Source organism: Oryza brachyantha, chromosome 5 (genome assembly GCF_000231095.2).
Source record: "Oryza brachyantha chromosome 5, ObraRS2, whole genome shotgun sequence".
NCBI classification, from domain to species: Eukaryota; Viridiplantae; Streptophyta; class Magnoliopsida; order Poales; family Poaceae; genus Oryza; species Oryza brachyantha.
Genome location: NC_023167.2, coordinates 6842534 through 6914622, shown reverse-complemented (window position 1 = coordinate 6914622; position 72089 = coordinate 6842534). Strand labels below are relative to the sequence as shown.

Below are 72089 nucleotides of genomic sequence, written 5' to 3'. Positions count from 1 at the left end.
ATTGCTTTAGGTCTTTATTCCGATTTAGATATCGCAATCTGAATTGAGCTGTGTAAACTTGTGCTGTGTACCCATCCCAACAGCCCCCGAGTAGATTTAGCCAGCGCGGAGCATAGCGTATTACTCGGTTTGGTACGGTAAGTAGGGCATAGCCGCGAAGTTTGTTTAGCTTTATTCAGATATTGGTCTCGTGATCGAAAAAGAGCTTTTAAACAACCGACTTCAAAAGAACAGTATGACATGATACAGTGTAACCCTCCGACTGGCTTGCTGAGGGTGAAAACCACTCGGCGTGGGCAGTCAAAGGATGGAGAAAGATGAAAATTTTACAGAGATTGTACTAAGTATGAAAGGGACTTAGCTGTTCGATATTTCATAAGTTCTCTCGTTGATGGTGATGATGACGACCGACATACGGATGCGATCACGATTTGATGGTGACGATCCTGACGTCGAATCGAGTCGTGGCTGACATGGTAAATAGATTACCACTCAGCGGCGATGAATTTGATGCGTCCGACACGGTGGCGGTGCATGCATTCAGTGTGGTGATGGGATCACCACTCGGCGAGGATGAAGTCGGGTGTGGCCGACTTGGCGAAGAGATCTCCATTCGGCGATGATGATCTCGACGGTAATGAAGTTGATGAAGAACCTTCGACCTTCTGTTGGAAACTAGGGTCATTGATGACCACTTGTTTCATCTTGACCACTTGGTGGTCTTCAATCATGTTTGGTGTTAATCTGTTTGCCAGTAGTCTTTTACTGTTGTGTGTCTCTTAGTCGTGAGATGAGTTGGCTTCGCAGCGTGTGCCCATCCTAACAGCCCCCGAGAGGACTTAGCCAGCGCGGAGCGTAGTATCGTTTACCCGGTTTGGTACAATAAGTAGGGTGTAGCCACGGAGTCGTATAAGCGCATCTAGACGTCGATCCAGTAAACAGATGAAGAGCTCATGAGCAGTACACTTTCCCAATTCATGTCGTCCGAGTCGTCGCGCTAGTCGGAACGAGATGCAGAGATTGCATCTGCCAAATGTGGCATAGGAGTTAGCAATGTCAAAGAGATCCTTAACTGTAGTTGGCTGTTTGCCAGTGAATTTCGCGATGAATGGCTCATCTTTCACGCCTTTGCGAAAGGCGGCGATGACCACGTCATCCTTGACGTCGAGGATGAAATTGCGAACCTCAGAGAACCGTTTGATGTAGGCTCGTAGAGATTCATTCTTCTTCTGTTGGACCTGGTATAGGTCGTATTTGGGCCGTGGCCTATCGTAAGTACCCTGGAAGTTGGCTATGAACAGATTGCGGAGTTCTGCCCAGGAGTCAATAGACTGTTTGGGGAGCCCCAACAACCAATGTCTAGCCGAGTCATCCAGAGCGACTGGTAGATAGTTGACCATTGCTTTAGTGTCGCAACTGGCTGCTCGGATAGCCATGGTGTACACTATTAGCCAAGCCTTGGGGTTAGTGAAGCCGTCGTACTTTTTGATACCAGTCAGCTTGAAACCAGTTGGCCAAGTAAGCTGGCTTAAATTTTTGGTGAAGGACGCTACACCATCGACCATGTCGGTGTCTGAGCTCTCGGGTGACCGATGCCTAGACCCCCAGCTATGGCTCCGATGTTCGCGGTCCCGACAACGACCTTCCTGGCGTGCTTGATGTTGGCGTTCGATCTTTTGGCGGAGGTTGAAGCTATCTTCCTGGTAGACTCGCTTCTTCTTGTCCTCAAGGTCTTGGTGTTGTTTATCCAGTCGGCGGATTTCGTCATTGAGGCGGCGTTGCTTACTAGCAGTGTGTTTCCTCTGCTCTGGGTCGGGAGATGTTCGACGCGATCTGTTACCAGTTGGTGGCCGAGATCCGGATGGTCGTTTGGAAACGTTCTATCTAGATCGGGGTGGCCTAGACGACTGAGCCTCCGACCGTACCGGTGGTGTTCCTGAGTTGCGTTGCAACGAGTATTAGATCGCAGCTGTAGTCATCATTGCCTTGATCTTGTTGAGGTAGCTACTGAACGACGTCGCCGAGTAGATCCGCCGCCGCTTGAACGTTTTGTTGAGGGGTCTTAAAAACTGCATGCCTCTCAACCCGAGTGTGGAGTAGATCCCGCTGCACTTTGCCAGACTGGCTTTTTAGTTGTTCGCGAGATTGATTCTCACGTTGGCGTTTGGCTTCGTCTTCAAGTCGATGGCGTTCGTCTTCCTGCCGCTGATCTCCCGCCAGCTTGGCTGCTTGCACCTCTTGCCGCTTCTTGTCAACCTCGTTCGTTGTTGCCCGAGTGATGGTGAAGACCTCTCTGGGAGGAACGAAGCTTCCCGAGCTGCTATAGGTGTCTGATGTGGTGACTTGAGCAGTCGGCTTTGCATTGACCTCAAGAGTGGCGGAGGCGCCGACTCAGGAGAGTGCAGCTCGGTGTGGCGAGATTGGATCTCATTTTGAAACAGCACAGAGTTGTTTGGTTCAAAGCGGCACACATCCTCCTCAGGCCCAGATGAATCTGAACACGTATAGGAGAGCGCACCACCCTGATGGGCGAGAAAGTTGATGCCGCCGAACTTGAAGGTTTGCCCTGGGACAAACTTTGTCTTCATGATCTTCGAGTTTGAGTCCATCGGTCTCGTCGAGGACCTCGGAGTAGCTTCCCCTACCTAGCGCGCCAACTGTCGACGATTTGGATGTCAATATATATGAGGTGGCTAGCGAGGCGTAAAGATCGATGGTTAGGATGAAGACACAAGGTTACCCAGGTTCAGGCTCTCGACTAGCGAGATAATACCCTACTCCTGCTTGGCGATTGTATTGGATTGTGGACAGATCAACTAGAGAATAGTCGATCTGAATATGCCGTCTGTCTGGTCCCCTCCCATGAGGGGTGCCCCTATCCCCTTATATAGTGGGGGATAGGGCTTACAGATAGAGTTCTAATCTGATAAGACCAAGATCTATCCTAATACGGTTACAACTCGGATCCGGTACATGCAGCATGCAATTCTACAGTAACCAAACTTCGGTTGCTACCATACAGATATAATCCTCTTCCTATTCGGTACCCCTACGACTGTATATATACATGTAGTCTACGAATACCCCTAGGTCAGGTATTCCACAAAATGGGATCACAAAATATGATAAACACATAATAGAACAAATCCTGAGGCACAATAAATACAATAAAGAAATACTCGTTAGCAAATTTTTGCAGTACCACATATAATATATGCAGACCTAAAAGTTCACCGTAGACTGCACATATTCTCTTTAAAGTTCGACACATTCATCGAAAGCATATTTTTTCAGTACGACACAAAATTACCAAACTACATCTCTATAAAAAAAATATTAATCAACATCTCTCCGATTCGCATCCAGCCTAACCACCGTCCATCATGGCAGGCTGAGTTGGCGCTCAATGTGTGCGAAACTTTACAAAATATGAGTGCATATCCTCTCACCAATGTGAAAACATATTCACTTATGGTTTTGATTTCATCGGTATCTAAGCCTTAGGCTTAGCTATATAATTCTATCAATATCTTATCAATTTACCACGAAAACTCTACGAACTGTGAAACACGTTCTAACTCAGTCATACAAATGATCAGTTTCTGGTTTCGCTCCAGTCTGTGGGTGCTCGACGAAAACGACGACTGCTGCCTCGCTGACAGCCAGCAACCGTAGCAGCAGCCCTTCGTTTCTTTCTCTTCTTTTTTTTTTCGCAGAATCCTAGCAGCACCGGCTGGTATGCCCTACAGTAATACAGTACCACTGTAGCAGTATAACTGCTCGCCAGTAAGACAGTTGCCTCGCCTCAGTCTCATTTGTGCGGAAGCTCTGCTATATTCGTTTTTTATAATTTTTTTAGAACCAGAATAAAAAAATCTAGGATACGAAATGGAATCAAATATTATCGAATACAAATACGAAGAAAAATATAATTAGTACGAATATGGTAACAAACATTTATCAGATTATAAAAGCTTTTAATAATGGACACCTTAAATCAGCAAAGAGTAATAAACTTCATGTTTATCAAAAGATTAAGTTGTTTATAATTTAGCAGTCATATTGATAAGAACAAATTAATAGGATTATTTGGCTTCCTAAAAGAACCTAGGTACTATAAATATATTATATTCTTGTAATACAAGATCATAGTTATCGGTTTATATTAAATAAAATAGGTTATCATAAATAACATGACTATTTAGTTTTTACTACAATGCATTTTAGTTTATCTTTTTGCCTAAAAAGAATATCTTTAAATTTAGAATTACAAAATACGAAGTTGTGTCCATACTATTTATATTTTAATTCTAAAAGAAAACAACAAGATACTGCTAAGGAAATTGCATGTAGTTATTAGCAAGGTGCCATATTTTAAAATAGAAAATGACATAGCCTAAATATGTGAGCCTAAAGTATTTGTTTTTCAAATTATCTTGATAGCATTGTCTATCTTTTTGTTTGAAAGAAAAAAAATCTAAATCCAATTTTCTATTTGAATAAATCTTTTTTAAATAAGTCAGACGGTTAAACATGTAAAAAAATCAACATTATTTTTTATTAAAATACAGAGAGAATATATTCGTCGGACACTATCAATTCCTGGAAAATCGCTCGGATTCCAGAACTATTCGATTTCATCCCTGCTCAGCTGGGGGCGTTCCTGGAGCCCGTGACATTTGCCTCCTCTCCAGTGCAGGTGCAGTCTCCCCTCGCACAGCTTTTTGTTCGTTGTCCGGCCCGTTGCCCGGCTCGTCAGGAAGCCGTCAGGAGAGCAAAGCACTCCACTACTGACTACTACAACCTTCCTGCCTCTCCAGTGCATCGCGCATGAGCGACACCCACGCAGAGACACGTCAATGGTTCTAACAAAATAAATAAATAATACTAACAAAATATAAAAAAGCGAGGGACACACCCACGCAGCGTGCACGGCCAGCCGCACACCTGGCGGAGCTACGCAACAAGCGGCGGTCACGGGCCGCGCCCTTGGGCCCTCCTCCCGTCCCGCTCGCCTCCTCACGGCCACGAATCCCCTTCTCTCTCCTCCTCGCAACCACCAAACTGATCAAACCGATCGAATCCTGCGCACTGCCGTCTCCTCACTTATTCATTTTTGTCTTTTTCAAAATCTTGGGGTTCCTTTCCACGGGCAACGAATTGCTCTGGACTTTGGTGATGCGTCGAGTTCCTGTTTGCTCCGTCTCGCTCGTATCGAGTTCGTGATCACGGCCCGGGGGTGTTGTTCGGGACCCACTTACCGGAGATGTTGGATTTATGGGACTAGTAGCAGTAGGAGTATGAGCCTATGAGGTATGTAAGCATTTGATACTCTATGAAACTATAATGTTATAATGTTATATGTTTACTCGTACTGTCACACTTGCACTGTGTAGGTAAGCGTTTAACCATGAGTTACTCACTCACACGCTGTATGTGTTTGTAATAGAATCCAGGATTACGAAAATATATGGATACAAAAATATTGAATTTTGATAGAATAAAAGTGTAAGACAGACGATTATAAAATAAAAAGTTCATGAATAATCGTTTATTTAAATTATAGTAAAGGAATTAGAGGAGAGGCCATGACTAAAAGTAAAGTTTAGGAGAGGTTAGATCTTGTACTAACTTTTCCACTAAATCCTCTCTTGACTTCTTAAGCTATTTGATTGGATCGTTTGAATTTTACTCGTCCGTTTCAAATAGCCATGTAGGATAGTTTTTTCTCAAGATCCAAATTCAACAAATTTTCTATGTTTTTTCTAGGTCATCATGGCACCATCAATAATATCTTTAGCATTACCGAGCATAAAGAAATGGCATGCACATGGTATGACCCTTCCATATAACTGAACAACATTGGTTTTATGCCTGCATCTATAACGTACGTACGACTTTTGTAGGTATTCAATGTATTTGTACTTTGTTTTGTTCACATCGGTTTGGAAGGCTGAAACAAGTTTTGCTCAGATTCAATGCCTGTCGCCACAAATTGCCAATCTCATTATCTCATAGGTAGAAGTCTCAACCACCAATCCAAAATTTTGAACTGTTTCTTTGTGTTTTTCTTATTTCCTAAAATAGCTTGCTCACTTCACTACAATGTTGCAACTGTTTCAAATAAATCGATTCCATACGAGAGCGCACATCAGATTTGACGGGTTGCCAAAAATATCGATAACGACAAAACTTTGATAAGATCGATAACATGTATTATTTGTTTTGTATGATATTTTGATAAATTTTGTCGAGCTTAATTGATTGGTAAACCAAATTTGCCTCGCTATGGACAGGCAATATAAACTTAGGTAACAATGCGGATGAATGTCGAAATCCGTTACTAACATTTTTTTTTGGACGAAGCTTCTAGATCCGGTGGCCTTGGTCACGAGAGTGCACTGATGCGACAAGTGGTCCAGACATCTCACATTCCTGTGCCTTTTGCAACCGTGAAAACGATTCGCCGTGCAGATCTAACGAGATACGCTTTAGTTGGCACCATACTACGGGGATAGTTAGAGACGCTTTAATTCATCTATAATCAATTTAATAGTCAATTCATATAATAGTTAGCTATAAAACATTAGTTCATAGTCCCACATGTCATATACATACTCTGTCTTAAAATCCGTGTTCAGTTGATTACAAATTAATAGTCCATATCTCTTCTCTCTTCCCTTTTATCTTTTTAAAATATGTTTATAGCTGGCTTATATCCTGCTACTTACCTGCTCAGCGACCGTGATACAGATAGACACCGTCTTTTGTTAATCTTTGATAGGCACATGAACCATGTAAAAGAAGAAGACACGCTCTTTTCGACCTTTGGCTGTGTAAAGTCGGTATACCGGTACTTATTAGGTCGCTTTCTTCATCCTCCCTAAACAAATTATATTTTCTTATTATTCGCAAACAAGTTTTTTAAACTGCTACACAGTTTATTTTTTTTTAAATTTTTTTTGAACTGCTAAAAATATCTATAGCTAATAATTAATTAATAATATACTAATCCATTGTTATGTTTTACACCCGGTTCTTAACCTAACAAACAACTGATAGGAGAAAACAACATGATGATTAACTATGAGTACCCCCTCAAATAACATGATGATACACGTACGTCACGTTTGTATCGATACGAGCCCACGAATACATGTGTATTCATGTTCTCTAGACGTGCAAGAAAATTGTCCGAGGGACGAGGGGTAATTGTTTGGCTTTGACGTTATATTTATAAAAGAAAAAATAATTTATAAATTATATATATATATATATATTCTTGGCGAACTAAAAGCTGGAAAATAAACTTCGATAAAAACTCAAAATCAACTCTAAATTTAAAATTAAAAATTTAAACTTTAGAATATAAACATAGGCATAAGTGAAAAGATGACGAACTACGTTCTATACCTTTGAAGCGTGGACACTGCATTCTAACGAAAAAATTGTTCCACATATTTTTTTCACCGGTCGGCATGTATATTCATTTTGCGTGGAATTGCACAACTATACATTTAGCACGGATTAGGGTGAGAACTAGGCTTGGGATAGCTGCGGTTAGATCCCTAAACCTAGATCTATCACCTATTTAAAATTATATGAAATTATCATATAAATTTTAAAAATAATTTAGACTGTGTACGCTTAGAAAAAATCCAGAAAATCATCTATTCTTCATCCATGCTGAATATAGATTGATGGGAGGGAAAAATGGTTTCAGTAGGTTATCTATTATCTAAAACAAGAACATCATTCATATTAGAATGAGAAACTCCAAATATAAATATTATCTCAATATCCAATCACATGAGAAGAGTAATAACAACATCAGAGGATGTGGTAGTAAAATATTAATAAAATATATATAAATGAACTTGATATAGGACATGAATAGAGAATCTATTTTAAATGGTTATTATGAATAACAAAAATTTAGATGAGTTAGAGCAAATGCTCTTAGACCTGCTCTTTGCTTTGTATTGAGCTCTGTTCCCGCCACAAGTTTGGAAAGCGCCACCACTTTCTGCGGGCGAATGCGTAGGTACACCCTCTCCGATAGGAATGTGATTCAGTAACATTAACATTGTACCATGATATTTTTGATAACATTCTGTCACTGAACGTGTGGGTCCATGTATAACCCATAAATGTCACCGAAAATATCATGTGCAATATCAGTGAATCTGGATCCTCGCTGCCGATGTGTGACTGCCGCAGTGGCACCTCATTGACGCACGATAACGCCAGCAACTTCTACAATGCGGCCTAAATTATACTCTCTTCGTTATTTCCATGGATGTATGGTTGATTTTTTTTGGCACGTGTGTGAATATTCATTTTATTTAAAAAGTTTGTGTAAATATATAAAAATATAGTTATAATTAAATTTCATTTAATAATAAAAATTCAACGATAATAAAATTAATAATAATTCTTTAATTACTTAAAATAAAACAAACTATCAAAATTATATGAAAAATCAACCACATTGTCAATTGAAATATAAAGGGAGTACATGCGCGTGGGTTATCAGCAATATATATGGTGATTGCGAGAGCATATTGTACTTCTATCAAGGACCATATGTGTTTATCAAATAATATTACTCTTCCCATTTTATATTTTGTAAAATGTTTTAGTTATACCTAGATTCATATATATATATATATATATATATATATATATATATATATATATTGTTTATATATGTCCATTAGTATATTAGTATATATATGAACAATATGAACAACGATAATGCTAGAAAATCTAATATTGTAAAAGAAAAGTCTAATAGTGTGGGGAGTGGATTTTAAACTCTCGAGGGGACATTTTCGGCTCATCTATTGCATGTTGTCTAAATAGTTATTAAAAAATTAAAAAAATATGAATATATCACTCCATAAATATACAATTTCAAATATGTCTTCTACCATCGTTAACAACAATAATATATTAAACTATGAATAACATATTAAACTATGAATAGTATACATATACTCACAGTTATATTTGTTTTTTTTTGTTACGGATTGTACAAGTCATATTTGAACTTAAATATTTTTGGAGTTGTGTATTTAATATTACTCTTCCCATTTCATATTGCAAAATGTTTTAGTTATATGTAGATTCAAATATATATATATATATATTGTTTATATATGTCTATTAGTATATATATGAACAACGATAATGCTAGAAAGTCTAACATTGTAAAAGAAAAGTCAAATATTGTGGGCAGTGGATTTTAAACTCTCGAGAGGACATCGGCTCATCTATTGCATGTTGTCCAAATAATTACTAAAAAAATTAAAAAATGTGTGGGATACCTATACCGGGGGTATCCGGAGACTGTACGAATACGTACGGTTGATAGGGTACCGAATAGGAAGGAGAATATATATGTATGGTGTCAGCTAGGAGTCCGGTATGTACCGGATTGTATGCCGTTACTTCGGACCCGAGCCGTAACCGAATTAGGATAGATCTTAGTCTTACTAGATTAGGACTCTATCATATCTGTAACCCTTCCCCCACTATATAAGGGGTACGGGGTGCCCCCTTGAGGGCAACGGAAATCCATCTGAGGAATACAACCGCCAAGTAGGAGTAAAGTATTATCTCGCCACGTCGAGAGCCTGAACCTGGGTAAATCGTCTCCCTCTTCATCTTAACCATCGAATTCCGAGCTTGGTAGACGTCGACAGTTGGCACGCCAGGTAGGGGGTGCGCTATCTTTTTTTTTCGATCTAAAGTTCTTTTCAGCGAAGTTCGGTGGACTTCAACTCAGACATCATGAAGAGGAAGTTCCCGCCGGGCTCGACCTTCAAGTTCAGCGGCACCAGGCTTCAGATCGACCAGTTCGGTGCGTTGTCATACACCGACTCAAGCTTCTCCGACTCCGACAAGGAAGTCTGCAAGTTCGAGCCTAACAAAGAGGCATCAGGTTAGACTCAGATCCAATCTGAGTCACACGACACCGAGATGCTTTCCCCTGGCTCGGATCGTGTCACGCCCAGAAATTCCTCACACGAATTTCTGAACTTAATTGTGTATTAAATCCCTGTCCAGGACCAGCTAGGGTACACAAAAAGACAATGTTGATTACATAACCATCGTTCTTAGAAACAACTGAAAATTACACTTATTCTAGCGGAAATGCAGCGGAAAGAAAAACAAAAAAAAACAAAGGGGGTAGACTAGCTCCAGCGGGAACGGCTCCAGTCCACAGGCAACACTTCGACGGCGGAACAGCTCACTCCTGAGAGGCACCTCCATCGGACTCTGCTTCTAGCTCTGGGTTGGGAAAGTTAAGCAAGGCTGAGTACAAACCACCGTACCCAACAAGTAACACGGACAAGGGGAAAACAAATGATGCATAGGGATTAACAAGGACAGGCTCGGGTTAGTTGCGATAAAGCAGCAATTTAAATAAATAACAGAGCTTAAAGAATAAAGGTAATTAAATCCAGTGAAGCATAAATAGGTAAACAGTTGTAAAATACCACAACACTGTCCAACGTTACACCACGTTGCGACAGGCCCAACCACTACTCAACGTTACACCACATTGCAGTAGTTCCAAGTGATACCAGATTTTACTCAAGTTATTAGGGTTCACTAATCACAGTGAAGCTGGGAGTTCGCCCGTAACCGTGGGCACGGCTATTCGAATAGTTTATACTCTGATCAGAGGTGTACTACTGTACCCACAAGACACGACTCCACTACACTTGAACGTGCGTCGACATACCACCACGGCATACCGGAAAGGAGACCGTGATAGGACCCGTTATACAACCCTCCCTATTTAATCGTACCACACTTCAGGTTTCACCCCCTCCTTTACACCAAGTCGGGCAGTCCCCTCTTGTGCCTCGGTAGATCCGGAAGCAGGAGAAGCTTTCGTTACACCACGATTGCCCGTCCATACTCCATCACGCCTACCCTTGCCTGGGTACGTCAAATAGTTCGAAGTCATGCTTCAAATCCCACCTTACCCATTTCGGCATGTGGTTAGCACTTATTTACTTCCAGGGTTTCCCGTGAACCGGTCCTTAATCGCCATGGGTGCGACTCTCAAAACCATGCACCCACAGCCCACCCTTATCAATATTTTAGTTGACATTAACCCGAACCGGGTAGTGAATCATTATCTCGGCTATCCAGAATTAAGCATAATTATATGTGATCCCATGAGCTATTTGTTCTAAGCATGGCTAAGCATTAACCTAGGCCTGACTCTAATCAAGTTACCCCTGGTCCAGCAATGAACAAAGTTGGATAAACAACGGCATAATAATAAGGTTTACCCGAAAATAGCATAAAGTAAGTACTTTAATTAAAACAATGCATATTTGAAATAATAAAGCGGGGAATTTGCTATAATGGGTTCAATATGTTCAAGGATGAGTGTCACATGCCTTGCTCTGGCCCTTGGGGAACTTCGGCGACGATCTCGAAGTAAACCGGCTCTTCGGCAGGGTCCGAATCTAAGCGACAAAGCACAAAAATAAATAAAACAGGCACAAACTCTACTGAAACAGCAAAAGAAACTATTTTTAATGGATTCTTGATAATTTTATGATTTTAATGAAATTTGAATGGACCTAAACGGAGACTAGATGAATTACTTATGAATTTTAGAAGTTTTCTGGGTTTTTTAACTAAACAGAAAAGTCCTAAATCAATTATTGCGCAATTAATGGGGCTGCTGACGTCAGCGAGGAGAGAGGGTACTGACGGCTGACAGGTGGGGACCACCTGTCAGTGAGAGAGAGAGGGAGACAGAGACTGACACGCGGGACCCACGGGAGGAGAGAGGAAGCGGGCGCGGGGAGCGACTGACGGGTGGGACCCACTCGTCAGCGAGAGGGAACAGAGAGAGCGCGGCTCGGCAGACGGCGGCGACCGGCGGGAGCGGCGGGCGACGCGGCGGCGGCGGCGCACGGCGACGGCGTCGCGACGGCGACGGCGCGACGGCGACGACCGGCGAGCGGCGACGGCGCGACGGCGACGACGGCCGGGGCGGCGACGCACGGGCGCAACCCGGCAGAACAGCGGCGACGGCGGCTGGCGAGCAGCGACGGCGCGGCACGCGCGGGCGCAAGAGACGGCGGCCAGACGTCGGCGACGCGGAGGCGACGACGACCACGGTGGCCGACGGGAGCGGCGGGCTTCGGCCTCGTCCGGCGACGGCACGCGACTCGGCGGCGGCGGCCGGAAAGGGGGAGAAAGAGGGGAGGTAGGTGCGGAGGCTCACCGGCGGCGGCGAGGGCGCGGACGGGTCGGCGAGACCGAGGCAAAGGTGGCGACGCGGGCGGGTGCGGGAGATCGGTGGTGGCGGTGGAGATCGATCGGCGGCTGCGACGGGCGAGACGCGGCGGCGGCCGGGCGACGAGGGAACGCGCGGCGCCGAGGAGGCTCCCTGGTGACGGCGAGGGCGGCAACAAGTCGGCGACGGAGGGACGGAGGTGGTGATGCAACAGAGCGGCGACGACCGGCGACGGGCGACGAGATTGCGCGGCGGCGGCAGCGCGGCGGCGACTCGAGTGACGGCGGAAAGTGGGCGACGGCGCAGCGGCGGAGGGGATTTATAGGGTGGCGGCGACCGGCTAGGGCGGGCGGAGGTTGGAGACCGAGTCGGCGACGACGCGGTCTCGGCGGCGGCGGATGCGGCGGCGGCGGTTGCGGCGTGGCGGCGCAGAGTCCGGCTCGGACGCGGCGCGGCGCGGGCGAGCGGCGAAGCAGTCACTGACAGGTGGGCCCCACCTGTCAGTGGCGCGAGAGGGGAGGGAGCGACGATGGACTTCGCGACGCGGGCGACGGGCGAGCGGCGAGCTGGGCCGGAGCCGCGGCCCAGGCGGGAGCGCGCGGCGGGCGGAGGGAGCGGCCGGCGCGGCGGGGCCGGCCGAGCGGGAAGACGGGCCGGCTCGGCTGGGCCGGCCCGGGAAGGAAAAGAAAAAGAAAAAGAAAAAGGAAAAAGAGAGAGGGAGGAAAATTGGACTTCGGCCCAATTTGAGAAGGAAGGGAAAAAGAAAGGAAAAAGGAGGGAAAAAGGAAAACCCCACTTTTGCCGAGTTTTAAATTAATTTGTTTGGCCGAATTTTATACTTCTGCAATTTGAATTTAAATCCTGTTAGTGGATTTGCGAGCCACGATTTAATTGAATTAATTCCTTTTAGAGGGATTTTTTTCCTGAGTTAATTAAGCCAATTGTTATTTACGGATTTCTTTTTACGATTTAGGCTTAGGACGAAACTCCGGGTGTGACAGATCGACAGGCAAGTCATGGCGCAACTCCAATAGAGGTAGAGATCAACCCTGAGGCTGCGCCGACTCCTCTGGTCAACGCATCCGAGTCTCGGAGTAGCACCGGGAGCTTCGTGCCGCCCCGAGAGATTTTCGCCGCCAGCAAGCCGGCGTTGCCTTCTTCTGCAGCCAGACGGCAAGAGGAGGAGGCGGCCCGACTAGTAGAAGAGCGCCGACTCGAGGAGGAGAAGGAACGCCAGGAGCGAGAAGAAAAGGAACGACAAGCAACACACTTTCACGCTGCGCTACGGATCCAATCTCGCAAGATGCAGCGTGATCTCCTCCAGACCCAGGTCGACGGACACGACGTCTTGAAGACGCCCCAGCAGAACGTCCGCGCAGCCGCCGATCTACTCGGCGACATCATCCAGCAGCTCCCAAAGCTAGACCTTCCTGTGGTGGAAACCATAAACAAACTCAAGGCCATGATGACAACTGCTGCGATCCAGCACTCCCTCCAGCGCACGACAGGTACCCCAGTCGCTCATTCGGAGGCTCAGTCGTCCAGATCTCCTAGGTCTCGAGCGAATGTCTCCCGGCCGCCGATGGTTCAAGGCCGCATAGCGAAAGCAGAGCGCGCCGACACTCCCTTGACTCGGCGCGGAGGAGAGACTTCGTCGAGAGGCAACGCCGTATCGACGACGAGATTCACCGACTAGATCGGTAGCGCCAAGAGCTCAGGGCTGAGAAGCGGCGCCTTAATCAGGAAGATTGCGCCGACCTCCGCCACAAGCTCGAACATTAACGCCAAACCCGTCGGGAGGACTGTCACGCCCAGAAATTTACACCAAATTTCTGAACAATAGCATGTATTAAATCTCGGTCCAGGCATCAGCCCGAGTACACACTATGACAAATCAATACACAGTTCCATGACTTAAAAACAAATAAAAACAATTATCTATCGAAATGCAGCGGAAAAGGAAAACAAACTAAACCATCTATTCTTCAGCTTCAGCTGGCGAAGACGGCTCCACACCACAGGCACTCTCGACGGCGGACTGAACCTTACTTCAACCTTCGGAACAACCTTCTTCTGACACAGGCTCTGGCACTTGCTCTGGTGGGGGAAAAATTAAGCAAGGCTGAGTACAAACCACCGTACTCAACAAGTAACACCCAAGAGAGGGAGAATAATGAATGCAATAGGGTAACAAGGATAGGCTAAGGTTAACTTGCACAAAAGCTGCAGTAATTTAGCAAAACAGTAGATAAAATAGACTGAAATAAAAGTAAAATAACATTTAAAATAATCATCCACTGTCCAACGTTACACTACGTTGCAACAGGCCCAGACTGCTGTCGAACGTTACACCAGGTAGCGACAGGGTCAACCCTCTGTCCAACGTTAAACCACGTTGTGACAGACCCAAACCACTGCCAACGTTACACCACGTTGCGCAGGGTCAAACCAGTTCCAAGATTAATAAAATTATTAAAGAGGTTCAACTAATCCCAGTGAATCTGTCAGTTCGCCTAATAACCGCGGGCACGGCTATTCGAATAGTTTTACTCTGCAGAGGTGTACAACTTTACCCACAAGACATGGCTGCCAAGCATGTTACCATGCCCCAACGTATCACCACGATACCTCAGTACGGAAACCATGATAAGACCTTTCACCTAGCCCTCCCTAGACAATCGCACCACACTTCAGGTTTCACCCCCTCCTTTACACCAAGTCGGGCAGTCCCCTCTTGTGCCTTGGTAGATCCGGAAGCAGGAGAAGCTTTCGTTACACCACGATTGCCCGTCCATACTCCATCACGCCTACCCTTGCCTGGGTACGTCGAATAGGGACAAGCTAGATTACGAGTCTCACCGTTGCCCATTCTGGCTTGTGGTTAGTACGTGTAAGACCTTCAGGGTTTCCTGAGAACCGGTCCTTAACTGCCATGGGCACGACTCTCAAAACCATGCGCCCACAGCCCACCATAAGCAATATTTTAGTTGTATTAATCCACATCGGGAGAATAATAATGGTTTCAGCCATTAAAGGTCTATCAAAGTGTAACAGTAATTAAATAATAATTGGTGAGCTAGTTGAACTAAGCATGACTAAGCATTGACTAACCCTGATTCTAGTCAAATTAACCCTGGGATGACAATAATAAATGGGAATCAACGGATATATTGGTAACTGCCCAATAGATACATAAAGTAAATAGATTTGCATAAAACAATGCATGTTTGAATGTAAAAGCGGGGGATTTTATAGACATAGGTTCAATATGATCAAAGAAGGGTGCCACTTGCCTTGCTTAGACCCACGAGGAACTTCGGCGACGACTTCGAGAACGAACGGCGCTGCGACGGGGTCAAAACCTACGACAAACAAGGCAAAACAAGAAAAACAGGCTAAAACTACTGAAACAGAGAAAGAAACTATTTTTAATGGATTCTTGGCATTTTTCTGGATTTAATGAAACTTGAATGGACCTAAACGGAGACTAGATGAATTACTTATGAATTTTAGAAGTTTTCTGGGTTTTTTAGCTAAACAGAAAAGTCCTAAATCAATTATTGCGCAATTAATGGGGCTGCTGACGTTAGCGAGGAGAGAGGAGCTGACGGCTGGCAGGTGGGGACCACCTGTCGGTGAGAGAAGGGGAGAGGGAGAGACTGACACGCGGGCCCGGGGAGGAGAGAGAGGAAGGGGCTGGCGGGGTGGCGACTGACGAGTGGGTCTCGCTCGTCAGCGAGAGAGGAACAGAGAGGAAGGGAGCAGAGCGCGCGGCTCGCGGCTCGCGGCGCGACGGCGCGGCGGGCGGCGACCGGCGGACGGCGGCGCGGACCGGCGGGTATGCGGCGGACGGCGGCGACCCAGTGGGTGGCCACGCGAGAGCTGGCGACGGCGCTAGGAGCGGCGACGCCGAAGGGAGGACAGCGGTGGCTCGGGGAGGACGACGACGACGGCGTGACGGGAGGGCGACGACGGCGTTGGCGAGCGCTGGCGCGAGGCGACGGGGAAGGCGGCGATGGCGAAGGTGGTGACGAGGACGACGAGTCGATGCGGAGGAGGCGGAGACAGCGATGGGGTGGCGCGGCTCGGAGCGGCGACGAGCGGCGGGAGGGAAAGACGGTGACGCAAAGATGACGATTGCGACGAAGTGCGGAACGGCGGCGTGGAGACACGGCCGAGAGGGAGAGGGATCAGGGCGGCGCGGCGGTGAGTCAGCCAGCAGCGCGGCGGGCGGAGGAGCTCAGCGACGACGTCGCGAGGGAGAGGGGGATGGGATGCGGCATTCAGCCGGGGAGGCGGCGACGGTGCAGCAACGACGGCGTCGGCGACGACGTCGGGCGGCGACAAGCGGGCGGCGACGGCGACGACGGCGCGACGACGACGACCGGCGTCCGACGACAGCGCGTGGCGCGCGACCGAGCGCGGCGCACGGCGACGACGGCACAGCGGCACGGCGACGGCGGGCGGGCGCGGGAAGCAGCCAGAGGAGCTAGACAGGAGCTCGAGGGAGGAGCGAGGTGGCGTCTGCCAAGCAGCGACGCAGCCTGGCGGCCGAGCGGCGGACGCGACCGGAGCGGCGGCGCACGACGACGGCGCAACCGGAGCAGCAACGACGGCGCGACGAGCGCGGTGGTGCGGCGAATGGCGGGAACGAGCGGCGCCGGCGAGGCGGGGACGACGGCTAGCGGAGGGGCGACGGCAACGCCCAAGGCACGCACGCGCACGGCGGCGGTGGCGGCGACCTCGGCGGCATCCTGCGGAGAGGAAACGAGGGGAGGAGGGGAGCGGAGAGGCTCACCGGCGATGGGAACGACGGCGACAGGTCGGCGAGGAGGTGGGACAGGTGGCGACGTCCGACGGCGCGACGACGACGACCGGGCGATGGGATCGGGGTGGCGGTGGCGAGGTCGGGAGCGGCGGCGACCGAGTGGCGAGAGGATGCGCGGGCGCTGGAGATGCCCGCCGGCGACGACCCGGGCGGTAGCAAGTCGGCGACGGCGAGGCGGAGGTGACGACGCGGCTGGACGGCGACGACGGGCGGCAGAGGGCGCAATCGCACGTCGGCGGCGAACAGCGGGACACAGCGGCGGCTTGGTGGCGGAGGGGAAAACAGTGGCGACGCGGCGGCAGGGAGGGGATTTATAGTGTGGCGGCGCCGGCTAGGGCGGGACGGAGGTTGGAGACCGAGTCGGCGACGCGGCGAACTCGGCGGCGGCGGTTGCGGTGGCGGAGCGGCGGGCGGACCGGCGGACTCGGCTGGCGCGGCGCGGCGCGAGCGCGGGCTGGGGCGGAGGCGGGGTTTCGGTCGCTGACAGGTGGGCCTCACCTGTCAGTGGCGCGAGGGAGGAGGGAGGCGAGACGGACTTCGCCGCGGCGCGGGCGGACGAGTGGGCGAGCTGGCGAGCTGGGCCGGGCGGCGGCCTAGGCGGAGGCGCGCGCGGGCGGAGGAGGCCGGAGCGGAAGGCCGGCTCGGCTGGGCCGGCCGGGCGGGGAAAGGTGGGCCGGCTCGGCTGGGCCGGCCCGGGAAGGAGGAAAAAGAAAAAGAAAAAGGGAGAGGAGGAAAATTGGACTTCGGCCCAATTTGAGAAGGAAGGGAAAAAGAAAGGAAAAAGGAGGGAAAAAGGAAAACCCCACTTTTGCCGAGTTTTAAATTAATTTGTTTGATCAAATTTTATTGTTCTGCAATTTGAATTTAAATCCAGTTAATCGATTTGCGAACCTCGATTTAATTGAATTAGGTTCTTTTAGAGGGATTCTTCCTGAGTTAATTAAACCAATTGTTATTTACGAATTTCTTTTACGATTTTAGGCTTGGGATAAAACTCCGGACGTGACAAGGACCGTCGACATGACCGGGACAACCGAAGTCATAGCAAGGCGTATAAGCATCGGTCATCTGAGAGCTCAGATACTGATATGATAGATGGTGTCCCGGCCTTCACCAAGAACTTGAGTCAGTTAACTTGGCCGACTGGTTTCAAGCCCACTGGCATCCAAAAATATGACGGCTCCACTGACCCGAAAGCATGGCTCACGGCATACACCATGGCCATCCGGGCAGCAGGCGGCGACACGAAAGCCATGGCCAACTACCTACCGGTAGCCTTGGACGATTCAGCTGGACATTGGCTGTTTGGGCTCCCCAAACGATCAATTGACTCATGGGCAGAGCTTCGCGACCAGTTCATCGCGAATTTCTAGGGCACGTACGAAAGGCCAAGGACGAAGTACGACTTGTACCAAGTCCAACAGAGGAGAGGCGAATCCCTGCGGGCCTACATCAAACGGTTCTCAGAGGTCCGCAATTCCATCCCTGACATAAAAAGATGATGTGGTCATCGCCGCATTCCAAAAAGGGGTGCACGATTAACCATTCATCGCAAAATTTACCAGGAAGGAGCCGACCACCGTCAAGGATATTTTCGACATGGCTAACTCCTACGCAACAGCCGCCGATGCGGTGTCAGCATCACGGGGAGATAAGCACGAAGAGAAAGGGCAGCCGTCAGGCAAAGGAAAGGAGAAGGAGCACAAGAAGGACTCGGACTCGCGGAAACGTAAGCCCGAGGAGCTGGTCACCGTCGCAGACCGACAACCGATCCAGCGCCCCAAGATGTGTGACTATGGCATGGTCATGAACAGCAAATGCCCCCACCATCTGAAGTCCTCCCACTTGGCCAAAGAATACTTTGTTATGCGTCACTACACAAAACAGTTAACCAAAAGCCAGCCGGGGGCCGCCAGGTAGGGCAAGACGAAGCCCGCCGACAAGAAAGGCGACACCGACTTCCAGGACCTGCAAACCGAGCTGAACCATATCTTTGGTGGCCCGCTCACCTACGAGTCGAAGCTGAAGCAGAAGCTCGCGTCAAGGGAGGTCAACACCACAGCGGTGGACGTCCCCCAGTACCTACGGTGGTCGGAGGTTCCAATCACCTTCGACCAATCGGATCACCCTAACCGAGTAGCTCACCCGGGGCGGTACCCACTGGTGCTAGCCCCAGTCGTCAAAGGCATCAAGCTCAAGCGCGTCCTCACCGATGGAGGGAGCGCCCTCAACATCCTCTTCGCCAAGATGCTCGACGACATGAAGATCCCGAGGATAGAGCTACGCCCAAGCAGTGTGCCCTTCCATGGGGTCATTCTCGGGCTATCGGCAACGCCACTCGGGTAGATCACTCTTCCGGTTACCTTTGGGACAAAGGACAACTACCGGACCGAGAACATCTGCTTTGAAGTCGCTGACTTTGAGACGACGTACCATGCCATCATCGGCAGGCCCGCGCTGGCGAAGTTCATGGCGGTCCTGCACTACACCTACCTCATGGTTAAGATGCTCGTACCACATGGCTTCATCACCCTGCGCAGCGACATCAAGCAGGCCTTTAGTTGTGAGGCGGAGAGCTGCGAAATTGCGCAATAGGCTAAAGAACAAGCCGGCCGGGAGCAGATACGCGAAGCCTCAACTCGCAAGACGCAGGATGATGATCTACCATCTAAAAAGGTGGCAAAGATAACCACCAACGAGAAGAAGCAGATCGCCCTCGACCCCGTCGACCCGTCTAAATTTACTTTCATAGGAACTCAATTAGATTCCAAATAGGAACTCGCGCTCGTCACTTTCCTCCAAAATAATAAAGATATTTTTGCTTGGAAACCGTCTGATATGTCGGGAGTCCCTAGTGAAGTGATTGAGCACTCCTTGAATGTAAAAGATGACGCTAGGCCAGTTAAGCAGCGCCTTCGCCGCTTTGCACAAGACAGGAAAGACGCGATTAAGGAGTTAACAAAACTACTCGTGGCTGGCTTCATCAAAGAAGTCAAATACCCCGACTGGTTGGCCAACCCCGTCTTGGTCAAAAAGAAGAACAATAAATGGCGAATGTGTGTGGATTACACAGACCTTAACAAGGCATGCCCTAAGGATTCGTTTGGTCTACCGCGCATCGACCAAGTTGTAGACTCGATGGGTGGCTGTGCATTGCTCAGCTTCCTCGATTGCTACTCGGGCTACCATCAAATCAGCCTAAGACAGGCCGATCAGATGAAAACCACTTTCATTATGCCATTCGACGCGTATTGCTACATCACGATGCTGTTTGGTCTAAAAAACGCGGGGGCAACCTATCAGCGGACCATCCAAGGTTGCCTCCATGACCAGATCGGGCGAAACGTGGAAGCATACGTCGACGACGTGGTTGTAAAGTCGAGGAAAAAGGATGACCTACTAGATGACCTAGAGGAAACCTTCAGCAACCTCCGACGCTACACGATGAAACTAAATCCTGAAAAGTGTGTGTTTGGCGTCCCCTCCGGCATGCTCCTTGGTTTCGTCGTGTCCGGACGAGGCATCGAGCCAAACCCGGAAAAAGTCCAAGTCATACTCAACATGAAGCCTCCCAACGAGCTCCGACATGTCCAAAAGTTGGCCGGATGCATGACGGCCCTCAGCCGATTCATATCACGACTCGGCCTCCGAGGGATGCCCTTCTTCAAGCTGCTGAAGAAGATCGACCACTTCACATGGACCCCAGAAGCGCAAGAAGCTTTTGAGGACTTCAAGAAATACTTGACCTCTCCTCTCGTGCTGGCTTCGCCTAGCCCAAACGAGCCGCTCCTGCTCTACGTCTCAGCCATAGAACAGGTCATTAGCACGGTCCTCGTGGTCGAGCGGGAAGAAGACGGACACGCTCAGCTGGTGCAGCGGCCGGTCTACTTCGTCAGTGAAGTACTTGGAGAATCCAAGTTAAAGTACCCCCAGGTCTAGAAACTTCTCTACGACGTCCTGATAACAATAAGGAAGCTCGTTCATTACTTCCAAGCCCATCAGGTTTCAGTCATCACATCCTACCCACTCGACGACATTATACACAACAAGGAAGTGCAAGGCCGCATCGCAAAGTGTGCACTATAGATGATGCCATACGACATCACCTTCAAGCCGCGTACCGCGATAAAGTCACAGGCATTCGCCGACTTCGTGGCCGAGTGGACCGATGTGCAACTGGAAACAACGCTAGAAGAGTTGCCCCACTGGACAATGTACTTCGACGGCTCTTTACGCATGTCGGGGGCCGGGGCCGGAGTAGTACTTATATCGCCCAACGGCGAAAAATTTAAGTACGTGCTCCAAATCCACTTCCCTGCATCGCACAAAGTCACCGAGTACGAAGCACTCCTTCGCGGGCTACGATTGGCTATATCCCTTGGGATTAGGCGGCTGCTTGTTCGAGGAGATTCCTAGCTAGTCGTCAACCAGGTCATGAACGAGTGGACCTGCGCTGACGAAAACATGCAAGCTTACCGACAGGAGGTGTGCAAACTCGAAAACAAGTTCGAGGGACTCGAGCTGGTTCACGTCTTGCGGCACAACAATGAAGCCGCCGACGAATTAGCCAATCTCGGCTCAAAACGGCTACAGGTGCCAACCGACATATTCGTTGAACACCTCACAAAGCCCACAGTCGAGAAAAAGACGAACCCAAACCATCCCCGAGTGAAGCAGAAGACGCAGGAGACAACGGCCAACCACCAAACTCCGACGATCGCTCGGTCGCAGTCATCACTAACGACTGGAGGACTCCATTCATCAAGTTCCTCATGGAGGAAGTCCTCCCGACTGATAAGGCAGAAGCCAAACGCGTCAGCCGACGAAGCTACTGCTATGTCGTGTCAGACGGAGAGCTACTTGGGCGAAACGCATCGGGCATCCTCATGCGCTGCGTGCTCGCTGATGAGGGCAAATGAATACTCCAGTCAGTCCACTCGGGCCTCTATGGCAACCATGCCTCGGCCAAGACGATGGTTGAAAAGGCCTACAGGCAAGGGTTCTTCTGGCCAACCACCATAACAGACGCACAAGAGTTGGTTAGAAAGTGCAAAGGGTGCCAATTCTTCGCAAGGCAGACACACATGCCGGCACAGGAACTGCAAACTATCCCGATCTCCTGGCCTTTCACCGTCTGGGGACTCGACATTGTCGGGCCCTTCAAGCGGGCACCAGGAGGGTTCACCCACCTGTTCGACGCCATCGACAAATTCACTAAGTGGATAGAAGCAAAACCGGTCGCCATAATCGACTCAGCGCATGCGAAAGACTTCATACAGAACATCATCTACCGCTTCGGCATTCCGAACCGTATCATTACGGACAACGGTAGGCAGTTCATCTATGGAGTTTTCCAAGATTTTTGCAAGGAGCGTGTGACCAAGATCTACTACGCCTCCGTAGCACACCCGAAGAGCAACGGGCAGGTCGAAAGAGCTAACGGCATGATCCTTCAAGGAATCAAAACCAGGGTCTTCGACCGACTACATCCCTACGTCGGACGATGGGTGCAAGAGCTACCGCCAGTACTCTGGGCACTCCGCACCTCCGTAAGTCGGGCTACAGGACAATCGCCCTTCTTCCTTGTGTACGGAGCAGAAGCAGTCCTGCCGACCAAAATCGACCATGAATCATTTCGCATACGCAACTACAACAAGTCCACGACAGACACGGCCAAGGAAGACGACCTCAACAGGCTGGAAAAAGCCAGGGACATCGCAACTATCCAGTCGGCGTGATATCTGCAAGGGCTCCGCCGATACCACAACAGGAATGTTCGTGGGCGGGCGTTCCTAGTCAGCGACCTGGTCTTACGCAAGGTACAGACCACAAAAGATCGACACCAGCTCTCCCCAATCTGGGAAGGGCGCTACGTCATAGCCAAGGTCACTCGGCCCAGCTCGTACCGACTAAGGATGGAAGACGGAAGGCTGCTAGAAAACTCATGGAATATCGAACAGCTACGTCCCTTTCACACATAGTCGATTTCTTGTAATTTTTCTTTTTTACCATTGAACTGCTCTCGCCGAGTGGTCACCACTCGGAAGACCAGTCAGGGGCTACAATGTACTCTACCCCTTTGGGTTCTTTTTGATAAAATCTACTGCCAATGAGCTCTCTAACTATCGGTCAATCGAAGTCTAGATGCGGTGGTACATCCGCTTGGCCACACCTCGCTTCCCACTAAACCGAGTAACGCTACGCTAAGCTCCGCGCTGGCTAAGCCCGCTCGGGGGCTGCTGGGACAGGCACACGTCGAGTGGATAACTCTTCACATGACAACAAAACACACCATAGCAAAAGACTCTAAAGCAAACAGATCAAATAAAATCACATCATAATAAGTTCGCCTAGAACATGGTTAACTACTACAAGTTCTCCTACTTCTTTACAGGCCAAGGTCATCAGCGACCGACTCCGCAGCCTTCTGTGCCTCGTTGACGTACTCATCGCTGTCGCCTCGTCGCAGTCAGCGGCGAACCCGTCGCAGATGGCATCAACCTCCACCCGGGGATACAGCGACATTACGATGGCTAGAGCGTGGCTAGATGCCAGCTTCTCCGTCTCTCACAACTCGGTGCTGTGGGCCGCAGGCATCTTCTCCAGCTGCTGGACTACCTCGTCTATGCTGACAGAAGAGGAGCCCTGCGCCAACAGTGGCGTCGCCCCAAGCATGTTAAGGGCGACTGTGATGAGTCGGTCCTGATCCAACTCAGCCTCCTGGGCCCTGGCTTCAGCAGCCTCCACCACAAACTTTGCCCGGGACTGTGCCTCTGCTAGGGGCATACGAGTCAGGGATTGCCTGAAAGGGAGAATTGAAGGGAGGGATAAAGAAAAACTTACCCACGAGCTCGGCGACAGCGGCGTCCTTGGCCTTCTTGAGCCGAGCGCATTCAGCTTACAGCACGGCCTTCGAAGCCGACAGCTGGGAGCGCTCGGCCTCAAGCTCGGCCTTCACCGCCAAGAGCTTGGAGCACTCGGCCTGCAGCCCGGTGTTCGTCTTCTTCAGCTCCCTCAAGGCTACATCTTGATCTGACAAAGAGAAGATGATCTTCAGCTACGAAGAAAGAACAATGACCAAAGACAGATCGTCGCACCTTTGATCTGAGCGCTACTCGATACCAGCTCCACGCGAAGACCAGCTATCTCACCTTGCAGGCGGCTCTCCATAGCCTTCGCCCGCCCCAAGATCTCGTCGCGGTCCTGCCGCAGGGCATCCATGTTCCCCAACTGAGGATCCAGCGACCGAAGGGCCTCTGACTTTGCCTTCGAGCGTGCTTCGATCCCCTGAACAACACAATAAGAGTTAACAGGGTCACGCATGCATGGGAGCGGTTAAAGAGCATACCTTCATGAGCTTCACCGACTTCTCGATGTATCGCTCAATTTTGGCGATGTCCTTGGAGTCGTCCGAAGGGTCTATTCTGGCTCGGTCGGCGTGGCTCTCCTAGGACCTCGGAGGAAGCGTCGCCGAGGTCGTAGCTACGACCAGCGGAACGGGCGCCCCGACACCCGACTCCACAATGTCTGTGGGTGGGAGTGCCGCGGGCATGTCCGTCTCCACAGTCAACGCTGTGGCAGTGGCCGGGACGATCACCAAAGCCGTCTCGGCGGTTGTCCCCATCGCGGGAATAGCCGCTGAGACTAGGGCCGGACCTGAGGCAGCGGGAAGGGCGGCTGCCGCTGGGCCTGGGGGCTTGGTTTCCCCGGACCCGGTCGTCACGGCCGGATCGATGTCGCTTGATTTCTTGATGGGGAGACTAGGAGATATGGCCTCGGCAAGCATAAGAATCCCACTCGGATCACGGCGAAAATGCTAGGTCATGTTACCTTGATCCCGTCTTGAAGGCAGGCCTCCTCAGGCGTCTCAAAGGAGGTGGGCTTGGAGAGCGAGCCGGGGTCGGAGCGTCATCGTCCTGGGGCGCCCCGACAAGTTCGGCGTCCGGATCAAACGCCATCCTCTTCGTGGCAGGTTCGTCAACTGAAGGCCCCGACCCACTCTTGAGCATGGGCAACGCCCGACTTGGGGGGTAGAATAGGAACTGGTGCCGATCCTGAAGGCATGACAAGAGCTGGGTTAGGACGCAATAGGGCAATTTCCCAAGAAGAAAAGGAGAAACGAATCTTCAGAGAAACTAAGGACTCACCGATGGTGGTGCATTCCCGGCATTAAACGGAGGCGGAAGACTGGAGGCATCGGCCAGGATGGGGGTGTTCAGTGCGAACAGCCTGCGAGCTCATGATCGGATATCTGTTGGCCGAAGTGTCTCCGTGGTCTCCCGAGTTGGGTCGTCACTCCCGATGTAGTTGAAGGCGAATCGGACCCGGTCCTTGAGAGGCTGGATTCGGCGATGGATGAAGTGCCGAGTTACCCAAACGCTGGTTAGGCTAGCGGTCTTCAGGTTCTCGATCAAGTTGAGGAGAGAGTTCACTTGCGGCATCTCCTCGGCGGTCGGAAGAGATGACCAGGCCTCTCGGGCTACCAGGGCGTGGCCGATGAATGAAGGAAGGGAGTCGGCTAGGTTGGAACAATAGAACCATGTCGCATGCCAACACTTGAGAGACGTTTTCATGGGCAGGGAAAGCCAAGCCTTTTTGCTCCCCTCACGGAGTTTTCTTGATTTCGATTTGGTTGGGGCTTGACGATGAACAAATGACGAAAAAGGTTGAAGTGAGGGGGGATCCCAAGGAAGGTTTCACAGGTGTATACAAACACCGCGATTTGAAGAATGGAATTGGGGTTCAAATGATGGAGTTCGATTCCATAGAGATCCAATAGACCCCGAAAAAAGGAAGACACCGGAAGCCCGAAACCCCGCTCAAAGAAAGCCTCGAATACCACTACCTCTCGCGAGTCGGGAGTAGGGAACTCCTCGCCATGAGCATTGCGGTCTCCGGCTACTTCCTTGCTCTAGATCAGGCCAACTCCAGAGAAAATGGAGAGGTTTTGGTCGGTGATGATGGAAGATTGCCAAGCATGCAGCGGCAGCGCCTTCCTTGAATCCACCGGGGAAGCCATTGGGGGCCTTTTCGGTGGGCTGGAGGAGAAGGCACGGGTGTGATGGGTGGAGGAGAGGCTGGAACTCTAGGCGCGGAGGCTAGGGTTCGGTGAGCGCGAGATCGCTGGAGCAAATTGGGGCTACAGTGGTTAGCGTGGTGGAGAAGAAGATGAACGGGCAAAGTAACAGGAAGCTTAAATGGGCCGCTGCTGGGCCTAACGGCTATAAGATTCCTTTACCAGGCTAAGTATTATTATGTTCCTTTGCGGACAGAGCGGGCCAAAATTTTCGGTGCTAGCATAACGGATACCGTGCTACGTTTTAAGGAACGTTACGAGTTTTATAACAGTAATATAAAATTCATAATTTCTTTCAAATCGGGAATCGACGGAATGCCTATGTTATGGGGTCATGGCCGCACTCGGGCAGGCGTCAGTCGATATCGCCCATGGCACTTAATTGCGCTCTTCAGCCTGTGCCTAAACTTTGTGTAAACCCGAACTGACTCAGTATTAACTACTCGGCTGTACCGGTTGAGCCAGTTGACGCAGCCTATCCCATGGGCAGAACATAGCTAAGCGCTGTATGTCTGGGGAAACACGGCACAAACTCACTTCCAAACCACTCGGGTCCGGAAGCACTTGGAACCGTGCAGCTCGAGTTGGTGAGCTCGAAAACTTCGAGAGGAAACCTTTTGGGTAACAGTCCATAGATGACTCTATGTTTAATTGTTACGCATTTAAGCATAGAGTCGGGGGCTACACCTATTAGGTATATCTTCGATGCACCTAATGTCTTCTTCATTTGGAGTCCTCCATAGCCTCTACAATCATCACAGAGTACTCGGGATCACTCGGGAAGCACTCGGGGAGCGCCTGAAAAGCACTCGGATAGTGTCAAGCATATAGCGCCAGGAGACATCTAATGGTCAATGATCTGCACGGATGACCTACGCTGCTATGGACGACTCCGGGGGCTGCTGTGGGATACCTATACCGGGGGTATCCGGAGACTGTACAAATACGTACGGTTAACGGGGTACCGAATAGGAAGAACAATATATCTGTACGGTGACGGCTAGGAGTCCGGTATTTACCGGATTACATGCCGTGTACTTCGGACCCGGGCCATAACCGAATTAGGAAAAGATCTTAGTCTTACTAGATTATGACTCTATCATATCTGTAACCCTTCCCCCACTATATAAGGGGTACGGGGTGCCCCCCTTGAGGGCAACAGCAGGGGTAAGGTATTATCTCGCCACGTCGAGAGCCTGAACCTAGGTGAATCGTCTCCCTCTTCATCTTAACCATTGAATTCAGAGCTTAGTAGCCACCCTATAAGTTCATTGCCGACATCGAACGTCGACAATATGAATATAGATTAATATAAATATCACTTCACAAATATATAATTTCAAATATGTCTTCTGCCATCGTTAACAACAATAACATATTAAACTATGAATAGTATACGTATACTCACAGTCATATTTGTTATTTTTATTACGGATTGTACAAGTTATATTTAAACTTGAATATTTTTAGAGTTATATATTTAATATTAATTTATCTTTTTTTAATTTTTATAATAACATACAGGAACGTCTTATTAAACTCCAATACAGTGAGATGGAGGTAGCGTCACTTTTGTTCCTAGCTAGTAGGCGTGGAACGGCAAGGCTGCCGCATGGTGGCGCTTCGACCGTGCCGCAGCTCCGTGGCGGTGGAGTGACATTGAGCACGGTGGCACACCTTCAATGGTGGAAACAGTATGTTTTTGTAATTTTATGCAAACTGAGTATATACATGTAAAACGGCGAAGAAAATTGTATATTTTGAATTCTTTTTGGCATACTCACTTCATATGCGTACAGCCAAACACACGTGTATTTTGTATTCCTGAGATCTCTGGACAATGGCTCCAAAGCTTGGTTATCGTACATTGTTTATAATTAGTGTAAAGGTCAGTTTCACCATACAAATTTATGCAGATTTGAACAGTCCGTGTCTCACGGCATGTGAACGATTTTTAATCTATGATATGGCTAATTTAATTTTTTTTAAAAATTCTAATCGAGGCTAAATACCAAACAGACGCTTATAATGAGGCATCTTTTGTGTCTTATAGGCCAATAGCCCTGTGAGGCTGTGACCCTTCATCTGAACTTTTATGGCCATTGGGGGATCACGTATGTAGGGGACGATCATGACAACAGCTCGTGAGTCATTGGAACCTTCCCCTTAATATGACCTTTAATGCCAAGTTTAAGCAGACTATGGCGACACTAATGGACATATGAATACTTGCTAAAAGCTGGTGCTTTGCTGCATATTAAGAAAGTATATGATACTATTTTCTAAAATAGTACAATATATTTTCATGAAATATGTTACCCATGCTTTTTTATATAGAGAATATTAATTTTAATTTAATTTTTATATGACTTTCTATTTAGATCTAATTGTTTGTTAATACTATAAGTTTAAGGGAAGGTACTTTGCAAAATTCACCATAGAAGCACCTAGGGTGATAGATTGGCAAACATGCTATTTTTATTTAAAAGAGTACGGATTTTAAAAATTCCACTTTTACTTATCAGCCGGCAAAGCCTGCTTGACCCACTTTTGTAATATTGATCATCAGAGTCGTTCTCCCCATTCTCTAGTCATATCAGCCGACAAACTTTTGTAATATTGATCATAAGTAATTTATTAAATGATTAACAACCGTAGGAATTGATGTGTAAAAAAATACTGTCATACACTAATAAATTAATAGATTTTATGAACTATTCTAATACAAATATTGTCCAACTAATAAATCTGACCTAAACGTCAAATACTTGTAACTATAGAGGGAGTATATTGAGCAAGTTCAATAGTATAGCTAACTACTGACTCCAATTCATCTATAACCAATCTAATAGTCAATGCATATAATAGTTAGCTACAAAACATCAATAATGTTGCGCATATTTTAAAGATATAAGAGGAAAGAGAGAAGGGAGGTAGGCTACTAATTTGTAGCTAGCTGCACACGGGCTCCAAGACAAAATGTGTGTATGACATGTGAAACCATGTATTGATATTTTGTAGGTAACTATTGTATAAATTAACTATTAGATTAACTATAGATAAATTAAAGCTACTTATTAGCTATACTATTGAACTTGCTCTTACGCAACTCTGTGTTCGACATGCTCTGCAATGATTCATGTGACGAAAACGATGGGTGACGAGATCACTTCATGCCCCCATGCTACTCCACTCCGCCCCAAATGGCAGAGCTCCCGACATGTGTCGCTCTTCTCGTGGCCTTCTTCCAGAAAGTAGTTTTTGCACATAGTTGTAACAGTATCCATTATTTGTATGCAGCTTAAATTGTGAAAAAAAATATCATAAAAATTGGTGAGCAGATCATAATGTTATAAACCACGGGTCAAACTTAAAGTCTAAATTTAACCAATACATCAATAACTTAAATTAAGAAACTTTTTTTACGGTGAGCTGGTAATGTTCATAATTTAGTTTTATTAATTTCTATTTCTATACTTATATGTCGAATTTAGCTTTGCATGCTTGTACATACGCATAAATCGTCATAATCAATTCTTCTATAGTTGTTCAAATTTTTCTATAAATATTTAGACTGTATGCACATAAGGATACTCACAGTACATGTGATATTTATAAAATTAAATAAGTTATCGTGTATATAGAATATTATTTGGCAAGTGAGTAAATAAGAAAGAAGAATAAAAAAAAGTCTTATATGGGATATGATTTATACACAACAGTTAAGAATAATAAAAAAATAAGTAGTATTAAATTTAAATTTAAATTAGCAGCGATTGTATTGTAAAGAGTTATATAAGTATGCTACTAGTTTTTTTACACGGAGGATACAATTTTGTCTTGCATTAGGATTTAGGATTGCTCTTGTTCTACCACATCTAGGTGCAAAAATTCCTTATCCGGCCCCTTCTTCGCTCTCCCCGTTCGTCTCCACGCGAGAGCATAAGTGTGGAGACGTCTCAACCTCCAGCCTCTCCCAGAGCCAGCAGTCACAAGATCACGAGCTCGCAAGTCTACCGAACCCGTGGTCATCGACGCGCCAACACTCGCATTGCAACAAATTTCGCTTTTAGCTCGCCGTCGCCGCTCGGCCCGCTCTTGCTCTCTCTCTTGCGGTCGGCAGCAAGAGAGCACCACTTTTGTCCCCTGTTTCTTGAAGCAGAGCTGCGGGTTTTCTTTCTCCTTCTCTCTGTTTGCCGGCGGCCATGGGAGGAGGAGCTTCGAGGCTCGGGCTGCCGCAGTTGATGGCGGTCGTGTTTATTCTACTGGCATTGTGTGGTTTCGGTGTCCATGGAAGGAACCACATCCACAAGAGACCGCACGGCGGTGGCGGAGGCCGGAGCAGGAGCGGCGGCAGGGGAGGCTCGGTGGTGTCGTCCCCCGCGGTTCCGCCGGCGGACGAGCAGACGCAGCCGGCGACGCCCCCGCCTGGCATTGTGCCCTCCGACCCGGCCGTCCCCGCCCAGCCGGAGCAGTGCGTGTTCGACGTCCGGGCGTTCGGCGCGGCGGGCGACGGCACGACGGACGACACCGAGGCGTTCCGGGCGGCGTGGAGGGCAGCTTGCGCCGTCGAGTCGGCCGTGATCCTGGTGCCGTCCGACGGCACGTTCACCATCACCACCACCACATTCGCCGGGCCCTGCAAGCCGGGCCTCGTCTTCCAGGTAGTAGCACTTCTGCACTTGCTCATTCGTGTGCTTGTTCGATCCAATTTTCAGGGCCAAGCAAACTGATAGCCGGCGTCGTGCAGGTGGATGGGGTGCTGATGCCGCCGGACGGGCCGGACTGCTGGCCAGCGTCGGATAACCGGCGGCAGTGGGTCGTCTTCTCCAACCTCGACGGCCTGACGCTGCGCGGGGCCGGCACGATCGAGGGCAACGGCGAGGGCTGGTGGAACCTCCCCTGCAAGCCTCACAGGGTACGTACATCACCCACACAACAACAACAACAACACTTCACTCCAACGCATCTCTTCTCCACTCCGCTCAGCGCTGACACGATCGAATTCCCAACTCTCCGCATGCAGGGTCCGAACGGGTCGACGCTGCGCGGCCCGTGCGACAGCCCGACGGTACGCATCACCACCATTCCTATCCCATTCGCACAAAATCAAGCAAGCTGACATGCACATCGCGCTGTTGGGCTTACGCTTACGTGGTGCCGTGCAGCTGGTGAGGTTCTTCATGAGCCGGAACCTGGCGGTGGAGGGCCTGAGGGTGGAGAACAGCCCGGAGTTCCATTTCCGGTTCGACGGCTGCAGCGACGTCCGCGTCGACGGGCTCTCCATCAGGTCGCCGGCGAGCAGCCCCAACACCGACGGCATCCACGTCGAGAACACCGAGCGCGTTGCCATCTACAACTCCATGATCAGCAACGGTACGTGCATTACACACGTACGGTACGCAGCTGCGTTGTAATGTGACTGTAGGGTGACATGTGTTCCGGTGCAGGGGATGACTGCATCTCGATTGGAACCGGGAGCTACGACGTCGACATACAAAATGTTACTTGCGGTCCTGGACACGGCATAAGGTAAGACCCCATATTGCTCTGTCTCTTGTCGAATGCTCAATTATGTTATTAGATTAATTAAATGGGAAAACAGGACACTTTATGTAGATTAATTAAGAAACCTGATGTATTATTATTATATGGTCCCATTCCTTTTCTTTGGCTGTTCTGTCGTTTATAAATTGGGTTCACGAGCAGTTTAGTTCCAGTTCACATATGTAGACGGCGATCGATATGTTGGTTGGGTGGTCTGTGGGCACGGGGCAAACCCGAAATCCTGAACATACGGTTCAGGAGAACACAGCAAAGCGTCAGAAACGTCCAAAGCGTACAAACGATGATGGTTTCAGCTTAGCTACCTTCTGATCCGGCGTCCTAGATTACACAAGCATATATATGCATTTTTAGTTGGTCACAGGCTCACGTCCTCACAGGAAGAGGAAAGGGCTGAACTAAATGAATAGAAGAGAGAAAAAAAAAGAAAGAAAAAGAAGTTCGTCACATGAGGGGTACCGTAAGAATTCAGTTCACATGACTTCACGTGCACAGAGAATGGACGCACTGCCATAACTGAAACGCTACCTTTTTCCTTTAGAGTAATTTTAGATTCTTGAATAAGCAGAGATGGAGTAAACAGAGAGGTAACAAAATTTTAGTCTAAAATTAGGTATCAAAATTTTTATGTAAAATTTGATATCTCTTGGTATCTTAGGTACTAGGAGATACCAAATTTTACACTAAAATTTTGTTACCATGCTAATAATAAAAATATTTACAATTAAGTAGATATCATTTTTTGAGCAAACTACGCTTTCCAAAGTTCACTATATGATGTCTGATAGGAGTAATATTTTGTGCATGGTGTGAAAGCAGCATCGGGAGCCTGGGGGTGCACAACTCGCAGGCGTGCGTGGCGAACGTGACGGTGCGGAACGCGGTGATCCGGAACTCGGACAACGGGCTGCGCATCAAGACGTGGCAGGGCGGCATGGGGTCGGTGTCCGGGATCAGCTTCGACACGGTGGCCATGGAGAACGTGCGCAACTGCATCATCATCGACCAGTACTACTGCCTGGACAAGCGGTGCATGAACCAGTCCACCGCCGTGCACGTCACCGACGTCTCCTACGCCAACGTCCGGGGCTCCTACGACGTCCGCGCCGCGCCCATCCACTTCGCCTGCAGCGACACCGTCCCCTGCACCAACATCACCATGTCCGAGGTCGAGCTGCTCCCCTTCAGCGGCGAGCTCGTCGACGACCCCTTCTGCTGGAGTGCCTACGGCCTCCAGCAGACGCCCACCATCCCTCCCATCTACTGCCTCCAGGACGGCCTGCCCGATTCGCTCCTCCTCGACAACCCGGATCTCAGATGCCGATGATCCTACTGGCTAATTATTATTGCTGCAACTAGTTTTAGTCTTGAGTTTCGTGGAGTTGTACATGTCATGTGTGGCGCTTCTGCTCCCGCTGCTCCCGGCCGATATTGATTTTCTCGCCTTATTGCTGCTTCCAATTCAACTTGCATTTCACATTTTTGTAAAAATCAGTATCATAATTGGTGGAACAGTAAATCACTCCTACGTTACGAAATATGTAGTACACTGAGGCTGGTAATGGGTCGAGCACATTGAGTCATTTCACAGCCTTATTTAGCTATAAACGTGGTGTGAATGGCTAGGAATACACTATGTGAATGGTCCTGCCACGTCCTTTTTGCACGGGATGTCGGGGGTGACATACTAGCGTATGGGTATGTACGTGGGACTATGTATTGTTGGTAAGTTGTACACCTTTGATCTTACTAAAACTGTTTAATCAATCGCACATGCAATACACTAGTTGTACTGAGTCTTGGATTTTCCCCCTTTTCTCTAGAAGCAAAAGCTGCGATTGACGAGAAGTCGTTCGAAGATTAGGCCAATCGCCATGCTCAACTGTTGTTGTTGCTTTCTCCGCTTCATTGTTAAGAATATTATTTTATTTGTTTATTTTAGACGATATGTATGCATTAATTTATCATAGTGCGTAGTTGGGCTGGCGCTAGACTAAGATTCAATGCAGCCTATAGTTCAAAAATTGGTATAATTTCTACGCGTGACACAAATATACTTAGGTATAAAGTGGATATGAATTTGTTTCATTTTATTACCCTTATTGTTATCGTACAAATGCAATACCATCTATCAAGGCACCCGACTTTCAAGAAAGAGAAATTAGACATTTATTGAGAAAGCACCTGAACGTACCAAATTGTTAATATAAAGTTTTGATACCTTCGTGTACTTACACGTAGAGATATGGATTTTTTACATTGGATTTTTTTGCATAAGATTGCCCTTCAACAAAATGATGTTAATAGTTGTGATAGGAATTCGATTTTACCATTTAGGTTTTTTACATAAGATTGTACTTACCTGCTGCCTGAAAATGTGGCACTCATTTGTGTGGTGTGAGACCGAGTTGTGCCACTTACAATACCTTTTCTTTTTCAGTTCTTTAGCCGATGGGATGACATGCCCTGCAGGTAGCTGTATGTGTTTCTCTAGGGTAGGAGGTCGAATATCTTGTCAGCTTTGTTGAAATCAAAGTCGAACTTTTCTTCCCTTTTCCTTCTCACCCACGGGCATGTAACCGGCTTCTTGTTTCTGGTCCACTCTTCCAGGCCAATATTTGCCTCATTGGGATCTGAGTCCGATAAGTCTTTAGTGACGTAGGCCATCCATTGTTGGAACTTTTCCTATCTTGCTTCCTGGTATCGGATCTCATGGGCCGATACCTTCTGCACCAGGTGTACGAGGCTCTCGAACTCCTGTGCTGAGAACTTTTCTCTCATCTGGCTGAGCAGCCCCTGGAACGCCAATTTGGCCAATTGTTAATCAATGAGGTTTAGACTATAGCATCGACTTCTTATGTCTCTAAACCTTTGGATATAATCATGTACCGACTCATCCATCTTCTGTCAGACTGTAGTGAGGTCGGTCAAGCTTATCTCCTATACTCCTGCGAAGAAGTACTTATGGAATTGCTTCTCCAGATCGACCCAGCTTCTCACCGAGTTTGGAGGTAGTGAGGAGAACCAACCAGGTGAAGGCCGATCCGGACAGTGATAGCGGAAAAAACCACACCTTCAAAGCATCTTCAGCCGATGCTTTGCCACATTGGGCCAGAAATCAGCTGACGTGTTCTATGGTAGAGACGCCATCTTGGCCTGAGAATTTGGAGAAGTCCGGCACTCTATACCGGTGTGGTAACGACACCCTCTTGAACCATTCTAGGTACGGGCGCTGATACATCACTGTCTGTTCTTTGGGCCTCAAACCGAACTGCTCTCGCATTACCTCGGCTACACGGTCAGTCCAGTCCTCATCTCTGAACTGCCCCGGGTGCTGGGTTTGCTTGCTGAGGTGGGTTGTTGTACATTGGCTTGTCCCTACGTGGCCACATCGGTGGAGGCTGATACCAAGCGCTGACGTTGTGATAGGGGTTAGCCCACCGATGAAACCTTGGTGGTGTCCTCTCCTGGTACGACTGTCTTGGTATCTCTGGGGACTGCTCAAAGTTGGGTGGAGGGATGTCTGGTATCGGCTCATCATCCCTTGGTGCGTCTCTCATGTTTCTATGCTGTCGATACTTTGGCATCTCCCCTTTTAGGAAGTACGTTGGTCCCCTCTATGACTCCTGGTTAGCAGTACTGTCGGCCACCTACCTGATCGGTCCTGACAGTGTGTTAACTAGCAGTCCTGACTGGTTGACCAGTGCGCGATGAATAGCTGAGTCGACCATGTTTTGTAGAGTCGGGTGATTCTTAGTAGGTGGGTTACTACATTGCGTCGACTCTAAGGTTGGCGTTGGGAGCCGAGACTTATGGACCATGCACCCCTGGTCATGCTAAAGGACTCTAGAAACAACTTCTGGTAATTCTCGATGTGTTGCTACACGAGGGCCTTCTGCTCGTCAGTCAGCTTGTCGAGTGTGATCGAAACGATGTTCTCTGCGCTGACTTCCTTGGCTGCCATCTTCCTGGCTTGTGTGCTTGTTGGTCGCTGGTTTGAGTTAGGTATTCTTAGTTGTGTCCCATCGGGTGTGCCAAAAATTTGTTGACGCTGAAAATAATTAACAACGTGTCACACACGAAGGCTTGAGTATCACTTCTCAGAACATTCCAGTGCAAGATCTAAATTCTTAGAAACTGTGTATGCCAGTCAGTTTGATTCTGTAACTGACAAGATATAACATGGAAAAGTAGTTAAATCTAAAACGCCATCGGCCGGACAACCAATATCGCTTCAGGACCCTAGCCTATGAACCAAATGATCGGCTTTACGGGAATTTCATGATAATGCACGAAAATATGCCCTATCGGCTGAATTATGAGTAGGATAATCACCAAATGCTTAATCAATCAACTAATCCTAAAAGATCAGACTTATCTAAGATTTAAGATTAACCAGCCGATCGGATCGATCTGGTGCTTATCGTACATGCTGTCAGCAGCCAATAAGAGACTAAATATGAAATTCAAACTAAACTAAATTGTTATGCTAACTACCAGCACAACACAATAACGACTAAACATATACGTACTCACGCTAGACCTAGAAGATCTAACCAAACCAAGGCAATTCATATCTAAACATAACCACGCGTAAGATTAGCATAATATTGCAATACGCGAGTAATTAAATACCAAACTAGCGTAATTTATCAATCTATCAACTAATCTTAGCCGATCGGACAAGCTCCTATAACCAGATCGGATCAGAATTAGATAGATTGGATCAAACCGAGACAGTATGCAGTCGGGCTCGATATAACTATAGAAAACATGAATATCGATAAGCTTAATAAATAAACCAATGAATTACTTACGATAATGCTGGGTAGAACACCAGCCATAAGCCTGTTAACACCAAAAATTGGTAAATTTCCGTATTGGATTCGGATAAGGAAAGGTGCAATCGACGATAGATATTTTATCCGGAAGAGTTCAAATTCAATAGGGAATCGTAAAGACCAAGGCTTGGCGGTGTAAATTTATCTATTAAAGTTAGTAAGAATTTATCTCTAAGGGAGTTAGAGTCCAATCTGGACTTGTTTGTTTTTTTATATTAGAAATTGTGTCGTGTTAGAGATAGAGTTTGTTATTTCTTTTTATCTATTAGGTGTTGTATCCGACATGAACTACTATCCACCGAGAGTATAAATATGTATGCCCAGGGTCATTGTAATCATCTACATCAATTAGATCAACTTCTTCCGGCGCATCGGCACTCTCTTGTCCAAGGTTTTCAACTCCGGTGGAACTTGGCACCTGACGTGGGGCTGCATCGTCTTGATCTCCGACGGAGGGGTAAGTTCTACGTTCCATCAGACCATGGTAATCGCATCTGCTAGATTAGGACTGTCTCTGTTCGGTTCGATCTTCTGATTTGGTTGTGCGATTGCTAGTTATCGTATCAGTTTCAACTTGAGTTACTTCTGTATCTTGAGCTGATCTGGTCGACCACTTTGGGCGATCTACACGGGTTTGATATTTGTTGTTTGTCACTTTCAATCTAGTACTGTCTCAGTTAGGTCCGATCTAGTAAATTGCGTTAGTCAGATGGTTTATATCTGATTCATATATTTTGTTTATTGTTTTATTCAGAGTACCAGCTGATAAGTTATCAGTCATCGACTCATTGGCTTCATAGCAATCTAGATCTATTTAGTATCTAGCCTAACATCGCTAGGCATAATCTTGAGCTGTCTCGGTTGGGTCCGATCTTCTATGGTTATTCTTAGCAATCTAGGCTAGATATTTTATAGATCTTGGTTGTTTGTTCACCGTCTATAACCGATGATTTGTGCTGATCTACATGCTTATCATATTTGCATCAATAGAGTAGTCGATTGCCTTACTGTATTATTTTTATACCAATCGACATGATTTAGTTAGATCGGCAGTTATTATGTTGCATCGGCTTATGAGAATTACATGTAAATTGGTTTTAGCCAATCACAACACATGATTCATTGTTTATTCCAAGTAATTCGTTGGTTTATTTATTAGCCTTATCGATCTTCATATTTCTTATAATCATATCGTGCTCGATTGCATACTGTCTTGGTTAAATCCAATCTCTGTATGTCTAGTTCGATCTGGTTATAGGAGCTCGTCCGATCGACTAAGACTAATAAGTAACTTGGCGGGTTACGTTGGTCTAATATTTAATTTATCTCTATTTCTATCGAGTTTCTAGCCGATTCGAGTTTTTTACAGCCGATCGTTCATCCTATCGGCTAACCATTGCAGCATCAACGTCTGACTGGCTGGATATTTATTCACCTATCGGCTCGATAGCCGATCAGCTTGTTTTAACATTCGTCTTGTCAGTTACAGGATCAAACTGACTGGACGCTCGCGCATCTTCTAAGATTTAGGTCCTGCACTAGAGCTGTCTAAGATTGACTCCCAGACCTTCGTGTGTGACGTGTAAACGTTCACATTTTGACTTCAACAAAGCCCTCACGAGTACTTAATCCAATATGACAGTACAAACCCATCCAACTGGATTGAACGGACTAAAACGAGGCAGAATCAAGTTAAATCGATCTATATTGACAAATCGAACGAAGAACTCACGAGGACTTGATCGAGAACCTACCACTACTTCAACCAAGAGTAGATTAATGCAACAACAAGCCTCAGATATACCGTCAACTAGCTTGGTAGGAGATCGAACCAAATCGAGACAGTACTATTCTAGCCGATCGATGGGTTGATGAAGACGAACTACATTACGAAGCTGACAAACCTCGCGCCGAGAGCTCGCTCTGTCGAAAAGGTTGGCGATGTGCCGAAGATGTATTGGATGAACTAATTATTGTTTTACAAAGCTACGGGATACCCTATTTATATCCCAGAAATTAACTAACCTAACCGGATACAGATCCGTATTAGCAACTAACCCATTACACATGAACTCTAATTAGATATAAAATCCTAAACAAACTCTAAGTTACAAATAAGCCTAAGTTACACGGACTCTGATTAGTTCCGAACCTATCTCTAACCATCTGGGCCAATCAGATTCCACTCCTTGTCTGATTCAGCCTCTCGACTGAACCTGTATTGCCTTCCGTTTATTCTTCTAGCCGATTGTCGTTTTCTTATCCGATTTGGTCTCTAATCGTACATTAATCCATAGCGACTATTTGTCAAAATCCGGCGTTAACACAAAGAGAATCCAAATTCAAACCATTCCATTTAATTCATTTCCATTTAACCCATTAGCAGGCCTAAATATATATGGCGAGAGTTGGCGAGAGTTATTCAACTTCTGCGACGAATGCATTTCATCTTAAGGTTGTCGCAAAGTACCGTTCGTAATTTGAGTCCGTAACAAATTTTTGTAGGTCCCTCTCCGGTTAATTCTACTACTACCACCGGTAGAACTAATATTAGCCATAGAATAAAAATTGTACTTTTTACTTTGTTAATTAATTGATTAGTAGTATTTTATAATTTTGTTTTTTGCAATAAAGATCACAATAAAAAAGACGATATTACCCCTTCAAATTTCTACTACACCTAATATTGTTGGTAGTATAATTTAATCATATTCGTCTGATAAAAATAGATCAACGTTATCGATTAAATTCACCGGAGAAAGACCCATCTTCGTATATTTGTGTTAAAAGTAGACGGTCACAGAAGCCCAAATCCTTTGTAGTGTTTGAATTGAATAGTATAGATTATTTAATAATGATGAATTTGGAGCATAAAGAATGACATATAATTGCATATAAATTACATGCGTGTGGATGTTTCTTTTAGGACATGCAGATGATATGCCGGCCACACTGGCCTGGAACAATGGGGAATGGACCCCTTGATTTCAACTAGTCAGGACTAACAAACATTAACAAACATAACATGAATCAATCAAATGGAACAATATGCATGAACTCAGTACAAAATGAGAAAAACGTAAAAGGCCCTCTTCTTCCTCGTTAAAGACCTACTAAATACATGCAGGTCGCGTCATGATAATTAACAAATTTAGACACTGTCAAGGAAAACACAAAATTACAATTAGCAAATAAGTTTCTGTAAAAAAAAAGGAAAATCCAACCCAGTGGACATGCATCCTGAATGATGCCAATTAAGTGATGGCTGCTCAGATCATGTTGGCCAGCGCCATGCAGTTCTGTGCCATCTGGTTGAGCTCCGAGTCGAACTTCTCCATGGGGTTCATGATCCCGGACTGCTTGAAGGGCCGGTCGCAGGACTCGAAGTCCTGCACGGCGAGCTGCAGCATGATCTTGGCCGTGCCCTTGTCCTTGAAGGTGATCGCCCGCTGCGCCGCGCCGATGGTGTCCTGGGTGTTCATGTACATGGTGTCGCAGAAGCTCAGCGCCTGCGTCTGCTGCGGCGCCGACCCGCGGGACACCACGGTGACGTGCTTCCTCGCCTGCGCCGTGCGCTTCGAGAACGCGTCCACCTGCATGTTGAGGACGGCCACGTGGTCGATCACCGGGTACTTGGAGGCGTGCCGCCCGGCGGTGCCCCTGCACACGTCCGGGAACGGCGTGTGCGCGCAGATCTCGGCGACCTGCGGCGGCACGGCGCCGCCGTCGTGCCTCCTCTTCGCCAGCGCGGGCGGGAGGAACCCGGCGGACAGCAGCGCCACCGCTGCGAGGAAGACGACGAGCTGTCCGTTGGCTGGTCCCATGGTTTATTCTGTTGGGCTACTCGCGGTGGTGCGTGGGGGCTATATACGCAGCGGCCGACACAGGAGGGCGAGAGGGTGGTGAGAGCCGCATAGTGGGACGCACTCTTATAGCGTGCCCCTGCCCTCGGAAATGGCGGGTGGCCTCTAACTCTAAGCTACATAATGTCCACCGATTCACTGTGCTTCTCCATTTTTTTTGGTTTGGGCCAACTCTTGTCGGAAACTTGCGGGGTGCTAAAAATAGGTTAACTAATTTCATAGTGGACATCGATCATGTACCTCAGTTAAATCATTTCCTGAAAAGCAGGTTGATGATAAAAACAAGGCAAGAAATGGAAATTATGTTAGTGCAAATGACAGCATCATAGGAAATTAGTAAGCATGTTCGACATGCATGCTACGGCTCCAGGCCCTCTACCTCTCAACATCACAGATCACAATTCCAATTCTACTACTGTACTACCAAGGCAAGGAGAGCACACCATCCATATCTATAAAAGATAATTAATAATCTTACGTACAATTTGCCCCTGTCACTGTTACACTGTTCCCTGCTACAGGTCACCAACGTCGCTTGTCCGATCGATCGCACATCGAATCCTGCCTTCCGGAAGGCGAGAGTTGGTTGCACTGTTCTCGTTTCAGGGCATTACACTTCACTACAGGGAGGGAGACTCGATCTTCCTTGTGACGTTACAGAGCCCAACATTCACCAATCATCACCCGGAGTGACGCAAGATTCCCGTGCTATTCAACGTGTGTATGTTGACTTGTTGAGCCAACAAGCACCGGTAGCAACTCTGCTGTTTCTGAGCGTGTGATGCTTGGTAACACCGAGGAGGACATATACTAAGGTCACGTTCGGCAGCCCTGATAGTTAACTTATTTCAATTATTTTTCACGCGCACGCTTTTCGAACTACTAAACAGTATATTTTTTTTAAAAAATATCTATAGGAAAGTTGTTTTAAAAAACCCTATTAATTTATTTTATATTTTTTAATAATTAATAATTAATTAATTATGTACTAATCTATTATTACGTTTTCCGTGCCAAATAAGTTAACTTATCACAAAAAACCAACGCGGCCTAATACTGCTAGCTATTTTTTTTTTTGCATAAAAGGCTTTACGCCCTGCTTTTACTGAAAGCAAACAGGAGTTCATGCTGGGATCGTCAGCTTTACAGAGCAAATTTTGACAAGCAAAACGCATCCTCACAGCGGAGGCAAACACTGCCACAAAACAGTCTAAAGCCATACTCACACTAAATATACGAGAAAAACCAAACACGCAGATCCCTTATCAGCTATTATCCCCACTTGAGCACATTCTTCTTCCAACTTATGAAAGACCCGTAACTCTGTGGAGCTCTTCAACCATCTGCTCCATCAGCTGTTCTTCTTTGGATTTCAACAGAACTTTCCATTGCCCGAGAAAAGATATAATGCGAAAAATAATTACAATTAGAGGAGACTACAATAGCTTCTTTCTGAAAATCATATCATTTCGAACATTCCAAAGAGACCAGTTCACTACTGCAAGTAAAGATATTTCCAATCTACAATTAGAACTACCAGCTCTCCCTATCACCAAAGAAAAACAATTCTCAAAAAGACCGAGGAATGCAACCCCACCCTAACGCCTCCTTACAGACACTCCACACAAAAACAACAATTGGACAATAGATGATCATGTTGCGCATTGTCCACGTGAGCACATAAGTTGCATAGGTCTGAACCAACCCAACCTCTTTTTTTCAGTTGCGACACTGATTGAATCCTGTCTTTATTTGCCAGCCACAAAAAATACCTAATTTTCAGAAGACAGGGGATAGACCAAATGTCTTTCATTCTAGGAAGCAATCACCCCTCTAAAAGATAAGCTCTATACATTGATCGCACATTGAAAGATTTTGAATTTTCTAAATCCCGTAGAATTATATCAGGACCTTCATCTCTCTGAACTGAAGAAACTTCATCTCTTAATTGTGACCAACTCTCAAAGTCAACCTCATTAAAAGATCTTCTAAAAGTCAAAATATAAATGTTATTATCCAGAATCTCATTAACCAAGATATCTTATTGATTACAAACTTTGAACAGCTTATAATACTTGATTTTCAAGGGGACCTCTCCTATCCAAACATCCTCCCACAACCTGATTTGTTTACCTTAACCTACCCTACATTTGCTCCGATTTTAATATTATCTCTAATGCTTAATAGCCCTTTCCAAAACAGAGATGGCCCCTCCCTCATCTTGAAAGAAACTACTAGAGAGCAGGTACTTCTTCCTTAACACAGCTCTATACATAAGCTCTTTTTGTTTGATAAAATATCAAAAATCCATTTGGAAAGTAAAGCAATATTTATTTTCCTGGTGTCAGCAAAACCCAACCCTCCAAACTCTTTATGAAAGGTCAAATCACTACATTTTAACATATGATACTTTTTTTCTCGCTGATCCCAACCCAATAGAATTTACCTTTAATAGAATATATTTTCTTATGGATCCCCTCAGGCAACAAATACATCCCCATAGTATAGGTTGGAATTGCAGAAAGAGATGAATTAATTAAATACCCCTCACTGCATAAGACATAGCTCCACAGATCCAAGATCCTATCTTCTTTTCAACTCTTTCAGGTAAGCAATTAAGTAGAGCATTAGTTATTTTCTCAGGACTTATAGGAAAACCTAAGTATTTCATGGGGAACAAACCTTTTGGACAGTTGAGAAGCTGAGCAACTCTATTTTGTTCCGTCTCTGACAGACCAACACTAAACACCTTAGTTTTGTGGAAGTTAATTTTTAACCCTGACATAGCCTCAAAGCAATACATCAAAAATTCAGTGATCCCAACCTCTCTCTCACACAAAGGTACAAAGATGATAGTGTCATCTGCATATTGTAGGTGAGTTAAACAATCAAGAAACAAATTAGGAACTAAATCAGACAAAAAACCCGAACTTTTAGCATTATCAAAAATAGCAGCTAAAACATCACTAACAAGGTTAAAAAGAAGAGGAGAAAGGGGGTCCCCTGTCTGAGGCCTCTTTGGGCACTGAAAAAGTTACTTCTTTTATTGTTTATCTTAACACAAATTTTTCCACCTCTAATACAACTATTAATTCAGCCTATCCATTTATCAGAGAAACCTTTCCTTTTTAGAACCTCTGTCACAAAGTCCTAGCTCACTTTATCATAAGCTTTTTCAAAATCAATTTTCCAAATAACACCTTTTTGTTTGTTCTCTTCAGCTCATTAATAACTTCATGGACCATAACAACCCCTTCTAAAATAAATTATCAAGATCCTCTTTTGAAATTCCATACTCCCTCTCCCGGATATTATATATGCATTAAATGAATAGTAGACCCAGTCTCAGCCCTAAATAGCTCTCTATAAAAATTCACTATATTAGTAGTTAAATTGTCTTGACCACTTATCTCTCCCCCTCACTATCTAAAGAAAAAAAAATACAACTCTTTCTATGTCTTCCATTAGCTATCCTATGAAAGAAATCAGGGTTTCTATCTCCCTGCAGCAGCCATTGAATTCCACTTCTTTTTTGCCAAAAAGCTCTTCCATCTTAAACTGGTGTTCTAACTCATTTTCTAAATCATATCTTTCCTTCCATTCCTCATAATCCAACTCTCTTATATCAGCTTGGGCATCTAATAAGTCTATTTCCTCCATAATCACTTGTTTATTCAATCTCTCTACCCTTTTATTATTTAAGCTCCAACCTCTTAAAAATTTTCTAATCAAAACAAGCTTCTTATTCCAGAACTCAAGAATGTAAGAGCTATCTCTTCTAATCATTTTACTTTTTAATTAAATCAGTAAAACCCTCCACCAACAGCAAAGCAGATTCAAACATAAAATGTTTATTTCTAGTACCCACGACATTATCAGAATCCACTATGAGCGGTGAGTGATCAGATCCAATCCTAGGGAGAGCATTTAAAGAGGTCAAAGGGTAATCACACTCCCAATAATAAATTCATAAGGACACTATCCAGAACCACTCTGACAGGGTTTACCTGTTTGTTAGACCAAGTAAACTTACTTTCATTTCTAAAAATCTCTCCCAAAGCATTATCCCCAATGAAAATTCAGAGAAAAAAGTGAAATATCTTGTCATCAATTTTAACCGGAAGTTAGCTCAAATTAATAATTTACATCAGATTTGCTCCGGTCCAACAAAAAGTACCTCAAGGTACCAAATCGTTTCTCATCTAGCTGAGTAGGATGTTCACTGTTAGATCCAACAATTAGAAACGATTTGGTACCACGAGGTACTGATACCTCGAGGTACTTTTTATTACTTTTTGTTAGACTAAAGCAAATCTCAATTTACATAGTTATAGTTATAAAACCTATGAAACGTTAAACAAGACGCATGTCAACACATGCACGCGTTTGCTTTCTTGTTGTAACTAAAGTTAGCTAGCATCAGCAAGAGCTTTTCTTAGTGATTTTCTACATGCGTGCTAGGCCACACAATCGAATGGAAGGACAAGGCAGCGAAACAAAAAGGCACACGCAGAGCAGCCGTTCCCGCCAAATGCTCCCACGCGCCCGTCTTCAACGGCCTCCAAACACATTGGTCAAGCGCCCTTGTCCCCTTATTCCCCCAAACAAACATCCTCTTCGAGGTGGAGATCGCAGAGGAATACACGCCTCTGTTCTCCCTCCTTTGCTTTGTTTCCATTCAATCTGAATGGCGTGAGAAACCATCGTCTTCTCTTTGACGTCTGCGTCTGCACAGCAGTCGCCGGCGATCGGCCATGGCGTCCCGCCGGCATGTTCTGATTGCTGTACTTGTAATGGCCGGCGTTGTCGAATTCGCCGACGCGGAGAAGTACAAGCCAACGGAGTCCATACTAGTCGACTGCGGTGCAGACAAGGAGGGCCAGGACGTCGACGGGAGGAAATGGGTGTCCGACAAGGACAGCAAGTGGCTGGTCGACGGCGGGAAGTCATCTATCATGGCAAACGCAGATTTCCAAGACCCCTCCCTCCCGTCGCCGGTGCCGTACATGTCGGCGCGGGTGTTCACCAAGGAGGCGGCGTACAACTTCCCCATCGGGGAGGACCGCCACTGGGTTAGGCTCCACTTCTACCCTGCGTCCTACCACGATCTCCCCGCCGAGAACTTCTTCTTCTCCGTGTCTACCTCCACCGGCATCACGCTGCTCAAGAACTTCAGCGTCTACATCACCGCCAAGGTGCTCAGCCAGGCGTACATCGTCAAGGAATTCACGCTCCCGCCGTCCACAACCGGCTCCCTGTCGCTCACCTTCACGCCCACCGCGATGAACAACGCGTCCTACGCCTTCGTCAATGGCATCGAGATCATCTCCATGCCCAACATCTTCAGCCAGCCGGCGACGAGCGTCGACATCGAGGGCAACGAGGTGAGCACGACCGACAGCAGCATGCAGACCGTTTACCGGCTGAACGTCGGCGGCTCGTACGTCGCTCCGGCCAACGACTCCGGGCTGTCGCGTGACTGGTACGACGACACGCCGTATATCTACGGCGCCGCCTCCGGGGTGACCTACCAGGCCAACGACACTGTCCAGATCAAGTACCCCAAAAACGATCCCGACGCGGAGGCCATTGCACCGGCGAGCGTCTACCTCACCAGCCGGTCGATGGGGCCTGACCCCAAGGTGAACCAGAACTACAAGCTGACGTGGGTGTTCGAGGTGGACGGCAACTTCACCTACATGGTCAGGCTCCACTTCTGCGAGCTGCTGCTCAGCAAGCCCAACCAGAGGGTGTTCGACATCCTGATCAACAACAAGACTGCCCAGTCCGGCGCCGACGTCGTCGGCTGGGGAGGTCAGTTCGTGCCGGTGTTCAAGGACTACACCACGATCATGCCTGGCGGTGCCGGAGACAAGGTTCTGTGGGTGCAGCTGATGCCTAGCGTTGGGAGTGGGTCAGAGTTCTATGATTCTATCCTCAATGGACTTGAGATCTTCAAGATGAGCGACGCCTCCGGCAACCTGGCCGGTCCGAACCCCGATCCTTCCAAGATGCTTGAGGAGGCTGAGTCGTTGGCTCAGGGGAAGTTCAAGTCCAGGGCCAGTCTCACGGCCACCTTGATTGGCGGTGCTGCAGGCGGCGCCGCCGCATTCGGGATCGTGGCGGCCATCTGCATCGTCGTGTATCAGTCGAAGAAGAGGAAGACGCTGAGCAGCAGCGCGTCCCACTCGTCGGGATGGCTGCCGGTGTATGGCGGCAACTCGCACACGAGCACCACCAAATCGTCCGGCGGCAGGAGCGCCGCCCTCAACCCAAACATCACGGCCATGTGCCGGCACTTCTCGTTCGCGGAGATCAAGTCGGCCACGAAGCACTTCGACGAGTCGCTGGTGATCGGCGTGGGTGGCTTCGGGAAGGTGTACCGGGGTGTGGTGGACGGCGACACCAAGGTGGCCATCAAGCGGAGCAACCCGTCGTCGGAGCAGGGCGTGCTGGAGTTCCAGACGGAGATCGAGATGCTGTCCAAGCTGCGGCACAAGCACCTCGTCTCGCTCATCGGCTGCTGCGAGGACGAGGGCGAGATGATCCTCGTGTACGACTACATGGCGCACGGCACGCTGCGGGAGCACCTGTACAAGAGCGGCAAGCCGCCTCTGTCGTGGAAGCAACGGCTCGAGATCACCATCGGCGCCGCGCGTGGGCTTCACTACCTCCACACCGGTGCCAAGTACACCATCATCCACCGCGACGTGAAGACGACCAACATCCTCGTCGACGAGAAGTGGGTCGCCAAGGTCTCCGACTTCGGCCTGTCCAAGACTGGCCCGACGGCCATGAACCAGACGCACGTCAGCACCATGGTCAAAGGAAGCTTCGGCTACCTCGACCCGGAGTACTTCCGGCGGCAGCAGCTGACGGAGAAGTCCGACGTCTACTCGTTCGGCGTCGTGCTGTTCGAGGTGCTGTGCGCGCGGCCGGCTCTGAACCCGAGCCTTCCAAGGGAACAGGTCAGCCTCGCCGACCACGCCATGAGCTGCCAGAGGAAGGGCACACTCCATGACATCATCGACCCGTTGCTGAACGGCAAGATCGCGCCGGACTGCCTCAAGAAGTTCGCGGAGACGGCGGAGAAGTGCCTGGCCGACCACGGGGTGGACCGCCCGTCCATGGGCGACGTGCTCTGGAACCTCGAGTTCGCGCTGCAGATGCAGGAGACCTTCGAGAACGGCGGGAAGCCGGAGGAGGGAGCGGACAGCACCAGCGGCAGCAGCACGGTCTCCATGGCGGACAGCATGGCCGCCAATGCCGCGGCGCTCTCGCTGATCAGCGAGGACATGGACGAGGAGGACATCGCGAACAGCGTGGTGTTCTCGCAGCTCGTGCGCCCAACTGGCCGGTGAGGTGAGGTGAGATGAAGAGAGTGCACATGGCAATGTTAATTATTCGGGTGTGGATGGAATAGTGAAACAGGTCGGGCAATGTTTGAGAGTGTGATCAATTTTACTGCTGTTGAACTGTTGGTGAGGTACGTACGTGGCAGAGGATCAGGATTTGTGTACATGCGTTGCACTATTGTTCACTTTATTATTTGATTCCATTCTAGTTCTTCTACACTGCTCAGATGTGAAAAGGAGGGAACAAAAGTTAAGTTTAAACTGGTAGTTCAGATTACAAGAATTCGTTGAAAACTAGTATACCTGATCTGGTCAACGCCTACTGTGCTTGGATAAGATAGAGCCTGGGGATTGTCTGTATATATGCTGCCATATTTCTTTTTTTAATCCATAAACATTAGTGTTTTTTCCTTGGGTCCGTGTGTACACAATATGACATAAAATATGTATCACAATCTGTTAGATTCTGATACCACACGATCATCACCCAACGGTTAAAGATTAAATGGTTCTACAATAATAAAACAAACAAATAGTGGGCTAATAGATCCAAAAGGCCCATATATATTAAACTAACAGATACAGAAAAGCTCAAATTGAGGCCCATAAAAATTCAACACCGAAAACACAAAAAAACCCATACTTAACACCACTCTGTGTCAAACATTAGTACATATGAAGAAATCATAAAAAACCCAAAAATAGGCCCAAAAAAATGGCCAAAAAAGTACAGACCAAACTTGGATTACAAGGAACATTGATTAAAAAGGAAAGAGAAGTCATGTGATGGAAGATGCTAGATGCCAGATAAAACACAATAGGGAGATAGAGAAAAAGAGGAGCAATTTTGAGAGAAAAAGAAGAGCAATTTTGAGATGCAACAAGAGGGTGAGGATAGCAAGAAGATGCAAAATATTGGAGAAAAAAGAAACCAATGGCCAGATTCAACTGAATGGAGAATCAACAGGACAAGAAGAATTTCAATCCAAATCAAAATCTTCAGATTCAGTAAAGAGAACAATGGAAGATTCTAACAAAACTCCAGGTACAAAATACTCTAAAAAATATGTATGTTCATCCTCTTTTGTCCTAACTTTGATTCCTTGTTGATCTTTCTGCAACAATTCTGCAAAAGAAAACACGTAGAGAAGTAAACAAACAATTCAGATTCTGAACCTTGTGCTTGTATGTCGTGTTTTGTAGTTGCTTCTCCTTTAACCTAACTTGGTGTCAATTTTTAGCTATGTCGTCAAACACGATTAGAAACAGGTAGTCGGCAAATCACAAAGACTAAACAAAAATATAAATATTACATTATCAAAGAAAAATATCTTTAGTGATGTCTCATAATTTGGAGAATCAACAGGACGAGAAGAACTTCAATCCAACTCAAAATCTTCAGATTTAGAAAAGAGAACAATGGAAGATTCCAGCAAAACTCCAGGTAAAAAATACTCTAAAAAATATGTACCTGCATTCTCTTTTGCACTAACTTTGTATTAACACCAAAATTTGGTAAATTTCCGTATTGGATTAGGATAAGGAAAGGTGCAATCGCCGATAGATATTTTATCCGGAAGAGTTCGAAATCAACAGGGAATCGTGAAGACCAAGGCTTGGTGGCGTAATTTTATCTAGTAGTTAGAGTTAGTTAGGGTTTTATCTCTAAGAGATTAGAGTCCAATCGGGACTTGTTTGTTTTCTTTTATTTATTAGAAACCGTGTCGTGTTAGAGATAGAGTTTGTTATTTCTTTTTATCTATTAGGAGTCGTGTCCGACAAGGATTAGCATCAACCCGAGATTATAAATATATATGCCCGGCGTATTGTAAAACATCTACACATCAATTAGATAACCTATTTTCAGCGCATCGCCACCCTCTTGTCTGAGGTTTCAACTCCGGCGGAACTTGGCACCTGACGCGGGACTGCATCGCTTCGATCTTCAGTGGAGGGGTAAGTCCATCGTTCCGTTGGGCCACGTTAATCGCATCGGCTAGATTAAAGCTGTCTCGGTTCGGTCTGATCTTCTAATCTAGTTGAGCGATTGCTAGTTATCGTATCAGTTTCAACTTAGATCACTTTCGTGTTTTGAGTTGATCTGGTCGACTACTTTGGACGATCTACGTGGGTTTGATATTTGTTGTTTGACATATTCAATCTAATACTGTCTCGGTTAGATCCGATCTAGTAGATTGCGTTTGTCAGATGGTTTATATCAGATCGATGTATTTTTTCATTGTTTTATCGGAGTACCAGCCGATAAGCTACTAGTCATCGTCTCATTGGCTTGATATCAGTCTAGATCTATTTAGTATCTATCCTGACATTGCTAGGTTTAATTTTGAACTGTCTCGGTTGGGTTCGATCTTCTATGATTATTCTTAGCAATCTGGGCTAGATATTTTATAGATCTTGGTTGTTCGTCCGCCGTCTATAGCCGATGATTTTTGCCGATCTATATTCTTACCATATTTGCATCAATAGAGTAGTCGGTTGCATTACTATGTAATTTTGATACCAGTCGGCTCGATTTATTTAGATCAGCAATTATTTATGTTGCGTTGGCTTGTGAGAATTACATGCAAATCGATCTTAGCCGATAACAGCACATGATTTATTGTTTATCCCAAGTAATTCGTCGGTTTATTTATTAGTCTTATCGATCTTCATGTTTCCTATAATTATATCGTGCTTGACTGCATACTGTCTTGGTTAAGTCCAATCTCTGTATGTTTGGTTCGATCTGGTTATAGGGGCTTGTCCGATCAACTAGGATTAATAAGTAACTCGGTGGATTACATTGGTCTAATATTTTGTTTAAACTATATTTCAATTGAGTTTCTGGCCGATCCAAGCTTTTTACAGCCGATCATTTGCCCTATCGGCTAACCGTTGCAGCATCAACATCTGATCGGCTGATATTTATTCACCTATCGGTTCGATAGCCGATCGACTTGTTTTACCGTTCATCTTGTCAGTTGCAGGATCAAACTGACTGGCACGCCCACGCATCATTCTAAGAATTTAGGTCCTGCACTGGAGCTGTCTAAGATTGACTCCTAGGCCTTCGTGTATGACACGTCAACATTCAATTTTGACGTCAACACTTTGATTGCCCGTTGATCTAATTTTCTGCAACAATTCTGTAAAAGAAAACATGTAGAGGAGTAAATAAGCAATTCAGATTCTGAACTATATGTTTGTATGTCATGTTTTATAGCTACTTCCCCTCTGACCTAGCTTTATTATCAGAATAACATAATTTGTCATGATTTGTAATTTTCGTATGCCTTATTAAACTCTAGATCAAAGAGTAATACAAGAAACTTATAAAACTCCATATCAGACATACATATTTGACATCATTATGCTTTAATCATAAGTAAGGTTCTATGACTGTGAATATTTAACAACTATGTGCTCTCAAAGTGCTTCTCAATCATAAGCCACTGATAGGTAAAATCCTAGATCTGAACAAGTATATTAAACCGCATCATATCTCTAAAGAAATTAGATGAGAGCTTTAAATATGTCATTAAAATTCATTATAGAAATGTATTAGATGAGAGATTTAAAGTTATAAACAATTATAATGAGTTAAAGTAGTTACAGTCAATAATTATTGCATTTACCTAAAATTTTTAATTGTATTTTTTTCAATGGAATTTATGTACATACATACATACAAAAATATCACACCTCTGGAGTTATTCTAAGCTGATTTTTAATCATCTAATTTTTCAGTCAACCTACTATTAAAGTTTAGCCCAAATGACCTGCAGAACTACAATATGCTTTTGTTCATATCATGAATAAAGTCATCATTTGGTTTAAAAACATTTAAATAAAAATATTCAAAGAGAAATATTAAATCAATATCAAAGACAATAAAAATTTCACTCCTACAAAGTTGATTGATACAAGCCATCAGTGATTAATATTGAACCATTTGATTAAGCAAAGAAAACAACATTATAATTCTAAAGATCATCACCAGAGAATTTTTATTATTTTTTTCATTCGAAAAAATAAATGTTCACTACTGATGATCCCTAGAACTGCAATGTACTTTTATAGAAATCTTGAATATATCTTCATTTGGCCATCAGAAATTTAAACAATGAACATATGTTAAGGGACAAGATAAACACATTATAGCTTTAAACACAATTAACCCAAAGTTTGATTATCTGTTTATGTATCAAAAAATTAAATTTCTTAGTAGATGATTTACAGAACTGTCATGTATTTTACTACAAAATCTTGAGTTTCAATTCATTTGGCAAATATCAGCATAATAAAAACAAAATATTTAAATAAAATTTATTATAAAATTTAATAGGATTAAAAGTTATAAACAATTATAGATGACTTAAAGTAGTTACAATTGAGAATTATTGCATTTACATAAAAAAGTTCCAATACAACAATATGTAAAGTAATTATGTTATATCTATTTATAAACTACTTGTTACTATTTTATGAATTTGTTTATATTGAATTATCAGGGGTGTTTACGCAGCAATATTTACTGGGATCATTCATCAATAGTGATTTTCATATAAGCAATTCAAGTATTAATTCAGGTTCAGGTAAGTTTCAAATTCAATTATCATAATTATGATTATATTACATTTATTACTAACAATATAATTGGAGAGCACAAATGTGTAGAAAGGATATAAATATATGAAATATTAAATGTTTTGAAAATTGTACCTGTTTTGTCTTCGAGATATTTATTAGATGATGTTTATCTTTAGTTATCAACAATACTAGCAATCTGAAGATAAAAAAAGACATCAGTAATTTATATTTCTACGATACGTGAATTCACTAGATATAACAAATCATTTCTACCAAAAACCATATAGATTAGCCATCAATATAAATTAAAAGATTTGTTTAAAAGAATACAAAACGCATGAAACCTCTGCAAGAATCGGGCAAGAAGATTAATTGTTTTAAAATGTTGAAAACTTTTAATTTTCTCGCCGGAAGACCTGCAGAACAGTTATGTGTTTAATATTATTAAATCTTTCATCCTCATCATCTAGCTAAATTATAAACCTAGAAAGGCAAAAACAATTCTAAATTTAACCATCAGGTTTTATATTCAAAAGATTTGAACAAGCATAGAAAAGCAAATCACAACTCTCGGCATGTTTGAGCTGAATTTTAATCATCTATTTTTCAGTCAAACAATTATTAATGTTAAAAATGGAGAGAAATATTAAATCAATATCAAAGACATTATAGCTGAGTTAAAGTAGTTACAGTTGAGAATTATTGCATTTACATAAATTTAATAGTTGTACTTGTTGAATGAAATAAATGTACATACATTAAAACTCTGAAAGTCTCAAGCAAGAAGATTTGTTTATTTTAACAAAAAACAGCTTAAACACATCAACTAGTTAAAAAGTCACCACATATTGAAATATACATTTATATAACAACAAACACATCAAAAGTTTACAAAATCTAAACTAAAGAAGATTAATTTTATTGATTATTCCAAACTTTTAAATATCTTACTTGAAAACATGCACAACAATTGTGTTTTAAAAATAGAAAATGTTCATTTTCATCATATAGAAAAGTTATATATATAAATTCTAGTTCTATACTTCAGATTATTAATAGTTACAGTGGAGCATTATAGTAATTACATAATTCAGAAAGTTGTAATTTTTCAAAAATATAATTTAATTACGTAATAAATTCATTGGAATTACATAAAAATAAAAATAAAGTATATAATGTAATTCAGTAATAAATTCATTGGAATTTCATAGTAATTACAACTTAAAAAAAGGGTTACAAATAAATAAGTACGGTAATTGAATTCACAAAAAATATAATATGTTATTCATATACCTTCAACAAACAGTCAAGAACAAAATGTGATATTTGAAAATTCAAACTATGTGTTCCAAAAGAACCTGAAAATGAATATATTACAAACAAAATACATGAGAAATATATGCACTTGATTGCATCTTAAAAATAACAGATCTGAAACAATTAAGTAAAAATTTCTTAATTATAATGAAAAACAAGGGACAATATAACACCCTCTAATTAAATCAAAGCCTGAGGTCATGTTTCCTTCCCTAACCATGTAGCTCAACAAGTTACATCTCATATTTCTATTGTTAATCATTACACACGTTTGCTGCTATCTCTAGTTTGTGCAAAGAGTTTAATGCCTCAACACTTCCATTAGTATTATATGTAATGTATGCCTTGCACTGCAGGATATGGCATGCCATACTTTTCTAAAAATTGTCCAGAAATGCAAATGCAAATTTGTCACACAACAGGTAAATTCAATCACATTGCCTGATATCCTGAGCTCTATATGAACAACTATGATGCTATTTGGTTTCAAATATGTGTTATTTAACTCATGCGCTGCATTTAATTTCAAGCACATGGATCTGATTTGTGCTAATATGCACCGGTCACACACCAACTTTCATGTTTCTTTGTTATTTAGGTGGGCGAGAATGACCATTTGTTTCTGAATTGTTATCTAGCCTTGCTACGACAATTGCTGATCTTGAGCCGCACCAGATTCATACTTTTTATGAATCAATATGTTCAAACCAAATGAATAAATTATAGCTTCGATTAAAATTATTTGTTGTTAATAGCTATTTTGCGCTATCTATTTTTGCTGCTCAGGTTGACCACATGATTCAAGCTGAATATGATAACACTAAGAGAGATGAATACAATGAAAAACTAGTGTCTAACTAAATACCTACTAGCTTAATGAAAAATAACCTAGACCAAAATTAATTAATATATTAGTAGGCTACAAAATAAACAAAACTATTAATTAATATATTAATATTGAACAGAATTAACAGATGAAGCACACAATATTGAATAGAACTAACAGACGAAGCACAATGTATGCTAGCCTGCCAAAATCATACGATAGATATGAAGGGGGGTATGACCTTCTCCATCCGTTGGAGCGGATCCGTCTTGAACTGGCGGACGCCATGACCGACGGAGTTATGATCTAGCGGGTGCACCTTCTCAAACGCGTAAAACCAACCTACATTCAAACCGGAAGGTTAGGAACAGATCACCCAAAACGCTAATAATCACTGTGAGCAAAAAAATCAAACATGCAGACCTAGTATGCATTGCCATTTGCGGTCACCTCGCGGATGAATTCGTCGACGAAAACGTCGGGAGGAAAGGAAGGGAGGCGAGAGGGAAATCGCCGGCTAGGAGAACGAAAGGGAGGCAAGAGGGAGAGTGAAAAGAGAGAGATTAAAAATGTGACGGTGTTGAGAGAAGAAGCGAGAATGAGCTGGAGAAATCGAGAAGCAACCGTGGAAATCGAGAAGCCACCGTTGCTCAGTAAAAAAAAATTATCTCCCTCCCAGGCGCAGTCTTCAAAAATTTAAAAGGCTAAAAAAAAGGTAGGGCCCACGATGTGACGGCTCACTGCCTCTCTACCCTCTCTACTGCAGATTGAACATAGAGAAGCTCAAAAGGTGGGGCCACGATAGATGGCTCACTACCTCTCTACCCTCTCGACCACAGATTGAACAGAGAGAAGCTCAAAAGTTGAAAATTGGTGGGGCCCATGATTAGATGGGCCCACTGCCTCAAAAATAGGGAGAAGGTGGTGGAGTAATTTTTGGTGACATTGGTATTCGGTGATATTTGGTAACAGCAGCGAAGAGAGAGAACAGAGATAATATCTGTCCATCCCATGGGTAATAGTAAAATTAATTATGCAAATGCAGATGTGAATTGAATAATTATATAAACTTTTAAGTGAAATAAAAATATCAAATTATTGAAAAAGTTAATTAAGTCAAATAAAGTAAATAAAAAGAGAAAAGCTGAAAAAGTACCATGCACGAGATAAAGCTAGGCCTAGCATAATTGCAATGGCTCTCCTCCCAGGCGTAGCAACATGCAAAATTCAAAACAATAATAAGACGTGGGCCTTGGCAGTAAATAACACAATCCACAAAATCAAGCTACAGCCTACGGATTTCAAAACCCAACAGTAAAAAATTGGACCCATATAAAGTTTTGATGCACTAAAAAATATACAGCCCAACCCAAAAAATAAGCCCAGAAGAAGCCCAAATAATAACCCACTATGGATAAGTACATGGGTTGGGAGGCCCAAACAACTTTCGGCACAAATCTTGAAGATCCAAAGGTCATGAATTTAAAAGAAAACATCCTGAGAATTTTGTTCATAGATAGCAATTCCGTTTTTCTTTTGCCAAGGGTCTTGTGAACTTCTCATATATTCAACATGTGCGCAGCACAGTGCAAAATACAGGGACAAAAAAAGGTTCGTTCCACATAAGTGTTAACTACATAGTTTAGAGCTGGTATAGGGGGTGCATGTGCGTCCACGCGTACGAGCGCTGGTATATATTAATATATATGGGGGTGTGCCTAGGTGAGTTATACTAATTTATAAGGAGACTGTTTTTTTTTAATTTTTCAACAATCTACACTGCAAACTAGTCCATAAGCTTTCATGATAAATTACCATATTAGATTCAATTATAAACCCTAAACCACCACTGATCTATTCGACTTAAAATTTATGGTGTGTCAAACGCTATGCATTGATATTTAATTTCTTATGGAATACATTAGCAACAAATATTAATTTAACATCTTAGGGTGCGTCTGATTCAAAGTATATGGGTGGATGGGTGTTAACGCCATAATTTGGAATTAGCTCTTGGAGAGAAAAACTGGAGAAAACAACCGAATCGGACAAAAATTGAAGCAATCGGACTAATTAGCTGAAAAGCGAATCGGATAAGGCCGATGGAAGTCGACTCGGATTGGGAGATGAGTTCGATTGGGTCTAAAAATGATGCAGATAGATTCAGGAAGCATATAGAATCCGTATAAAGTAATATTTGTAAATATTAGAATTTGTTTTAGGCAGTTTCTTTAAATATAGTATAATAGATACGAATAGGTATCCAATTCTAGTTAGTTTCAGTGATATAAATACAACATTCCGTAGCTTGTAATGAATATCAATAATCTTATGATCAATACACCTTTCGATGCATCGCCACAACTTTCGACAGGAACGAGCTCTTGGCGCGAAGTTTGTCAGCTTCGCAATGTGAATTCGTGATTGTCAACCCGTTGGATTGACTAGATAGAACTATGTCGATTTAGTTTGATCTTCTATCCAGTTTATTCGATAATTTATCTGAGACTTGTTGTTATTTCAATCTATTTATTAGTTTGGGATAGTAGCTAGTTCTCGATCAAGGTTATGCCGATACTTTATTAAATCTATCGGTATGAGTTTTGCACGGCTGATTCTTTCTCGGTTTAGTCCGATCAATCTGGTTTGTTGAGTTTATGTTTATAGATTAGATTGAGTATTTTCACAGTCTTTCCGCTGGAGTTTTTCCCAGCATTATCTTAAGTAACCTATTAGTTTGTTCGTTAACCTTATAGATCATTATGTTTTCTATAATTATGTTGTTCTAAAGTACATATTATCTCTATTTCATCCGATCTATGTTGATTTGGTCCGATCTTGTTCTAGAAGTATGTCTGATCTACTGGGTTTTACAGATAAGTTGATAGATTACACTGGTTTGAAATTGTATAAGTGGATTTTTTTTATATCCTTAGACTTAGATCGTGCAAGGCAAGAATTTCTCGCTATTTATGATTTCATATTCTTGTTACTAGATGTTCTATAGGAAAAACAAGAAATCGCAACCCCTTTCCGCTACACATAAAAATGGATTTCGAAAGTCAAATTTTCTTTTCAATATCTTTATCTTTCTTTTTTTAGGAATCCTATTTTTGTTCTTATACCCATGCAATAGAGAGCTAGTGGGAAAAGAGAGGTTAATTTTTATTCATTTTTCCGTTAAAAGATGGACTTTCTTGGAAATAGGAATCATGGAATAATCCTGAATTCCAATGTTTATTTCTATAGTATGTTACCTTAGCAGGCAGTTCGGCAGACATGAATTTCAAAAGAAATTTTGTACGGATTCTATATGAACCAGCAATACCTATAGGAATAGGGAGCTATTTCCTCATTATAAAGGGAGTTCTGGTTTGAACATGTAACATCCAGCCATAATTTGCTATGCAGTTTCAAGCTGTGAAATATCTTATTTTGTGCTATGATATTTTTTGATGAAAATATCCATTTTCTTTTGGCGCCGTTGAGAACTCTAATACCCATTTTTTTTATTACAAGAAAGTAGACAATGCACACCACATTCACAGACGTACTAATGTGCCTCTTTACCACCTGTCCAACAATGAAGAAGCCATGAATAAATTTGTGAACCTCACAATAATCCTATCAAAGCACACCCACTTTTACGCAAATATCTATAGAAGCCATGGACAAAAACTGTGAAATGAGAATTTGTTTGTATTTTTGTATTGGAAAAGTAAACGAAAAGGAGATAAGTTACTTGTCTTAGTGGTAAAAGGGCACAAAAGATTTCAACAACAGTAGAAGAAAGAAAACCAGTTGTGAAAAGCCACAGTAGATATGTTAACGCTTGAAGTCCTTAACATAAATGAGCTAATATTAAGATGCCCTGAGAAGAAAATTACACTTACAACTAAAGCTCCGGTATTTCCATGTAGTCCCGTTGTCTGATTTGATGACTCACGTTTAGTTCTTTTCTTGTTCACTCCCCTCTTCACAACCTCTCACATCTAAAGAAGCACAAGGTATTTTATATTTGGTACCATCTCATCATGTACGACTACAATCTAAATTATGAGCTCTACTAATGAAGTCATTAGAAGCCTCATGATCAAACAAATTGTTTGCAGGAGAAACCCTGCACAGTCTTGACCTTTTCCTCGCACGTGTATTTGGAGATTATGGTCTGTACATAATCTCTTTTTAGGTGGTGCTTTACTAAGGCCCTGTTTAGTCCTTCAAAATGACAAAAGTTTTGATATTTTGGAACACTTTTTGGCAAAATAGATCTAAACCCTAGGGTAAAAAATGACAACTTTGCATTTGGCAGTCTAGAGTAGCAAATTTTATCAAAAAAACGCATAGGGATACGGACCACCTCTCACTTTTGCCAAAAAATGGCAACTTTTGTATGTCTCTAAACACCAAGTTGCAAAAATGCAATGCCAAAACTTTTGTTATTTGCCATTTGCTATTCCAAATGGATCTAAACATGCCCTAAGGCCCTCTTTAGAGGCACTTGGAATAGCAAATGGCAAATGGTAAAAATTTTGGTGGCAAAAGTTTTGCCATTTTGTATTTTTGCAAGTTGGTGTTTAGAGGCATGCAAAAGTTGTCATTTTTTGGCAAAAGTGAGAAGTGGTCCGTGTCCCTATGTACTTTTTGTTAAAATTTGCTACTCTAGACTACCAAATGCAAAGTTGTCATTTTCTTACCCTAGTGTTTAGATCTATTTTACCAAAAAATACTTTAAAATGGCAAAACTTTTGTCATTTTAAAGGACCTAACAAGAACTTCAGAAGTCACACCTGCTAAGCTTCCAGAACTTCATTTGCTTTCACCACCCAATTCAAAGGAGATATGACCAGCAGTCTGATTGCAGATGAAAACAACATTGTCGGAATTATTAGCATCCATATTTTGTCTCGAGTCAGTGCGGTTAGTTTCATTCTGAGTTTCTCTTTCCTTGTTGGTACAAGTATCACCATTGCACCCTGATTTAGAGGTACAGTCAGCAGTCAAGTGCATTTCCTCATTACCCACCTCCTTGTGTCCATTAATAGGGCTGTTTATTATAGCAGAAGCAGATTTTCTGGTCACTGAACTCCCATTCTCATCGCATGTATATTTGTCTAATCTCAGGTATCCTATTTGGCAAGCAAGAGCATCTCTGTAAGTGAATAGCATCAGCATTGTTGCCTGAGAGCTTCTTTACAGTGTTAACAACATTTCCCATGAGATCAGTTGCAAGCGGATGTCTTCCACAAACTTCTCCAAGGATGCTTGAGTTGCATTGCACACACTCTTTGGACCAATGGTGACAACAGAGCCAGGTTGAGACTACATCCACAAATTTGCTTCTCAGGCATACAAACTGTTCTAGTCACACGTGACTGGAATAGCGATCAAGCAGACCTGCATGCGTGTCATACAACGATGCATCATAACAGTGTTTCGATTATACTAAGGCCACGTTCGCCAAGGACCACAAGTTAACTTAATCGCCTCATTTACTGCGAGCATGTTTCCAAACTGCTAAACGGTGTTTTTTAAAAAAATTTCTATAGAAAAGTTGTTTTAAAAAATCATAGTAATCTATTTTATACTTTTAATAATTAATAATTAATTAATCATGTACTAATCTATTGCTACATTTTCTACGTCGGGTAAGTTATCTTACAACCCCCACCAGCGAATGTGGCCTAAGAGTGAAAGCATGCTTCCGTGAATTCCTCAAGCGTAAAATGTGTAATAAAATACATGTAACCAAAACAAGAACTTAGTATCTTTAGCGAAATCCCAGAATCCTCCATATTGTGGGTGGTTTTAAAGGAAAAAAAATCGGATATATATATAGCTGCAATTAGATGTCTAAAGAAAATACAACTAGTTCTATACCTCAACCATATTGAGTTGAATGAGCAATGCTAAGAACATTGTCTCCTTGAGATCTTTAGATTTTCTGGACCATCCGATTTTGTGATAACTATATAAACGACCAAATTAACTGCTACAAACTTTGAAATTTTGCTTTAGAACAGTCAGATGAGAAACTTTTATGTGTGCAAATTTGTTGGTACGAATGTACACGACATGCCAAGGAAAATAAACAAAATTCCACATTCACAGAAGACAAGGCCATATAGAATCTCAGCTCAAAGCAAACCCCATGTGTTTCAAATCACGAACTACGCTCCTCTGCCCACCCAACCCAACAAAAAAAAAGGAAAAAAAAAGATCATCCCATCTTGTATAGTGACAAGAACCCTCCAAATGAAAGGAAGAGAATCCAAAACATCCCCATCCTCCATCAACATGAAAGAACTCCTCTCCACAATTCCAACACTGGTTTGGAGGTGTGTGCCTCCTTCCTTTACCGACCACCAAATTCGCAGCAAAAAAAAGCGGGCCGGGGGGGCGGGGGCAGTGGCGGAGCCACCAATATGGCGAGGTATGGCGGTCGCCATACCTGGCAGCCAGCAGAACACCCCCTCGCCATACTCAGTGTTGTATGCCGCGCAGAAGATGATTTATAAGTATTATGATTCATATGAAGTATCATTCGCATGATGATTTATAAGTTAACGTATTATAGCTTCATTTTATTTTACATATATGGTTCTTATATACAAATTAGAATTTAGTAGTATTAAAGTTCGCCATAGGTATATTTTCGTTCTGGCTCTGCCACTGCGGGGCACGCTACGAAACTAAGCAGAGGCAAGCGTAAGAAGGAGCGTACGTACCGCACAAGCGCGTGGCTGGTTGCCCGTTAGTTTGGACGCACAGCGGCTAGGGTTTAGCTTCCGGCGAGAGGGAGGGTGTGTCCCAAGTATTATAACATCCAATGTCCAACGTGACCGTCACATACTATCGGAGGAGTGAGATCCATATACGCATAAATAGCCACTCGTCATCAATGTGTCCATGATCACGGTTGACAACCTTCTGTTATAATAATCGGAATGCCGAGTAGTGAGCACAAGACATAACCGTAAGATAGCTTGCTAGTCTACTCCGTCATATGCCCATCAACCACTCGAAGGTGGTGACCAAAAGCATACCCCAGTGACTCGATCCAAAGCGTTATCCCCGATTATCTCAAGCGATCAAAACCCGTTACTCATGCTTAGCTAGTTCCCACGAATATGACTAGCCTCACATTTTTCATCGTAAGCAATTAATAGTCATAACAGTATCATATCATGGATAATAAGTGCCAAGGTACATGATACAACATAGGGTCCAAGGTCCCAACATACACAAAATGAGTAGCAGCGGAAGACTCAAATAAAGCTCATAAGCATAAAACAAAAGCCGGCGGTGCCACAACCCCACAAGGGCAAACCAACTGGGCAAGTGCCAAGCTACAAGAGAAGGGATCACTCACCGCCCTCGCCACCCCCGGCAGAGCAGTGACCACACAAGAAGCACAACTCATACCCAGAATCCTCACCTGAAATTGCAGACACCGGATTAAGTACAAGATTGTACTCGCAAGTCTTACCCAAAACTATATATAAAAAGGAGAGAGGAGTATGCAAGGTTTACCTTAACTTAAGACATCTAGGTTTAATATTTACATAAAGCCAATTTTATTGAGCAAATAACAGTAAAAGAGGTTAAGTAATAGTAAATATAACATCATTTTAACTTATGGACAGCAAGTATACAATTCTGAAACGCATAAGCAAAAGAGCCCAAACAGCACTCTCACCAACAACAAGGGACTACCCAAGTCCACACCATCATGGCACAGCATGCCAACACCACCATCAACCACAAACTCATCCATATTAATCCACATTTGATGCTAACATAACTGACTAACACATCAAGCAATGTCCATAACCGAGGACGCGGCTATTCGAATAGATTATACTCTGATCAGAGGTGTACAACTGTACCCACATGAAATGAACGAGGATCAAAAGCTACACACCCCGTCGAATACGGTACGCGAGTGATACAAGCTCATTACATGTCTTTCCTAACCCCACCCCAACCACCTATACCACGCCGGGGTTCTCGACGATTCAGTCACGTGCATGTGTGATGTGACCAAGGCGGGCGCACCACGCGGGAGGCACCCCCGGCCAACATAGGCACCCGAGGCACTCCAAAGGGTTACCTGCCCTCACATCTCTCCAACGTGGTATAAATAATCAGAGTAGAGCTAGTAAAGAACAAGCCGGTCCCAAATAAAGCATGTGGTAAGTATGAAGGGTGCTTGAATAGATGTCAAAATGTTCGGTCCTTAACGACCCAGACGGGCCTACTTGCATTAGGGGAAACCAACCTCCCTTCATCGCCCTACCACCCATCCAAGTCCAACATATTTGATCAACCATAATTTAGTGTAAGTGCTCAAGTTTTATGCCCATAATACAAGTTGTCTATACACCACAAATGATAGTACTGTCAATCCTTATACTTCTATTAGCACCAAGCATGGCTAAGCATGAATAAAGTAAACAAGCCTAACACTCCTATACGGTGGTGACAAGGCATAAGGTCAGCAACATAACAGGGAATAAATGCATAATTAGGATCTACCAATTCACCCAAAACCGACGTTTTAACATCTAAGAAACACATGCATATATATAGGTATAGTTTTGCAACCAAAGATATTTATAAAGAAAGTATAGGTTCTATATGCTTAGGTGCTTGCCTTCCTGCTGAGGGTAGTCACTATCCTCCTCTGGATATGGCTCGTTGCTCTTCGGATTCTCCAAATCTACCGAAAAGAAGCAATATGCGAATAAGAGCCAAATAAACATGCACATGCAAAATGATCAATAAATCATGAAATAAATACAGTGAGTAGAGCACAAGTTAACTTGGATTTAGGTGAAAGAATCACTAGATTAACACTAACAATTTAGGAGATATGAAAATAACGAGCATCAAACACTGAAAATGGTCCTATGCCAAAACTGCATATAAAAATAGCTCATTTGGTGATTCCCACAAGGTTCAGCAAATCAACATGACTGTAATTTGTTTCACATAAAAGAGTGCAGTTTAATGATTATATGAAAACTATTTGGATTGTTTAATTTGGAGTTTTAACAAGATAGTGGGTATATATATATATCAAACCTAGAGAGTGAAAACAGGAAAACTGCTGCTTGCAGCCCTTGAGCAAATGATTTAATTGAATGTTTAGGGATTGAGGAACATGAGGATGGCAATATATCTCAGCTATTGGTTTGTGAAGACAACGTGTGGGGTAGATCACCAAGGGATTAAGTCACAACCTGAAATTTCTAGTTAGCCTAAAGACTAAGAAGCTCAAAGACAGCAACTTACTTTCCAATGGCAACTCACAAAGTTTACTTAAGCAGTCCATGAATGCATACACTGTGAAATGCAGTTGATGAGGTGCTAAGGTTGTGAAAGTTGGAGCACAAATCAGCCATAGAACAAGAACAAATCGATTAAGAAAACAAATGGTGATAGCAACCTGAGTAAAGAAAGAGAGAGAGGGGTTGAAATCGCTGGAATGAAGAGAAACGGGTTGCAGCTGTTCCTTGATCCAAAATATTACATCAGAGACCTGTAGAGAGAGCTAGGGAGGCTCAATATAATGGCACACACAAGAGGAACACCATGGATGGGAAGGAAACTCACCAAATGGAGCAAAAACAGGGTTGTTTTGCTCCTGCAACCAGCAGCAAACTCCACCTATTTTCTCTCCGATCTCCCTCATGAACCCATGCATGTGCGAGATATTTGGATGGATGGAAAGCTTAAATGATGGGGATTGTTGTGGTCTAACATGCAGGGATTGATCTTGGGCTATTGGATGGGATTTGGGGAGGAGAAGTGAGATAAGTGCTCAGCTTGGGAAAGAAGAGAAAGGGCAAGCAGTGAAAATGAAAGAGGAGGAAGAAGAGGAGGTTTCCTCTGTCTCCCTTAAGTCCTGAGGTGGGGAGGACGTTCATTGGTGTGGTTTGGTGCTAAAAAGGCACCCAAGGTCAGTGACAAGTGGGTCCAAGTCGTGGCTGTTTAGGAGGGTGAGAGAGGTGGGTGAAAAATTAAGTACAGATTCACTCTTGTAGTTTTCAGAATTTATTTTATTTCCCTCTCTTGGTAAATTCAATTTGATTAAGCTACAAGAGTGCGAAAAATGTGTGTTTTGGTGTTGAGATAGATTGAGTTACCTAGTTTTCATTTTTGAAAGTTTCACACATTCCAAGTATTTTAAATCTGGTGAAAAGATGAAATGGGTTAGGCTGAAACTTGGTTTGAATTTTTAGGAGGCCTAAACATAGAGTTAAAATTCAACAAAATTTATATTTAGTGATGATAAATAAACTAATATGTGAATAAATTATTAAATATGTATACTTTTGTTCAGGTTATTGCTTAAATAGAAGTGGTTCCAATTTTATCGATTAGAGTTAATTTTGTTATTGCATATGATCAAATTGTAAATATGCAATCTAAAAGAATAACAAATGAATTTCTTACCTGGTTATGAACTAGTGCTCTTACAGAGGGGCCTCCCCCCTCTCTCTCGCTACGGAGCTCGGAGGCGGCCTTGCCGCGAGGGGGATGAGAGGAGATGGCGCTCAGATGGTCGCCGTACCGCCGCCGTAGGCGCGCATGCACAGCCGGCCACCGCCGGTGAGGGAGGGAGCGGAGGAGGTGGTTACCGTTGCCGTTGTTTGGTAGCTCTCCTCGCACCTCCTCTGCCTTCTACGATTTGTTTGGGAGGCTCTTCCGACGAAACGCAACGGTCATTGCTCCTTCATGTTTTTTATTCGTCGCTGTTATTTTTATATTTACGTTTGATCATTTATTTAATTTTAAAAATTAAATAATTATTAATTATTTTGTTATAATTTGATTTATTATTATTGCAACTTTAAGTATAACCTATATTTTGCATATCTGAATAATTTTTAAAATAAAACAAACGGTTAAACAGTCAATGGTGTTATATAAAATATAAAATTTGGATGAGTACGATTTTATGCCTAATTTTTTTTGTTTTCTTGGAGATCTATTTTTTTTAATAAGCCAAATTTTAAATTTAAGGCCAATTTGGAGAGTTTTTTTATTATAGTTTATTTTTCAGTCTTTTGCTTTTATATTGGTTGAACATGTATATAAAAGTTTTATCCACAAATTGGTTTTTAATCTCTTGGTTCAATTGTTTTACAGCAACAAATAAACTCATTTTCTCAAGTTTAAAATAATTAATATGTGATTAATTATACGTTAATGATTTATCACATTTTATATGACCGAATTGATTCGGTCAATTTTTTCAGAAAAGAAATTGTCCTGAAACTTATCATCTAAGAGTTCTTCTGAGGTTGGCTCGAGCATGAAGTTTCAGCTCAAATCGGGGTATATCAAAATAATTCACTTTTACCCTAGGTTACTTCATAAAACCGGAGGAAAATATTGTAAAATATGATTGGAACTTTAGGAATGTTGAATTTAGACCATGTTTTATGAACTTTCATTTATATTTTATAAAATTCCACGAAGTTTCTATAGGATTGATGGCATGTTCTGGTGTTAAACGGAAAACACCAGTGCAAAGTGGAAGTGTATGCTCAGGCTAGCGTAATTTGAAAACCAATGTATTTTTTCTTAGCACAAAATACAATTTACTCTGATTTTTAAGGATAATGAAAGAAAAACAAACTCAAAGAACTCTATACTACTGTAACATTTGTCTCAAAATAAGTTGATTTGTATCTCTTTATCTGATAATCCACCACATATTAGCTTTGGTACCTCTTAACTATCTGCACACTAAACCTACTTATTAATTAGACACTTTGGTCTTTCTTTCCCCTCATTCTAATTTAAACTATAACTACCATCAGTCGACTTAATATGAGAAAAATGAAACTGGCAATTTTGGGGAAGCAAATATCGTCTAAAAGTCTGCATAATCGAACTCCAAAAAAACGTTTTACTCAGCAAGCAAAAATGTAAATATTTTGAATATTAACATGATATTTAACAGATTCTCCATGAAATAAAATCAACAGATTTTCCATGAAAATACTATCATGCAATCATATTTTCAGAGCATTTTGTAAGTGATTAAAAAAAGTGAAGAAAATCCCTTGTATATTTGTCAAAGGGGTTCTGTAGAATCTACACTTGCCAATGGCAAACTATAGAATCTCTTCGAATAAACAATGCACGAAACATATGCATAAGCTGTTGCTGATGTGCATCTCTTCTCCATACTCCATTCAGCCGCAGCCAACACCGTCCAGATTCATGCCATGGACAAGAGATCCACACTCAGGTTCATGAAGGTATTTCAGTACCACAAAAAAAGATTTAACACAAATTCCTCTAAGGCTTGGATAAATTTCATATTTGACAGCACATATATATTACTGCCACTGGTAGTACCAGGAGCAGACTCCTGCGACTGGTGATGCAAAAACAAACTTGTTAGTAGTTGTGGCGACAATGGAGGTAAAGAGGTGCTGCAACTAACAGTCGCACTAGCAGCATTATTCGTTTTTAACCCTCAATACATCTTCCATACCAAGGCCTACAATCAGAATCAGCTATGGAACGACAATTAGCTGCAAATAAACTGGGTGTATATATATAGAATGTACCATCCATCCTAGACCTTAGGAGTTCCAGATAGATCGGCAAAATGTTGCAGAAAAAGAGCCCACATTTTCGAAGAGGATATAAGCGATCTGTGGGCTATGGAAGATGCTCAGTGAGCCCTTCTCTTCTTCGCAGGAGTCCTTGAGTTGCTCCCTGCCAGAAAAATCATACATCATTATGATTTACCCCGAAGCATGCTGTTTCAGAGTCTCTTGAGGAAAAAACATAATTAGAAACAGCAGTAATAAATCAACCTTTGAGAGGTGATTGCAACTCTAAACCAGCCACGCCTGAAACCAAACCATCCTACAAAAGGAAAGCATTTAGTGACACACTGAGCAAAGGGTTTGAACACACTGCGTCAAATCACATATAGGTTGGATGCCTTGGATAATATCCCTTGAACCTACACTAATTAATTTTAGCAATCATATATAAGCTAATTATGGAGACTATCTTATCACATGGCAAAGAGATTTCATGTTGCTTGACTAACTTTGTCATAGATAATCCTTTGGCATCCAGGATCCAATGGGGGAACTACCACACGACCTGCAAAAAGAATTGCCCTAGATTTAGTTGCAATTGATAAATAATTCAATAAACAGAGTCCAGCAGCAAAATGTATATTTTACCTGATCTAGTTCTTCTCAGTTCGAGAGATTCAGGTGTTGAAACTGATGATGACTTGGCCTTGGCACGGGTAAGAGGAGAACAATGCGCCTGAGATGTTCCGAAAATATTACAGGGATATATATAAGCAAAAATATATCATACTGATGCAGACTGATTTACATAGGGTAGCCAGATAAATACATGCAGATGACATGGGCAGAAAGAATTGGCAACCCTAATTGAATAGTTCAAACAGCGGTAAATCATCAGACAAATTTTCAAACCCAACAGCTTAACAGAACTATCTCCTGAAAGGATAGCACGGTAATTTATAAATATAGTAGAGCTAGTAAAGTAGCCTTTATATCATACTGGATATTTACTTCCACAATAGAAAAAGCATGTCAAGCAGCAAAGTGCTATTGCTGATAACGTCACTGCTGAAGGATACGTGGAGGATCTAGAGTCTACTGCCAGAGGAGGTGCCCACCACCTAGGCTGCTAATAACAATAAGTTTGAAGATTGTAATTATGTGTCAATCTTGGATTGTTCATGCTTAATTTAGTCCTAATGACTGAGATTTGCAATTGCCCTTTTCTTGCTTTGCCTTCAATAACTCTTCAACTGGTTACAGGTACTAAATATTTTTAACTTTTAAAGAATAAAAAGGATGTGAATTAATCCTTACATATGGTACTGGAGTCCTGATCATTGACGATCTAGTAGCACCAGGTGACATGTAACATTCAGGTCTTTGCTCCTGTGCTGAGCCAACATGCTTCTTAGGCCATCTACGAGCACCTGCAACACATCGGACTTTGATATCTGCTCCTTTGCTGGGCCTACAGGCTGCTTTTCCAGATAAACATTATCAAGCCTTTTATAGATGTGTATCATGAGGAACACAACTAAGAAACATGCTAAATATGATGCCTCTTTGCTTGCACAAAGATGCTACATTGTGTTGATTATTTATTTTTATATCATAGTGTTACAGGTTATATGCAGCATTGTTATGCTTGTTGAAATATCTTAATGAAATAACCTTGTCTCATAAGTAGAAGAAGTTTGTTTAAACTATTCCAACATCAACAAATGACCAAACAATGGAAAACTAATAGGGGCATTATCAGCACATAAACTGCATACGTACAAGAAGTAGCTAAATGGGGTTTCAACATTGATTAACCTAACAAATGGTTTAAAGCTCACATTTCTCAGGGATTCCCCATCTGAATGAACTGAAGTTGACATATCTACATTTTGTACAACCTCCTCATTCAATGTTATGTGCTGAGCTATTTCCAGGCAAGTTTGATTTTCCACACAATTATTGCTATTGCATGTACTTATGGGCAGAATATTGTCCAAACAATCGTCTGAGGAGAAATTAGCCCTTCCAGATAGCACAGTGGCTAAAACCTCTTCAGATCCCTGACCCACTGAACTTCCAGCATTGGTACTTCCATCTCCCATCCCAAAGGTCAAATTATCAGTGGACTTATCGTAAATCGAATCGGAGTTGACAAGATGACTGGCAGCCTCCTTATCTTCTACATCTGGATGGATAAATTCATTCTGATTTCCAGCTTGTTCAGAAGTCTTGTCCCTCATAAATTCTTCTGTAGAAGTCACGCCATGATCTCTATCTTTCGAAGTGCTCTCCACGATCAAGTCTATCTTCCCATTCCCCACCTTGTTACATACAGCTGAAGATCCTTCATTTCCTTCATTGAAAGCAATAGTATTTTCCTTTGCTGAAATGTCAAGGTCACAGGCGTATTCCTCAAATCTTGGTTTTTTATTTGATAAAATAGAAAACATTTTCAAAGGAACCAGCATCGCCTGAGAAACATATACCGTTGTTCAGAAGGCTCGCTATGAAAGAACATCCAACTTTATCAATAAAGTTTCCTACCTGAAATTTCTCCAAATAAAACTTAGTTGAACTATCTTGTGACTTGCTAGTTTTACAAGAGCTTGCTTGAGATCCTAAGATGTAGCTCTCCCAGAAGTATGGAAATCCAACCATGAATTTTTCGCAGACCTGCATTGTTTGCACATTAAAGACCATGTCATGTATAACTGCAGTTACAGAAGTAGAACATTTTTGGACATGAATTTCAACATAAGTTACCAAGCAGACAAAATTTCCAAAGTTAATATAGGTAATGCGTGACTTTTTTGAATCATATGATATTCCTGTTATCTATCAGCAAATACTAACACAGTAGGATAGATACACAGAACAAATGAGAGAAACAGGTCTTTGGCCAGGCAGTTCATGACATTGTCCATTTAAGTGGTCCATAAGCCAAGAAACACTGAAAAATGTGCATACCTCAAGCGAATATCCATGTTTTTGCATTTGTGAAAGATCTAGTGGGCCATTAATTAACACTATGACACTGTCTTCAGCTTCAAGAAAACAAGCTTCATGACGTTTAACAATAGGTGCAGAAGTGAATAGATGAAGTTTGTGGCCGCTGTTATACATGAGCAACCAATAACTTCATTAAAATACCAGAAATTGGCATTTAAAACAAGAAACAAATTGAGAAACAATACTGGTGATTCCAAAATAGGAGGATCATGGCTACAAGGCGATGCTCAATCTGTTTCAAAACAACGAGCTACATAACCCCACGACAGTTTCATGGTCTCCAAGACACAACTAAAATGCAAGAGTAACACCATAAGGCACAAGTTGAAGCATGTTTTGGACTGGAGTATCAAACAATCGTATAGGCACACCTTTCACAAAGATCTAGCAGGCGGTCAGGTAGGGAATGTTTCTATGTGTGCCTTGATCAATTGATTCCTATAACTATGGGCAACACGTCCATTTTAAATTTATCCAGACCTTCACTTCTACGATTCATGTTATATGCACACTGCAGATTTCTGCATCTAGTTTGCGCGCATGACCTCTCCTTCACTGCCACCCAAAGTCAGCTCAAGGGAGCAGTTCTTCATGCCACTTCATGTACCAAATAAACTTGAAAGAAAGCAAATGCTTCGAAATTAGCGTGAAAAAGAAAAGAAAACCAAGATGGAATAAAAAAAAGGTTCTTGCTCGCGCCGATTCCCACATGGATAAACACAATGGTGGCTCTGAACGAAAAAGGATGTCCTCCTACAGGTAATGTCATGCTGGTCAGAGTCGCAACTTCCACTATATATGATCAAATGTCAATCCGGTGTTCCCGATCCGACTGGTGACCCGAAATCTTTTGTGGGTGCCAAGCCTATCGATCGAGAGACATCAACCCCACACACATACAAAAACACACACAAAAAAAAAACTCCTTTCTTTTATCAAGAAACGCTTCACCTTTCCGCATGGCCGGCGACGCGAACCTTCCGATCATCCCCTTCCACCCTCTCCAGCCACCATTTGAACAGATCGACCTGAGCGCGGAGACGCCGGCGGCAGGCTTCAGTACTTATAACAAGCAAAAGAAGAAGGAAAAAAAAAAAAGGAGAAACGCAGGCCGGAATGCGAAAGGGGTGGGGGAGGGGGAGGGGGAGGCTCGAGTAAGCGTAAGCAGGGGCGCTCCTCGTCGCAGTGGAACGGGACGGGGCCGGCGGAAGAGCGCAGCGGGTTCCGCGAGAAGGAAAGGCTGAGCATGGTGACCGGCGGCAGCGCGCTCCGGCGAGGCTCGCCGCACGCGGCGGGGGGTTTGGGGTTTTGGTGGCCATTCCCCTTCCTCTTTTTGGGAGGGGAGAAATTTGATTATATGCCACTCTATTCAGCTGACATCATCCAGCATGATTTTATAAAAATATCATTCCTCATTTAACTTGTTAAAAATATCATTCCTCATTTAACTTGTTAAAAATGTCACTGAAGCTGAATATTTTTTATCCAAAATACGCTAAATGTAAAAAATGTCCCTCATCTATCCATGAACACTCTTAGCCGGCGAACCGGCATCACCACTCTTAGCCGGCGAGCTGGCCACGGTGCCCGGGGAAGGCCGCGGATGCCGGGGGAGGGCGGGGGCAGGCAAGTTGGCGCCGGGCCTGAGAAGGCGACCTAGCTGCGACTGCAAGGGGATGCGTGGCGACCAGAGGAGGAAGCGGCGGGCGGGAGGCCGAGGGACGCGGAGGCTAAGAGAGGTGGCCGGGGGGCGCGGCAGCGGTCGGGAGGCCGGGGGATGCGGTGTCATCTGGAGTCTTCCAGCGGCAGACGTGAAAGGCGGGGTCAGTGGCCGGGAAGATGAGCGGTGAACCGGGAGGAAGGCGGTGGCGGGCAGGAAAGGTGGCGCCGGCGGTCGAGAAGATAGGCGGTGAGCGGGGGAAACGCGGCGGTGGGCAAGGAAGGCAGCGCCGGCGGGCGAGAAG

The 72089-nt window shown here is 44.2% G+C and overlaps 3 protein-coding genes, 1 long non-coding RNA gene and 2 pseudogenes across 4 annotated transcripts; 3 read left to right on the top strand and 3 right to left on the bottom strand.

Annotated features, from left to right (window-relative positions):
- Positions 1–5055: 5055 nt before the first annotated feature.
- LOC107304250 lies at positions 5056–6309 on the top strand. Its single transcript, XR_001550277.1, has 3 exons — positions 5056–5313; positions 5770–5833; positions 5907–6309. It is a non-coding gene; the product is annotated as an uncharacterized LOC107304250 (long non-coding RNA).
- A 23824-nt stretch (positions 6310–30133) lies between these two features.
- Positions 30134–33521, top strand: LOC102716215 (polygalacturonase At1g48100). Its single transcript, XM_006654140.2, has 6 exons — positions 30134–30842; positions 30929–31096; positions 31205–31249; positions 31347–31554; positions 31629–31710; positions 32563–33521. The coding sequence occupies exons 1-6, from the start codon at positions 30384–30386 to the stop codon at positions 33068–33070; spliced, it is 1470 nt and encodes a 489-aa protein (XP_006654203.1). The 5' UTR covers positions 30134–30383; the 3' UTR covers positions 33071–33521.
- A 6005-nt stretch (positions 33522–39526) lies between these two features.
- LOC102716499 lies at positions 39527–40488 on the bottom strand. The gene has a single exon (XM_006654141.3). The coding sequence runs from the start codon at positions 40406–40408 to the stop codon at positions 39854–39856; it is 555 nt and encodes a 184-aa protein (XP_006654204.1). The 5' UTR covers positions 40409–40488; the 3' UTR covers positions 39527–39853.
- Positions 40489–45066: 4578 nt separating this feature from the next.
- LOC102716781 (receptor-like protein kinase FERONIA) lies at positions 45067–48019 on the top strand. The gene has a single exon (XM_006654142.2). It carries the CDS (start codon positions 45202–45204, stop codon positions 47806–47808), a length of 2607 nt encoding a protein of 868 aa, XP_006654205.1. The 5' UTR covers positions 45067–45201; the 3' UTR covers positions 47809–48019.
- Positions 48020–58179: 10160 nt separating this feature from the next.
- LOC102700714 lies at positions 58180–59753 on the bottom strand (annotated as a pseudogene).
- A 6833-nt stretch (positions 59754–66586) lies between these two features.
- Positions 66587–71473, bottom strand: LOC102700996 (annotated as a pseudogene).
- Between the last annotated feature and the right edge of the window lie 616 nt (positions 71474–72089).

Excerpts from the sequence above, each read along its gene's own strand:
- LOC102716215 (XM_006654140.2), top strand. The coding sequence starts at position 30,384 with ATGGGAGGAGGAGCTTCGAGGCTCGGGCTGCCGCAGTTGATGGCGGTC. Across the intron at positions 30,843-30,928 it reads AGCCGGGCCTCGTCTTCCAG|GTGGATGGGGTGCTGATGCC; the intron begins GTAGTAGCACTT and ends GGCGTCGTGCAG. Across the intron at positions 31,711-32,562 it reads GGTCCTGGACACGGCATAAG|CATCGGGAGCCTGGGGGTGC; the intron begins GTAAGACCCCAT and ends GTGTGAAAGCAG.
- LOC102716499 (XM_006654141.3), bottom strand. The coding sequence starts at position 40,408 with ATGGGACCAGCCAACGGACAGCTCGTCGTCTTCCTCGCAGCGGTGGCG.
- LOC102716781 (XM_006654142.2), top strand. The coding sequence starts at position 45,202 with ATGGCGTCCCGCCGGCATGTTCTGATTGCTGTACTTGTAATGGCCGGC.